Raw genomic sequence first — 63,952 nt, 5'->3', positions numbered from 1 at the left:
TGCATGTAGCTAAGCAAGCTACCGTATTTCTATTAAATTATTATGTTAAATATATTCTTAATACGTGTTTTATTTTCCACCCCGATATATTAAACCGCTCTGGAAGGCACATCTCTACAGGTATGCCCCAATAGAAATGTTTAACTAGCAAGCCGCTTTTAAAGCTATTTTAATGCAAGTCAGTGTCAACATCACCAAACTTTAAATTTAAAATTAGTGTCTTCATTAGTATTTTGTTGGACAGTACAGCTGCTTGTCCCCATATAACCTATGTCAGTTTGGTCTCTCTGACTCTTGCTCTCCTGCTTTGCATTGTTTTTGTCACTCAAGCATTTGCCCTTTTCACTTTAGACTGGTATTTGGTCAGATAAGTGCCCATAACATATAACTTCACTAAAAATTGCCATCACTTTCATGATGTCCCTTTCCAGATGACTTGATACACCTCCTAGCCAGTTGCTGTAGAAAACTCTGAAGCTAATGAAAATGTAATTAACATTGCTTTGAAGTTTTAGATTTATAATATCCTGTAACTGACATAACACTTGTAGTAAAGTTGTAAATATTTATACATATGTATTGTTTTGGTTAGAATGGATAAGATTTTTCTTTTGCACCGTGTAACAAGAACACAGACGAGAGGTACAAACAGGCGAACATGAGAAGGGAAGGGCATGAACCCCATGGTAAATACACAATACAAATACAAAAGTATGTGTTTTACTATCAGTTCAGAGTCATAGTGAGCAATCAACTCAGTTTTTAGTGCCACAACAACCGGTGGTACATACTAATGTATTTGTCATGATATGTAATTCTGTTACTCAAAATGCTTCTTCACAGCAGGGGCTTCTTTGTTGTTCTGCAATAACCTAATGTTGACATGTAAAACCACTGCTGACTGTAATTCAATCCTTCCTGCATGTGCTTCACAAAACAGGTAAATAGTATGAAGGCGGGGGCAGGATTTTTTTAAATGTGAAACTAGAAGTTTTGATGGTGCCATTTGGGTTAGCTTATCACAAGCAAAAACAGACTTCTCCCCAAAACTAGATTTTCACATGCTCTTTTCAGTGATGTAGAAACATTGTGGGGGTGAAGTTAATGTTTTCACGTCTCACAAAGCTTGACAAAAGCAGCTCAGAAAGCAGCTCGGAAAATGAGGACTAATGTTACATGTCCTGTACTAACTCTTAGTAGCAAGGGTAAAATTTGCAACATGTTAACTTACACATAGAAGATTGATCCTGATGAGTTTTGCGGTATTAGTTTTACACATTTTAAATATGGGGAGAGAGAGAGCATTGACATTTGATCACTACATGGTAGGGATCACTAAATTGCTTTGCAGTTGTAGATTTACTACATAACAAATGTAATGAAAATTATGAGTTAACCCTAGAGTTTGGGTTATCGATGGCAATCTGTTTTCCTCTTTTGTAGTGTCTCTGAAAAATGCTATGGAAGGGACACTAGAAAAAAAATAGAAACAGCATGGTCTCAAAAAAGAGGTCGCAGCAGTGATGAGACTTTTTACTAAAACCTTATTGTCAAGGGCAAACTAGCCACTATGGCTGAATGCAAGACCTGCAATGAAACAGTGTAAGACTGCTGAACATCCTGTTCTGGCTAGTCAAGAACCCCGTGGTAAATCTGGGCATTACATAAAAAATAAAAAGCCATATGATAGATATTGTTACAGACTTTTGTTGTTGAAGCTGCTGGTTCCTGTTGAGCTTTGGAACGTGCAATAAGTGTTATTAGCACAGATCACGGTTGAGCCGAAATAAAGAAGCTTATTTTTATTCTTTTACCTGTAGGAGATTTATTATAACCTTCTGTTTTATTTTCATCAACAGAAAACTACTGTCCTGTTATGTCAACAAAGTAGCTAACTAGCATTTGAATACTTCATCCCCAAGGGAAGGGTTCTGGATTTCATGACCTCTGTAATAGTCTAACCCTAATTAGCAAAAGGCAGCTGGATCAAACTTTAGCTCTTGAAGTTTCCAGTTGATGAAGTTGTAAACTATATATTTTTTTTATAATTCTAGCTTTTTTTACTAAAGGGAAAGAGAAGGCCTATTAGCATGACTAGTGACTTAGTTATGAGTAAGGCTTTAGTTTAGAATGAGGGACATAGTCTATATGTTACTGAAAGACTACATTTAGAGTTATTTGGACGCTGTTAACACTTGTAGTTTTTTTTTTTTGCTACATAAGAATTGTCCTTATTTTGTAAGTGTAACTAAAAATTAAATATTTAGTTTAGATTACAATATTCTCTTAATAGAAATACCCCATTCTTTTATTCATCCATGCTGGAGTGTCACTCCATGCTAGCTAGGAAGGAACTAAGAGGGAACTCCGTGTCATTACATGCCAGCCAACAATGGACGTTTCTGTAATGCAGTCAATAAATAAAATGCAATCCTATAAAATTTAGATTGAAGAAACAAGTACATTGCAAAATTGATAGAAATCTTGTCTATAACTGGTCAATTTCATTTCACAATATTTGGGGACAGAATTATACCAAAGGTTTAGTAAAAGTTGATAAACCTGTTTTAGTGATTACTTAAAAAATAGGATCATGCTGCTGAGCATTTTAGTCCTAATTTATAATTATGAAGAGCAAATACAAAATAAGATAAGATGAAGGCCCTTTAAAAAGGCCTACTTCACCAAATGACCAAGCACCACAGACAAACCTGAAGAGAAAGTTTAAATGACTGCACTAGTGTAATAAGACATTTTATATAATTGAACCCTGGATAAAGTACCTTTTGCTGCTAATACTGCAATCCTTGATATTTGTGCATGCATCCAAGTTATTTCTGAATAACAGGTAAAACTGTAAATTCTCAATAAAGTGGCCCTGAATATTTTTGGATCACAGAGAAATGTTTAAATATTACTAACACTGATGTTAAAATTTCCATTTTTGAAAGAAACAAGAAGTCTTTAACAGATACAAACACTCATTAGCTGAAAAAAATTAACCGCATGGAGGTCCCCTCTTTGGTAGTAGATACTGCTCAAGGATCCAAGTGCCCTCTTGGCAATTTCTTGAAGACAATGTTCTGGTTTTATTTTCACAGACTCCCATCATTGGCCTATGGTAACCCCCCTAGTCTCTTATCATTGGCTCACGGCTAACTCTGCCCACCCTCTTATTTTGTATGTGACAGCATGTGGGAAATAACTGGTGAGGGGCTGGGGGCCGTTACTTCTGGTACAACCAGATTATTAGATAGTCTGCAGTTCCAAACTCTTGTCTCCGGCTGATAAAAATAGGTTCCTGTTTCGAAAACGAACTCTGTCTGATAAACCCAGACCGTTTTTAACAACCGGAGTCTGGGGTTATAGATAACTCTATTCCATAACTGGTCTACAAGATTACCTGAAGATGCTAATGACAGTTAAAACACACAACTTGATGTGGCTCATTGAGAAAACAGAGGGAGGGGAGGGATGGAAGGAGGTCCGGGGGTGGAGCACATTCCTCAATTCACCCCACAGCCTATGCTACACCAGAAAGAGAGAGGACAGAGAAGAGGAGACACAGACTCTAGAAGGATTAAAGTTTTAAGACTCACAAGTTTAAGACTAGGCTACAGCTTTTGAGTGATAATGATGGCAAGTTTGTAAGACAAAGCACTAGCAAAGATTTTACAAAGTTTAATTTTGGAACTCTCTTATATTAACTCTTATTTTGCTGCATGCTGTTGAAGGTAATTTAAATGGAAACTCTAGGCTACAGCTTTGGAGTGATAATGATGGCAAGTTTGTAAGACAAAGCAATAGCAAAGTAATTTGGAACACTCTCTTATTTTGCTGCATGCTGTGAAGGTAATTTGTAATGCTGTTTAATTTTTACTCACCGTTATACCATTTTACTGCTTTACTGTCATTATTTCAATTTATTCTTCACTTGTTTACTGATGGTAAGTTTGTCACACAAAGCTTTAGCAAAGATTTTGAAGGTAATTAAAAAATGCTGTTTAATTTTAACTCACTGTTATACTATTTTACTGTAATTATTTCATCTTATTCTTTAGTTCTTTAATGATGGTAAGTTTGTCATACAAAGCTTTAGCAAAGATTTTGAAGGTAATTAAAAAATGCTGTTTAATTTTAACTCACTGTTATACTATTTTACTGTAATTATTTCATCTTATTCTTTAGTTCTTTAATGATGGTAAGTTTGTCACACAAAGCTTTAGCAAAGATTTTACAAAGTTTAATTTTGGAACTCACTCTTATTTTGCTGCATGCTGTTGAAGGTAATTTATAATGCTGCTTAATTTTTACTCACCGTTATACCATTTTACTGCTTTGCTGTCATTATTTCAATTTATTCTTCACTTGTTTAATAATAAAGACTGACTTGATTCCAAAGAAACCTCCTACTGATCCTTTGCTGGCCCCGGAGATTCCTCCTTTTACTTATAACTCACTGCTATACTTTTTAATGATAAATTTATTGTCACAAACACCTCCTAGTTAATTCATTCAAGTTGTATTACTTAATAAAGTCTTTAAATCAATGAAAAACACCAATGGAAGGATGTACGCAACACTCTTATCAGTTACATACAGACATATTTCCGGCTGGGGTGGGACAGGATGAACCCCCTCTTTTCAGTTACATACAGCCATATTTCCGGTTGGGGCGGGACCGGATACACCCCTCTTATCAGTTACATACAGACATCCGGTGTGGGGGCGGGACCGGAAATAGCTGTCAAAAATGAGTTTGATGGAATGTATTTGATACTTCTCTCTCACTAGTTCCACAACAATTTGAATGAGGGATACTTTCCCCACAAAATAATTATTATCAAATAGTTAGTAAATATAAAGAAAAAAAGGAAATCAGCTTTTACTATAAAGGTGTGTAATTGGTTCAGGAAACACCAGAAGAAACACAAAGTCTTCAGAATTTTTGTGACCACAGCAACTCTGGACAGCAGCAATAATCAAACATCTAAAAAAAATGGAAATGTAATCTGTTTTTCTTTCTTTAATTTCTTCCTGATAAATGATTCTCTTTAGGATTGAACTATCAACAACAAAAGACTGTTTAACAAAAACATTTTAAAGTTAATGTATGTTAATATCTCCTGCAGATGCTCCAAAGTTTCCCTCTGTGTCAGTGAGTCCCTCTGCTGAGATAGTGGAGGGCAGTTCAGTGACTCTGACCTGCAGCAGTGATGCTAACCCAGCAGCTAAATACACCTGGTACAAGGAGAATGAAGACTCACCAAAAGCATCAGGACAGAACTTCACCATCACTGACTTCAGAGCTGAACACAGTGGGAATTATTACTGTGAAGCCCAGAACAGAAGAGGACGTCATAACTCCACCTTACATCTGATTGTTGTGGCAGGTACGTTTTCAGTTCACTTACACATGTAAACATCTTAATCCACCATATGATGAAATGTGGGAAGATTAAGGTTAAAATCAAGGGCAACTTGATTTAGTTGAAGATACTAGAAGTTAGGGAAACTCAGCTGTTTAACCTCTGTGGGGGTCGTTTGCCAAGATGATCGATACTGCTGGTTCTTAGTGCTCCTGGCATTTGTAATAACAGTCATTATGGTCATTAGAGCGACCTGAGGCCAAGTCTGAATGACCATCGTTGGCATCCTCACCTGAGGCCAAAAGTGAACGTTTGTTAAGTTTCCTGGGAAGGGGATGAAAGGACAGCATTGTAAATGGGGGACAAGTGGTGTCGCAGACCCCCTCCACTGTTAAGCGACGGCTTCTCAACCCGGGTGTAAATGAATATCTTCACACCTCTTTCAAACCGACCATCCTCTCTGTCTAAAATGTGCACTTTTATCCTTCAGATGTAGGTAAACTGCTGGGATCTGACCTGAGGATTTGGCCCTTCAGTGTTGAGCCATGTGTTTGTTAGTGGTTGATTAGTTTCCTCAATATACAGATCTGTGCATTGCTCACTGCATTGGACCGCATACACTAGATTGCTTTTCTCGTATTTGGGTGTGCGGTCTTTAGGGTGAACCAGAATCTTAGCGTGTTCTTGGGTTAAGAAACACAGGGATGTGGTGTTTGCTGAAAATCCTCCTGAGTTTCTCTGATATTCCAGACACGTATGGAATCACAATGTTGCTGCGTTAGATCTTCTTTTCCGTATCCCCTGTAGTGTTGGTGTTCTTCCTCGATCTTGTGGCTGTTTTCCCCTGTTTTAGTTCTTATAGGAGCCGAGACACATTGTACAAAAGGGCTGGGTGAAGTGGAATACAGTTCAGAGTAACTGAGCTTTGCACTGCCTTATTAGAAACTCCCAGTTGTTTGCACCTCACCTGCAACATTTGCACTAAAATACCAAACAAACAGGCAAAGTGAATTTCAAGTCAGAAAAATACTGCAGCTTTGTTCGCACTAGTTGTTATTCTGTTCACAAAAATTAGGAAAGCTAAAGTCATTGATTCAAGCTGTCAAAATGAGGCAGATTTTCATTTAGAGGAGAGATTTGAGATGATGCCAGGGTGTCCAGATTTAGCCATGCACATGTGACTGAGAGAAGGTCATAGGACAGACCAGGGAGACAGTAAAGGGGTTAAGTCTTCCTGCTGGCCAGGGAGAGCTTGGGGATACAGGAGGACATTGTGTAATGTAATGTGTCTTTTAAGATGGCAAAACATCTTCTACTATTTCATAAATAAATAACATACATAATACATGTGCAAAGAAAAATATTTTTGTTATATCACACTATGTGGCCAAACATCTGAACACACTCAAATGAGTCATTTTGTCTTATTCCAGTGTTCCCAGGAGTATGGAAATCAGCAGTCTTTGGAACAACATCTGCTGTTTTCCTGGCTATCATATGGCTCTCTGTCCTCCTACTGATAGGGTGAGTAGATTTGTTTTACTGATGCATTTTACATTGAATACCAGAGTCTTGTTAGCAGCCAGGTTGGCAGATGAATTATTATTTCCTTGGTTTTTAATTCATTCTAACCAGGAAAAATAGATCCTCCAAGCAATCATCTGAGCCTGGAGATAGACCAGACGACAGGGAACAGGATGACCTTCATTATGCCAGTTTCCACTTCTCCAATAACCAGACAGATCCTGTCTACTCCAACATCATACCAGCTGTCCCCCGAAGACACAAGGAAGAGGAGGAGGAAGAACTTGTTGAGTACGCTGCTGTCCAATTTAACAGTGCCAGTACTGCCCCAAGGTGAGCAGCTCCTCTCACAGGAACATTATCCTCACTAAAACCTCAACATGGCATGCAGTTAATGGAGCTGATGATCAAGTATTTCATTTTAACACTTTCATTCCTGTTGCATTTGCTTGTTTTCTTTACATTTTCATTATTACTGTTTGTATTTGTGAAGGAATTTAAGGGTACTATGACCCAGGTTTCCGCAGGTCATGATAGGGTCAATTGCTGAGCTAAAGGAAGCCAAAGGTGACAGCCAGGGCCTCTCCAAAACTGTAGGCCAGACTCTGTCTCTCCTCTCTGCCTGCTTGTCGGCTGACTGATGCAGCTGAGTTGATAAGGATGCACTGTTATACATCTGTTAGGTAACCCAAGGTCAAGATTATCTTTATGTTGTCTCATTACAGACTGACTGGCTATGTAGAAAAGGACACTTATTTGGACACTTAGTGAATCTGTGTAGGTCTAGGAAGGATAAATATCAGACAGGAAGTACCCTTCAGATTTGGTGTTGGCATTTCATGTGTTCACATGTTGTGTGCCGGCACTGCATCTCCTCGGCCGAGTCTCATTAAACCGTGCTGTGTAAGCCTTCATCAGTCTCTTGAAACGTCTTCATCACACCTGAACCTGGCTCACAATATTTTCACAGCAGTTTGAGTTAATACTATATCTTTATCTTTTTTTCTCAGGACCAGAAGTCAGGAAACTGAGGACGATCCAGCTGCATTGTACAGTACAGTCAACAAAAGTGCTGAACGCAACCGGAACGTCTAATCTGTGCTTTCTGTCATTTTTAAATGTGCTAGGCTCTAGGGATGGCAAAGTTAGTCTGTGGTTGGTTAGTTAGTTTTGCAGTCAGTTGGTCTACCACTTTGCAGAGTCCAGACTGAAATAGTTCAACAACTATTTTTTACTGACATTTATGGTTCCCAGAGGATGCATCCTACTGACTTTGGTGATCCCGACTTTAACCCTGCACCAGAACCAGTCAGTCAAGTCATTTTAGTTTTTTGTGACATGTCTTGACAACTATTGGATGGATTGCCATGAAATATGTTATTTGCTTCTTTGGTTTATGACCAAATACCTGAAAAACTAATGACATTCCCAGCAGCCTCAGCTGTACTTTCTGTTTAGTGCCAATTAACAAATGTTAGAAACAAACACAACTAACATGGTGAATATGATAAACATTATACCTGCTAAACAAAACTAGAACCCACTTGTAAAACCATGTCTCCATAACGCTAGTGATCAAAAAAAAAAACTCTGCAGGATACATTTTAACCTTATTAAAGATTAATTTAGACCTAGCAAACATTTTCCTAATTCTTCTACAGTATAGCTTCAGACATACTTTATCTCTGTAGTACTGTATCAGATATCTAATAGGAGGTAAGCCTGTAATTAATATTTGTTTTATTTAATTGTAGTATAAAAGTTGCTATTTAAAAGCTCATTGGGAGACAGAGAAAGAGGAGAGAGGAACATGATTTAGGTAATCTAGTTGTAATTTCCTTCTGTTGTCACTAGATTGTAGTCAAGAGCCATATTTTAGATCCCATAATGTGCACGTCTCTCTTATCTGTGTAAACAGTTTATTTTCACCACATTGTTACTGACCTCTTTTTTTTTTTACCAGTTCCATTATTCCAGTTTTTAAATTCGGTGATTATTTCCGGTTATTTCCGCTCCATTATATTACATCTCATTACAGTTGTCTGTCTTGCTTCCTTTTTAATTCCTTTTTATTGTGGTCCATCTCCTTTGTTCTGTAATGTTTTGTTTTGCCTAAAATAAAAACATGAAATGCTCACAAGTCATATCTACACTGAGGCCACAAAATGGGAGTACATATTGCTTCATTTTAAGAGGTTACAAGTAAAACAGGCAGGCGCACAATGGACTGGACACTAACATGCTGGAGTTTCAGTCCAGCAGGAGAAGCTTAACAAAGTGACAACATCTGTGTGCAGGGGACAATTTCAGTCTGTCACAGTCAATAGAAGAACTGCATGTGAACTAAACTAACGTCTCGGGTTACGTATGTAACCCTGGTTCCCCGAGAAGGGGAACGAGAGACTGCGTCGGTTACGACACTATGGGAACGCCTCTAGGCGAAGCAGGTCTGAACGTGAATGAAATCACTCCAATCCAATTGGCCTGTTGCTAGAACGGTAAGGTGTGACGGAATGACCGGAGGAGTATAAAGCACACCTGTACACACTCATCATTAGCTTAAACTATGAAGCAGGCGCTTCAGGCGGGGAGAGAGGTGCGGCGGGCCGACGCAGTCTCTCGTTCCCCTTCTCGGGGAACCAGGGTTACATACGTAACCCGAGACGTTCCCCTTCGAGGGAACTCGAACTGCGTCGGTTACGACACTATGGGAATGAGATACCCACTAAACCGTGCCGAAAACCCCGCCTGCCCCTGTGTGCAATAAAGTGGCACGACTAAGAGGAGAGCGCACGAGTGCCAGGTGCCAAAAGGAAGGTCAAGACTGTAAAACTGAATGAATGTGTGCGGAGTGGCCCAGCCAGCCGCTAAACAACATCCTGCAAGCGGCCCCGGAAAGGAGGGCTCGAGAGGCCGCCTTGCCTCTGGTAGAATGAGCTCTCACAGCCACAGGTGAAGGCAAACCGCGCACCTGATAGGCCAGGGAAATAGTCTGAACAATCCAGTTGCTAATAGTATGTTTGGATGCAGGGAGCCCGGCCCTGGGGGACCCAAAACACACTAGCAGCTGGTCAGCCTTCCTCCAACGGGAGGACCTCAGAGTGTAAATACTCAGTGCTCTGACAGGGCAGAGCAGATGAAGTCTCCCGTCCTCCGCCGTCACATGAGGTGGAGGATGAAATGCCTGCAGCACTGTGGACCCTGCCGCACAAGAAGGCACTTTAGGGATGTATCCTGAACGAGGGTGCAGGATAGCCCTAATATTCCCCGGGGCAAACTCCAGGCTTTGCGGGGAAACCGAAAGCGCTTGGAGCTCCCCCACCCTCCTCAGAGAGGTGATAGCAAGGAGAAAGGCCATCTTGAGGGTCAAGTGCTTAGCCTCAGCTGACTCCAGGGGTTTGAAGGGGGCCTCAGCCAACGCCCCAAGAACCACTGCCAGATCCCAAGTGGGAACCTTGGACCGAGTCGCAGGTCTCATCCTCCGGGCACCACGGAGGAAAAGTACAACCAAGGGAAGTTTCCCCAAGAACCCCTCCCTCAGAGGGGTGTGGAAAGATGAAATAGCTGCCACGTACACCTTGAGGGTGGAAGGGGAAAGACCAGCAGAGAACCGGTCCTGGAGGAACTCAAGTACCTGAACCACCGGGCAGGTAACAGGGTCCACCGACCGCTCCCTACACCAAGTGGAGAAAACACTCCACTTCAGGCCGTACATCCTCCATGTGGACGGGGCCCTGGAGCTCAGGAGGGTCTCGACTGCTCCGACTGTTAGACCCGCCTCTAGGTACTGTGCCCCCTCAGGGGCCAGACCCACAGCCGCCATATGGCGGGGCAAGGGTGAAGAACCCGGCCCTGCGCCTGGGACAGCAGGTCTCTCCTCAGAGGGACCCGCGCCCCGGCGAGCCGTCCAGGAGCGACATGATGTCCGAGAACCACACCCGGGTTGGCCAGAACGGGGCTACGAGCAGTAGGCCGACATAGTCCTGGCGGACCCGCTCCAGAACAGCGTACAGACGTAGCCTCGGCCACGAATGTACCATGGCGTCCAGACCCAACAGGGCTGGAGGAACGAGAGAAACCATAGCGGGCAGTGCGTAGTCTCTTGAGACGCAAACAGATCCACGTCTATGGGGCCGAACTCTTCGCACAAGAGCTCCACCACTTCAGGGTGAAGTCTCCATTCCCCCGGGCCTCAGCCCCTGCCTCAACAGCAGGTCTGCTCCCTGATTCTGCGTCCCCAGGAGATACATCGCCCTGAGCGATAGTAACCTCTGCTGGGACCACAGGAGGATCTGACGCGCCAGTCTGTCCAGAGGGCGCGAGCGCAGACCGCCCTGGTGATTCAGATAGGCCACCACCGCTGTGTTGTTCTCCTCGGAATGAACCAGGACGTGGTAGCCTTGGAGATCGGGCAGGAAACTCCTTAGAGCCTGGAACACCGCCAACATCTCGAGACAGTTGATATGCCACTCGGAGCCAGAACGACATCTCGATGCCGAACCGCCAACTCTCGAGACTGGGCTAGGATGAGCCAGTCGTCGATGAAGTTGAAATCCGGATGCCCCGGAGCCTCAGCGGGGCCAGTGCTGCATCCATACACTTGGTGAATGTGCTAGGGGGGAAGTGCCAGGCCGAATGGAAGAACCCGATACTGGTAAGCCACACCCCCGAAGGCAAACCTCAGGAACTTCCTGTGAGAAGGACGGATGGAGACCTGGAAATAGGCGTCCTTTAGATCTATCGTGACGAACCAATCCTCAGATTGGATGTGCGTCACGGTGGCGGGGATGATGAGCATCTTTAACCTGAATCTCCTCAGAGACCGGTCAGAACCCGCAGATCCAAAATAGGGCACGCAGCCCTCCGTCCTTCTTGGGGACTATGAAGTACCGGCTGTAGAACCAGCGTCTCTGTCTGGGGGGGGAGACACGTTCCACGGCCCCTTTCCTCAGCAGAGTACAAACTTCCTGTCCCAACACCGGACCTTGCTCCGGGCGGACCACAGTCCAAACCACCCCCTCTCTTCTGTTGAATTTGGAGGGCGGGTTTTGAACTGTAGTCGATACCCATCTATGGCAGTGCGCAGGACCCGCGGAGAAATGTTCGTCAGGCTCCGCCAAGCGTCTGCAAAGTCTGCCAACGGAACCAGCCCCTCGGGTCTGGTGGTCAGTGTCTCGTGTGATCTTCTGGTGGACCCCTGAAGCCCCAGAACGGCAGGGGGGAACCGCCGAAGATCCACGGTGAGTGAGTCGGGATGCCGTCCGCCTGCAGACCCTCGGGGCAGGCAGTACGGCGCGGACTCGATGGTGGCAGGTGCGTCCTGAACGTGTAAACGGCGGGATAACATCACCTGTTGCCACGGTGGAGGGGACCTCGGTCGGCCTCCGGGGGGGGTGGGGGGGTGCGGGAGGGGAGAAAGACTCCCCTACCCCGGTCTTCCCTGAGCTCCGTCGGGACTGGATGACGGTCCTCAGATCGCATCTCTCAGACGGCTGAGGGTGAGAGCGCCGTCTCGCTGCCCCAGCTCCTCGGGGGGCCCCCGAGAAGCGACACTCTGCTTCCTCTCCTCTCCGTAGGAGCTCGTAGAGGGAAGGGACCTACGCCTGGCAGCCTCAGCTGCCTTGGGTCCAGACCGGCGAGGGAGGTACTGGCGGAACGCTTCGCACTGCGTCTAACGCTTCGTGGTTCTGCGAAGCTCCGCCAGATCTTCCTCGGAGGGACCCCCCCTCTGAACCATCTCCTGTAGCAGGTTGGCTTGGTAGGCTTGAAGCACCGTGGTGTGCAAGCTCGCACCTGCCTGGCCCGCTGCCATGTACGCCTTCCCCACGAGCGTGGATGTGGTGCGACATGGTTTGGATGGTAACGCCGGCTTCTCCAGGGAGGACGCAAGTCGAGGGGAGAGATAGCTCGCAAGCTCATCCTCCACCCGAGGCATCCTCCCATAACCACGGTCCCTAACCCCCATCACATTACTGTAGTTCAGTGATCGGGGTGTGGAAAGCCATGTAGAGAAGGGTCTGCCCCATGATTACTCAGTTCATCATGTACTTTCTTTTCAGGAAAGAATGGCAGAGACCGGCGTGGAGGTGGCGTGTGGTGCTTAAGAAACCTTTCATCAAGCTACCACTAGCCTGTGGTGTCTGCTCCTCTTTTCTGTTTTTGTTTTTTTTTTTTTTTTTCGGCCAGTTGATGTTGAGCTTAGCCACGGCTCTAGTCACCACCTCCAGCAGCACGTCATAGTCGGGCGCGGCCAGATGACGCCGCCCCGACACCCGGAAGTCATCGTCCACTGCGCTGAGCACGCCCCGCCTCCTCGGAGTCGGATTGCTGCAGCGTCTCCGGATCCAAACCGCGAACGGGAGAAGCCGAGAACGGGCTCCCGAACGAGGAAAGGAAGCGTCGGAGCCAGCGGATGAAGGTCGGGAAAAAGCCTCAGCCGTCCCGAAATCCTCCGACAGATCACGCTGTGAACCCCATGAGTGAAGCCGCCGGGCCGCCTCAGCGGCCGCAGGGCCCGCGCCACCGGGAAAACACATCCGGCCATCCTCGGAAAGAGAGCCATGCTGTACCTCAGTACCCGCATGGAAAGGGCTTCGCAACGGGCGCAGGCAGCCCCCTCGAGAGCTGCCCGGGCGTGCTCCATCCCCAAACATGAGACACACATCTCATGAGAATCTCCATCCGTGATGTACCGAGGGCAAGAAAAAACACACCTTCTGTACATCTGGTTGCCGGACATGCTGGTAGACTTCTTCTTCAGGTAAGACACACTGCTTGTAGGACTGGAGCTTTCTTCAAACAACATACAGAGCGCCTGCTGAATAGAAAAAAGCTAATGATGAGTGTGTACAGGTGTGCTTTATACTCCTCCGGTTATTCCGTCACACCTTACCATTCTAGCAACAGGCCAATAGGATTGGAGTGATTTCATTCACGTTCAGACCTGCTTCGCCTAGAGGCGTTCCCATAGTGTCGTAACCGACGCAGTTAGAGTTCCCTCGAAGGGGAACAGCCACAGTCCTCTGATGTAGTAAATACAAATAGTTAAATTTGTGTTGCAAATTGTAACATCTACACGAGGACGTCATAACTCCGTCAGGACAGAACTTCACCATCACTGACATCAGACCTGAACACAAATATTAGTGTGAAGCCCAGAACAAAAGAGGACGTCTTAACTTCACTTTACATTTGACTGTTGTGGCAGGTACGTTTTTCACTTCACTTACACATGTACACATCAGACATCTTAATCCACCATATGATGAAAAGTGGGGAGATTAAGGTTAAAATGCAACTTGCTGAGTAGAAACCAGGAAGGCATTTTGTCATAACACTATTTCAGCAAATAATTTACTTGTAAATGTGATTAAATACATTTTGGATAGAATCTAATTATATGCAGGTTTCATAAAAGAGGTACATTGAGCTTCATTTTGTCGTCTCTCCCATCAGTTAGACTCTGATCCTGCGTATGAGAACGTCTCAGACTTGAAGGGCGTCACTGCAGCACAGACAGAAGACACAGAGCAGCAGGAAGACATGGTGTGAAGTCCAGTCAGGTTAGAGCCTCCTGCATCCAATAAAACAGGCCGACTTCAGATTTCAGACTTCAGACAAAGTAGGACAACATGGTGGTGTTAGCAGGTTGAACTGAATCATGATGACCTGTCAGCCGATAGACAGGTGATGTTTGACATGATTAAATTATGTAAGCTTATTATTTCCTGCAGAGTTTGTTATATTAGTTAGTTATGTCAGGAATGTGAGGAATAAAGTTGTTATTGAAACTGTTATTTTGAAATTATCCCTAAGAAATAACTTATTGACTCATGAGGAGCTTCTGTGTGCATTTCAGCTTTTCTGCTTATTTTCCATAATATTATTTAATTTACCAGACAAATAAAATCTTGCCTTGGCTTATTGCTCACACTGTCAGTTCTTGTCACTGTGAGGATGAAATGTGCCACAGTGTAACAGATTATTATGATTTGGGATGTTGCTGATATAAAGATGCACAGACAGTTTAATGAAGAGGAATTCAGGAACATTCATTTCAGCTGTAAATGTCAATTTAGTCCACTTAAATTGTTTGGGGTCATTCATAGAAGCAGAGCAGGTCGAGGTTCACTTAATTTGAAGCTTTTCAGAGCAAAAGCCCTTCATTAAGAGCTTCCATGAGCCTTCATTCAGCAAGTTCGTTACAGAAGTTAAAATGATGGTAAGAACAACAAACCAATAGTTTCAATAATAATCTGTCTATCACAACATCCAGCTCTTCATAATGTGTAACAGACTGCTGGACAGGACAGGTTAAAAAACCCACAAATCAACATGTTAAGAATATTTTTTATTACTTTTTTGCATGAAAGAATAACAGTGTAAAAGTAAAACCACTAACACTTACCTGATTATCCATATCGTCAGTGAGTGTATGTGTATTAACTAATGTAATACAGCTGTGAAGTAACAATATTGGTGTACTGTCAGTAAGTATCAGGAAAATATGGAATTGAGAGTATTTGTCATGCTCAAGTTTATCTTCATGGTAAAGTGAGTTTTTGAAGCCATTTTCATCAGTCAATTAGTTAAAAGTTGCATCTTACAGTTTCAGGGCTGTGTGTCTTTATAGAGCCACAATGAGCATCAACTTTCTAACTTTGGTGACTCTCAGTGATAAGCAGCAAAGAAAATACACTGTGGTGTTAGAGAGAAATGCACACCGGTAGATCTGACCTGGGGATAATGGGGTGGACAGGCTGAAAGTAACACACAGTCTGGAGCTGCAATGATTAATTGCCAACTATTAAATTTATTGCCAACTATTTTGATAATCCATTCATTAGTTTGAGTAATTTTTTAAGAATAAAAAAGTCAATATTCTCTGATTCTAGCTTCTTAAGCATGAATATTTTCTGCTTTCTTTATCCTCTATGACAGTGAACTGAATATGAAAAAAAACAAGACATTTGAAAACATTATCTTGGCTTTGGGAAATACTGGTCAACATTTTCAGATATTTTGTAAACCAATGAACAACTCGATTAATCAAGAAAATAATCAAAAAAATTAATCAACAGTAAAAATAATCCTTAGTTGGAGGCCTAACAAAGACTTTACCAATTTTCAGATTCGATTGTCTCATTTTGCTATGAACAACACTATATACCCTGCGCTTCCTGTAACTACTGGCACTAATAATTAACTGCCCCAAAAGTAAACTTCAATTTGACCTAACAATCAGTGATGGATGGTAAAATGTTTCAGCGTCCTGATTCAGGATCTGTGATGTTTCACTGCCCTCTAGTGGTGAACCTTTGTTGTGGCACATTCAGGCTTCCTCACTCTGAGAGCTCCCTCCACTGCCTGTTTCAAAGAGTCACTTCACCCAAATTACAAGAAGACATATTTTCTGTCTTACCTCCAGCAGCATCTTGTCAGATGTGCTCTGTGTTACAGTGACACAGAGTCACAATGACTGTGAGTGAGAGAGCTGCAAAATTTAATTCATTGTTTCTGATCTACTTTTCTTACATGTTTCTCAATACTGAATAAACACTGAGCTCAGCACGTGACTTTTTGCATCCCATACTGCTGCAGTCCATCTCTTTGAACTCATACTGGTATAAAGGTTATTTCACTGTCTAAAGATGCACTAGACGTGTCAAGTGATGCATGAAACCAACTTTCACGCCTGTCTGTTGTGTTTTCTCTTTTCTTGTGTCAGTGGGAAGCAGCAAACAGGTTTAATACCAACAGGCCATAACAATATTTTCTTATTCTCTCTTATTAAGTTCTTAGTTTGCAAATCGTTACTTCTTTATTTTGATGTTGGTGTTAACTGGCATTTGGCTCATCATGAGTATTAATAATCTAAAGAGGAAGGAAATCTAGTAGTTTAACAGCCTGATATCCGTGTTCTGCTTGCTGACACAGAGGAAGGCTTCTTTAAAGACAACGCCCTTCTTCATTGTAAGTACAATTGTTTATTGATGTGAGTGATACTGTATATCTGCCTTGTAAATTATTTTATCTGCTGACATGTTTTATTGTCTCTGAAGCCACACAGAGAGATGAGAGGAGCAGCTATGAGTTTAACTGCAGCAGCGAGTGGATTTGTCGTCTTCCTTCTCTCTGTGTCAGGTACTGAATATCTAAACTTATATTCATTGCATTAAAACAGGGGAATCTGGGAAATGTATGTCTTGTAAAAGTAGGCTGAAGGTCAGATGTGAAAATAAGTGGATCAGAAAGTATCAGGATCAGTTGTTCACACTGTATGATGAAAACAGCCAGTTTAGGGGGTATTTCCTAATTTCATTGTCCTGCTTGCACAAATGCAAATGTATATTGAACAGTGTGAGTTCATTTTTCCAGAGCTGATGCTGCCTAAACGATGTTAGCACTATGCTGTGTTATTGTCGCATTGAATGAAGACGTGCAATGCAATTTAACGCACCAAAGCGTCGGCTTGTTCCATTATCCAACTTGTATAATTAGACAAGAAAGTGTAAACCGGAAACAGAGACTTCAAATAGTTCCTATTTGAAGCTACTTTTATCACGGTGAAGGTTTTAGAGAGATAGGCCTACTGGTCTCACACAGTGAAGTCATACTGACAAAACTTCTCTCATATCTTCATCTGCAACTCCTGCTAGTTCCTTTTGTACTGTCTGACCTCAGTGTGATGTTTCTGTGCTCTGTGTTGACAGCAGCAAGGTCCAAAAATAACTTTCTTTACTGCCTGCCACTGTGACAAGCAGGTATTTTTGTCTAACACACAGAAATTGTATCTGTCAATTTAGAAATGCACCAAGATAACCTAAATGAACATTCTGCGCATTTAGGCATATTGTAATGTAAATAATGTTATTCGAATTTTAAACACAAAAAACATTGTGCATGTCTTTTAGTACATGACATTAATTTCACTTAACCTAACAATCACTAACAGCCTGATATTTCAAAGGTAACCTTACAGATGACAGGAAACCTAACACTCAGTTAAACCACCAATGAATGGGTCCTTATCTCAATAAAAACGTCTTCTTCTGGATCCCAACAAGCAAATAAAAAATACTCCTTTCAATACAAAAGTTGGCCAACAAAAATAAAACCGAGTGATGTCTCTTGTCTCTGATTGACAAGCTTATGATTCTCCATCAACACCGGAGTTCCCTCCTGTTGTCTGACCGGTGCTGCTGGTAAGCTCACCGGCTGTCACTCAGGAGGGACTGGGCCTCTTCCACTGCTGAGTTTGGTTCAAACACCGCCACAGATATTACCTGAGCTGACTGCTCTGTGTGTCTTGTGTGTGAGGCAGGGGTGTGTACCGATCACCATAATAGGCTACACTAAACTTACTACACGTGTCTTTCTGTTGAACGTTTTCTCTGTCTGCCAAAATGGCGGATGGTCTGACGATCTGCCAACAATTTACCCTCATTCAGCGGGTGCTAAAGTCAGAGATCTTGATACCAGTTTTCTGCGTCTTATGTTTAGCTGCTAGAAACTCTCCCACACCTCAGTGCGCTGCATTTATTTTTAGCTTTCACACTTAACTCTGCAGCAACCTGACCGCAGAGTGAAGAGAGAGAACTGACCAAGAAAAGCACAGACTCTCTAATAATTTATATTTCTCCTCTTATCCCGGTCAGTAAACTGCATTAAAGGTCACAGGTCTGATACTTTCCTGTTCACTTCACTGCACCTTCAGACTGGATGATGTCCTGCCTCAGTGCACATAGAGATGAACTGTAGAAAGCATGTGTACATCTTCCTTTGCACTGACTGTGTATAACTGAGCAAGACGTTGTGTTTAGACTTCTCTCTGTTCACCCTGGTTTCATTCAGAAATAACATCAAAAGTCATAAAGCATTAAGTAATTAGAACAGGAGTTAGGAAGTGCTGTGAGAAGAATGATACAGAACAACTGAGTATTTTATGTACCACTGTTCTGCTGCTCTATCCCAGAAAAGAGAGTAAAATGTCATTTTATTAATTTTCTGTTTGTCCACTTTGTCTGATTGTTAAATGAAGTTATTAATGTTGATTGTTTCTGATGTGCTCTGTGTTCCAGTGGTACAGAGTCAGAATGGCTGGGGAGTGACGTACACTTATACTGAGATCTGTGCCTTCAAAGGATCAACAGTGTACATATACTGCACCTACAGATACCCAACCACAAACAATTACCATTTTACAGTTGAGAAAACATTCTGGTTTAAAGGTGATGATGCTGTAGATCTGAAAACAAAGTCAGAGTATTCAGGTCGTGTGGAGTATAACTGTGATATGAACTACTGCACTCTGAGAGACAGACCTGAGAGAGAGCGACTCAGCTGAGTACAAGTTCAGGTTCATAACAAACCAAGAACTTGGGAAATATACTGGTTCACCTGGAGTCACTCTGTCTGTCACAGGTAACATTTTCATCTGAATATTTATTTATTTAGTTCCAAATGTTCAACATCTTATGAAGGTTACTGTGTTTCTATGTTGACAGTTCAGTCTAAAGTGAAGATTTTTGTTCCTTATTCACATATTCAGATCTCCAGGTGCAGGTGAGCAGATTACAGGAGTCTTCTAACTGGGCAGAGCTGAAGTGTCACAGCAGTTGTCTTCTGGTCATCATTACTACATCTGGTACAAGAATGGACAGAACATTTGGGGACAAACATCTTACTCTTATTCAGTATCCTTTTACCCTACAGGCAGTTTTTCCTGTGCTGTAGGAGGATATGAGAAGTCCCGCTCTCCTTCAGTGTGTGAGTTTACATCCAGTCTTCCACTGACATGACACCATCTGGTGGAGCCTTTAACCTATTGTACTGCACATTAACTGCATGTAACTCAGTGGTATTTAGTGATTCATTGTAGAACTGGATGAAAACCAAATCATTTCCCCATGAGATTGTAGACATGTTGCATAATTAGTTTTTATTCCTCGTCTTTACTGCAAAATTAAACTGTAAAATAACTCACAATGAAAATGTATTAAAACAAGATTTATCTTGTAATTAGACTTTTTAAATTCTCTGGATCAGATCAAACTTGTGCATCATCAGAGAAATTCCCTGATTATCTGTTCTTGTATCTTTAATGTATCAAAGTGTTCAACTTGTATCCATGGTAACAGAAACCCATGCTGTTTCTGATACACGAGGAAATCAAGCTGCACCACCGAAATGAAATAATGCTCCACTGTGAAAACTCAACCTCATCTTGAAATTAAATGTTAAATGTGTTCATGTTTTCTCCTCCAGATGCTCCAAAGCTTCCCTCTGTGTCAGTGAGTCCCTCTGCTGAGATAGTGGAGGGCAGTTCAGTGACTCTGACCTGCAGCAGTGATGCTAACCCAGCAGCTAAATACACCTGGTACAAGGAGAATGGAAATCAAAACCATCATCCTCTCGGTAAAGAACCACAGCTTGTCTTCAGCTCCATCCAGTCCTCTGACTCTGGAAAGTATTACTGTGCAGCTGTGAATGATCTGGGGAGGACATCTGGATTTGAGCTATTAACGTGAAATGTGAGTAAAATGCAGCTAATTTAAAAAACATTATACAATTAATGACAACTTCTTAAAGCTTAATTATCCAGTCAGATGTTTTGCTGATCATGCACTTTCTTCAGCTCTGCCTGTTTCACATTCACATCAGCTACAACAGATGATTAAAGGCGGTTTTATTTCGAGTGAACGCTGAGTCAATGTTGAGTTCAGCTCAATGAATAGAGGGGTAGAACTTTTCTTATTGATACCTTGAATCATTTCCAAAATATTCAAGATTTTCCAGGAAAAATTTGTAGGTGAATGGAGAGAAGGATTAAATCCTCCTCATCCCTACTCAACTCTGTAAGGGTACTAGTTCAGCACACTTTCAGCTACAGACTTGATTTAAACTTTAAATTGGTCACAAGATGCCAGGTCTGGATTGGGACCAAAATTCGGCCCTGGCAATGTGGTTTTCACCGGCCCAACAAAGTGATGACGTTAAAAAAAAAAACGTCCCCTGAATCTGGACATTTTCCCCACTGAGACACCATACAAGGCAGCAATGACTCTCACACTGTAGGCGTACACGGCAAGGCGCATAGACTGCAGTCTATACACACACATTCACACGCACACGCGAGCATGACACAGCGACCAAAAACACAAGCACACACGCGCGTGGCGTAGCGGCCAGACGCACACAACACACCTGATTAAGAAAGATAAAGCACCATGACCAATCAGTTATGACCAAACCACAATAAAATACATGATAAAAAGAAGCATGTCCTACCTTATTAAATCAGCAGCCGTTGCATCAGCGCTCTCTTCTCTGCCACCCTTTTAATGATGCAATCCGTGTCCAAAGAAACCAGAGTCTCCTTTTCGATTGCCATCAACATAAAGTTTTCAAGGTGCTCCTGTGAATTTTAACGTAGAAAAGCTTCACTCAGATGCAACTTGTGTCACAGACAGAGTTAACAGAAGCTTGTATCACAGTCTGATTAGATGGTAGGAGTCAGTGAGCAGGTTATGCCTTTGTAGGACATAATAACAACAGAAGGGACACTTTCTGCAAGATTGGCATGTTGTGTTCACAACATCTGATTCTTCATCTGGGGTCTGCTCATCATCTCCATCCTCAGTACTCATCTCTCATCACTTCAGCTTGTCCCAGTGCGTGGCCAGGCTAAGTAGTTCAGCCTGTAAGGCCTCGGGAGTTGCTCTGCTATCGAGCCTGATCAGTTTGGCGCTCAGGGCACTGACTGCACCTGCAGGTACACCGTTACATTTCAAGCCATTGAAGTTCTGGGGATCAAGCAGGGCAAAATCTGTGTACAGTTCTCTGTTTTTAGCAAAACGTTGGGAAATACTTTCAATGATGGAATCCAGAATGACATTGTGCACTTGTACCTCATACTTGCTGTCAGCATCTGATATGGCTGTATCATCACATAACTCGCCTGGCATCCTTTTTGTCTTCTTTGGTCTCCGGTTTGGCAGCGTGTGTTCCACCTCTGTGTCTGTCTCACACACATTTAATTCTCTATTGGCCCATTGCACAAATGCATCTGTTGCTGCCTTTACCCTCTTAAAATCCCTTGCATATTTTTTCATATTGTCATGTTTGCTTGTGACAAAGCGATGCCGTGAGCAAATCCTTTCCACTTGTTTTTAAATACTTGGAAAGTGGAGTTGTTTGTTGGAAGATGCGTAAAAATGTCTGGACAGTGAGGATGGTTTGGTATTTCAGCAGAGCCTCTGCATAAGCATCGGAATTTGCACGCATCGCAGGGTCTTGAGTGTAACAACAAGATTAATGTAAAGACATCCCTCTGGATCCCCAAACTTCCCAAACACTGTTGTAAGCGCAGCGTCTTTGGCCCACCATCGGGTTTCGCCAATTGGTGACAGCCGCCTGTGCCGCACATCTTTGCTCACATCCTCCCATGCATTCATCCTTTTGATATGAATCTCTCAGCGATGTCGTTTAACAAAGAAAAAAGTGATGTGCTCGATAGATTTTTCTTTTTAGAATTTATTTTATGGCGGGTTGAAAATACAGTCTGAAACAATTTGTATCCCACTACAACTTTTGCCAGGAAAATAGAAACTTCTCCATAATCACCCCTGTTATTAGTCATGATGTGAATATACACAAAATTAAATACTTGATGGTAGGCTGTCATCTGTGTGTTATGGACGGGGATACATATTTTGGCAGTCTGCATGTCCAGCCTGGTAGGACTGAAAATAATCAGAATCAGAAAGAGTTTTATTACCAAGTAGTATTTTACATGTACGAGGAATTTGCTTTAGTGATAAGGTGCTACTCGTACACAAACATAACATAAATAAATGTAGACATATATAAATATGGAATAAACAAATAAACAAATGCAAGTAATATAAGAATAATAAAAGATGCTGTTTAAATGCAATGCATTATTAAATTGTTATGATAATAATTTACCTTTTAAGGAGTAAGTTAATGTGTAGTATTTTCTTTTGCTTAATACATTTTGCTAGAAACAAAATTGCTGCCTGGATTTAGTTATGTGGCAACATTTTTTGGATTGTAGGAAGGGCCAACTTTTTTAACCCCCACACAGTTAAATTACAGTACAAATATCAGCCATCTGCAGAAAATGAAAACAATTTAATGTTGTTTTCTGAAATAGTTATTTTGACAATAAAATTATACATGTTATAACATCAAGGAAATATAAAGTACATAGATTTCTTAGCTTGTGCTAACCAGGAATATAATATCAATAAGTATATAGACCCAACTCTGATAATAGAAAGTTAATCATGGACACAATTCCAGTTTAAAGCACATTTCAACATTTTTGTGTTTACTCATAAAAAATGTATGAAGGACATTCTCTTAGCTGTGTTCACATACAACGCAAATTTAGTCTTCGCAATGATTTCCTCGCGCAGGTTTTTAGCGCTGGACAACTACACTCTAAAAACTATTACTGGGATAAACTTAATTTTATTGGTGAAAAATTTTTACACTTAAAAAACATTTAGTAAATCTAAAAGCTGTGAAATCAAGTAAATATAACTTATTAATTTAGTAAATGTAAGTTAAAAAAAATTAGTTAATTATCCAGACAGATAAAATTAAGTAGATCTAATCAAAATCTTAAGTCAATGTAGTAGAAACCCTTTGAGAAAACCACTAATAAAATTGAGTAGATATAACTGAATTTTTAAAGTAGATATAAATAGAAACATTACTATTATTTAACACATCAAATGTGCAACATTTACTCAATGAATTACTGGAATTCAATTTATATTTAACTATCAATTATCAAAATCAATATATGTTACATGTACTTAATTCTTTTAGCTATATTTACCCTTTATATCCAGGAGTACATACACAATATATTTCAAGAAAAACAACAAAATTACAAATGACATATGTAACAATTACCACACTATAAAAACAGTGAGCTCAACTCTGCACATTAGTAAGCCGTCTCTAAAAAAATGGGTAAAATGCGCCAAGAACAATTGGCCTTTGAATTAACTTTGCAAAATATAGCAGAAATAGAATATGATATTCACAAGTATGTTTCATTTGTGTATAATCACCTATAATGAGCCTTTTTATGTGTACAGAGGGCACAGGTCATCTTACTCAGAGTCTGCCACGCTACACAGTCATGTTTCTACAGTAGTGCAGAACGGACAAACCAAAGGTTCTAGCCAGGTAGGGCCAAGTGTGTAGGAGAAACTACGGTGGCAGTGAAACTTCTGAAAAATGGGAGTCATTGTTTGGTTTTTCCCTTCAGAGCTACTGTAGTAACACGGTGCACTCTGATGAAGACGACGTATGCAGTCTTGTAGAAATAGACAATTTATTAGGTAGACCTCGAACAATCTACTGCTTTGCTATAAAGTCTTCTTTTATGATACATTTAAGGGTAATGGACTGTTAAGTGTCACAGAGGTGTTGTTTTAGCATTGGGGTCATAGCTGGAGATGCTGTTGGACTGGACTACATTAGAGTCAGAGGTTTTTCTAATATTATTCTCACCAAATGGATTTAAATAGGGAGGACAAAAAAAAGAGAAACCTCTCACTATAATGTACAACAGTACAACACCACCTTTAACTATCACCTCAAACATATAGTTGGAGGCCTATTTACACATTTCTGACAATTTCACAAAAACCTTAACACTGTAAACTTTGTAGAAGAAAAGTTTATGGCAGAGCTGTTGCTGTGAATTACATTAGACTGTTCAGGTGTATCTAATAAATTGTCCATGCTATGAGAATAATTGGCTTAACTGAACTCATAGTGATTACAGTGACATTGTGTGATTAACAATTACACAACAGAACTGAATACCAGTCCAAAATCCAATGTTCTCTTATGTAAACATTAAGACAATCCACCAGCCACATTATAAGAGCATCTTGCCAGACAGTAGTCAGCAAGGTACACAGGTAATTTTTCAGTCACTGAAGCAGCACTTTTTGGAAGACCTCAAAACTGTAACTTTTGAGATTCTTGGGGTTTTCAGATCCAAGGCATAGGTTAGTCCCTACAACTAGCATCAGTCTGAGGACAGTGATGCCTTTATTCACAGTTCCTACATCAGTAGGTTCTTTGAATGACCCATCTTGGTTCCGCAGCAGGTAAAGCTTCACCTCTCGTCCCAACTCCTCTTGAACACCGACAGGTGCATTTGCTGCATTCTGCAGACATTTTAAAGATAAGAGGTTAGAGCTCACTTTCTTTGTAATAACATGAGTCTTGATATTAATGAATGCAAACAGAAGGATTAATAAATGTATTTATTTATTTCAGTCATTCACATTATACACATTACTACTGACTATATTATACGTGGACTACACACTACATCTGTCTTCAGTGTTAGAGACAACAATTAATACATATCACTTGATAAAATATTTTTAGATTTCAACCTGAATAGTTTCACTGGGGATAGAGCTAAACGATTAATTCCATTTGCTGCGATTCCACTGGTCACATGATACGCAAGAGTAAAGCAGTCTGCAGAGGAAGCATCAAGTTGAGGTGCTGTCGGAGAATTACTAAGCTTGTCTATTAGATGCTTTTTAGATAAGGAAAATGCAGCGCATGCGCCGAGCACAAACTCCAGAGAGAAGCGGGGCAAGTCGGTGTGTTTACCTGAGGTGTGGGGAGAAGATCATTCTGAGGAAGGTGTGAAGCATATTTAAAATGTATAATAATAATTGTCGTGGAAATTATATTCCTGGTGAGGGGTTGAGCAAAGAATTGAGTAACAACCAACTGTTGTCTTTGAAGAATTTATTTAACAAAAGAGAATAAACAGAGAAGTACTAAAACACATATACAGCTGGTCCAGAGTCCTGCCGCCTAGGGCGGCTTCGGGCGTCTGGCCCCGAGTAAAGGGATGCATCATCATTTACACAGTCTAGGTTTCTATGTTTTGGGGAACAGAGATCCTCTCTCGGCCTTGAATGAACATTCCATGAGAGGAGAGGAACAACAAGAGAGAGAAAACACCAAAACAATCTCACAGCTCTGACCCAAACCCTAGTAAATGTGGACAGACCAACATAAGGAGTATAGGAGAGGAAAGGTTAAGGATAAAAACACAATACATATCTATAACAATAATAGTAATAAGAATGATAATATTAAAAGATCATACATAAAAGATTAAATGTAAGAGGACACAACCCTAGCGTGTGTGGTATGTAGGGCTTAATGATTTTCAGATATTTCCTGAGCTGACTGGTAGCTGTGTGTGTGACGCAGGCGCCGATCGCCACAATACGCTTACCTTTCTACACGTGACTTTCACCCACCACCACCACCAAGTTACAAGGTGCTACTTTCATTCCATGTGTGACACAAAAGTTTCTGTAGTGTCAGTTTCTTTCAAGCTTAAGGCCGTTGTACAACAAGAAGACAAGGTATGGCGTAACGTGCAGACAAAGCATCAACTTCGTCTGCAGACTGCTTTACTCTCGCGTGTCATATGACCAGAGAGTAATCTCAGCCTTTGCGATTAGGAAATCACTAGTTCAGCTCTAGTGGTATCCTAGGCTTTTTGTAATCCTTTTTTTTTTAGCACAAAATATGTAGTTGAATCCAAATTTTTAGCCTGATCTGATTCCATAACTTTCAAACTGCTTGTTACAAAAAAAGTGACACACAAAAAGTAATCCCTCCCTGCTAACTCGCCTCCCCTTTGCATGTTTGTGATCTCGTCTCAGTCATCAATGAATACATTAAAGTAAAACTAAAAAAACCGACAGTTAAAAGTCCTGAAAACTATTTTACTAACCTCAGAGTCCTTCATCAAGGCACTTGTATCTTCTCCCAGGTGGTCAAGGAGACATCGGATGATGACCTCTTGTTTTGTTGAATGAAGATTCCACTCTGCAGAACAGAAAGTCTTTAAACTATTAATACTTTTACTACTACTTTTGCTTTACTGCACCCACTTTATTGTCAAAATGGTTTAAATTTAGTTAACATTGAATAAATGAAACATCAGCAGCATAGAACTGGTATTTGTTGAGGGATGCAAAGTAGATGCAAGAAAAAAAAAAAAACATGGAAAACTCATGGCACAGATGAACAGGCAGATGCATGACCATGACCAGAATGAAGACAGAAAAGCAAGTAATGTTAAAGCTAGGGTCGGTAAGATTTATTTAAAATAATCGTTCATTTTATCCTGACAGTATTACGTGAGACAGATAAGAGTGGCTCACTCCACTCCAGAAGGAATACAATTGTATAACCTGAAGTAGTCAGTCATACTCACATCTGCCCGATGTCACTCGCCTGCAGCACCCTTCTTCGCCTTGGACAGGGACAGCTGTTTGGTGGAATACAAGTCCAACATTGATGTGAATTTTGGCTCAAGATTCAGTGTGATGATCCTCTGGAACTCACACACATTGACCTGAATGAGAAAGATGAGAAAAAAGAAATTAGTGGCAACATAATCGATCATCATTTCAAGTCTGCAAAAACACATGCAGGTTTTCTGTCTGTAACTTCTGTGTTAACCGCTACAAAAATTATTTTTACTCACTTGCAAGACATCAAACAAGGCAGGCCATCACCAGGATCTGTAATGGCAGCAAACAATGAATGTAGTGTTAAATGCAAAATATCGATAGCAATATTATATTAAAATACTAATTTCATTTTGTGAAATAAACTTAATGATAATTGTAAATTGAACAAAAAATTATATATATATATATATTATATAAATTTATTGGTATGTACAACTCAAACAATCACTAAAGCAATATTCAGAGATTTTATTAAGTTAGTATAGCTATTTATTACTATGATATTTACTAAGCCTGTGAATCATTTTTTAGAGTGTAACATTGCTGAGTGTTTGCACGGTTCGCACACAACGCGGTAAACGAATAAACACAACCCGCAAATTCTACAGTTAAATGAACAGAAAGTAAAAATTTTGCTGTGATTTCATAGCAATAAACGGATCAAACTGATGCCGAAATAACTACAATATGATGCCGATTTGTTAAACATATGAATTCATGTTTTGCCAGGTCTGTCAGCAGGACAACAACTTTTAAAATGTTGGTTTTCTGAATGGAGTTCGGTTCGAGCTGGGCTTTGCTATGCTAACTTGTTCACAATAAAGTACAACGATACCTGGAATAAAGTTACAGACACACATTTTCTGAACTCACCAGGTAGTTCAACTTCCTCGCTTTCTTTTCTCCAAACAATGTTCAGTTTTGTCCAGTTTTTATATAAATATGAAGTAGTAGTCCAACAGAGCTCTGGGAGCCAGTCGACGCTAACAACAGTGGAACCAGATGCTAGACACTAGCTGCCGAAAAACTCCAGTGAAGATGAATCAACGCTGTATTCCCAAAAACTAAAGTCAAAAAGCAAATTTAATAAAAGCAGTTAAGTCTGAGCTTCTCCCGCAAGTAAACAGCGTTGTTGTCAGAGCATAATCCAGTCCGACTACAGGTGTTTATTTGTCCAAAAATGCAGCGCTGCTCCCCCGTACACTTCCCCGTTCGTCAGCCATGCTTCCACACACATAAAGCAAGGCCAGTTTTTTTGTAAGCACATTTCAACAACAAGGCAATTCAAAGGGCTTTACATAAAACATAAAAGCAACAAAGGGAAATTGAACAAAAACATTTAAATATGCTTTTTTTAAAGGGTAAAATAGAAAATAAAAACAGCGTACAAACACAACTATTACTCATTTCAATGCAACATGTAGCACCAAAGAAATCTATCCTCATTTTGTTTATTTATTTTTTCCAGATGCTCCAAAGCTTCCCTCTGTGTCAGTGAGTCCCTCTGCTGAGATAGTGGAGGGCAGTTCAGTGACTCTGACCTGCAGCAGTGATGCTAACCCAGCAGCTAAACACACCTGGTACAAGGAGAATGAAGACTCACCAAAAGCATCAGGACAGAACTTCACCATCACTGACTTCAGAGCTGAACACAGTGGGAATTATTACTGTGAAGCCCAGAACAGAAGAGGACGTCATAACTCCACCTTACATCTGACTGTTGTGGCAGGTAAGTTTTTTGCATTGAGCTGCACACACTCTGGGGACAGTACAGTGTTTTCTAATTCCTTAGGCACAATTTTTGAAACTAGTGGCTATTTTTTCAAAACTCTACACACTAATCACAAAACCTTACACCAATAAAACAAAACATTATACATCCCTTGCAAAAGCAAACAATTCTTGCAAAACTATAATACAGTAAACACAAATGCACTGTACTTGGTTGGATCTGTCTCTGCTTTCTATCTCTGACAGTAGAGAGATAATAATCTCTTTTTAGAGAGAACATTCTGATCTACTTTGGCTTTTAGTTTCTTCTTTGTAACGCTCCAAATCAGTTTCTTTACATTGGTAATAATTTGGTTTACTCTGATTGGTGTTTGGAAAGCAGTGTTACTCTATGGGAGCAATGGGTCCAAACATGCTGTAACACTCTAATTTACTGTCTGTGTTTTCTTCTGTTCCCCATTTTTAGGAGCAGGAAATTAACAGTTGCTACAACAATCACTGTTGTTCTCCTGGTTATCATTTCCCTCTGTCTCTTCCTGTGGATCAGGTGAGCAGCTCTGTTTCACTGAATCATTGAATGTTAAATCACTGAAGGTCAGTTTGTCCAACCTAAAACGTTCAGTCATTTATTTTCTTATTTATTCTCCTAACCAGGAAAAAGAGGGCTTCCAAGGAATCATCTGAGCCTGAAGAGAGACCAGACAACAGGGAACAGGTGAGAATAGTCACGGATCTTATTCAAGAACAAAAGTCACTCACTCTTCAAGTGCTGCTGGAAAATGAATCTGACTGAGAAGGACTTCATGTTTCTCTTTTGACATCCTTCTTCACAGAAATGAATTTCTAATGGATTTGACTAAATTCCTAGTAGATCCAGAAGCTTTCCTACTTTTTGTCCTTTCCTTGTAAATTCCTTTACTTAGCTCTTTTCTGTAATGCACGGTGAAGCAGGGATATTTGTTCTATCATTACCACAGCTGTAGTTGCTTCAGTCTTTTCTGTCCTGGTTGCAATCATCTGTAAGAATTCACTATTCAGATGAAAAACCCACTCATGTAAAATATGTCTGTGCAGTTTCTACCTGAACAGCCAGAGGAGCAGGATAACCTTCAGTATGCCAGCATTCACTTCACCAACAACCAGGCAGATCCTCTCTACTCCAACATCAGACCAGCTCGCTCCCTCAGACACACGGAGCAACAAGATTTCATGGAGTACGCTGTTGTCACATTTAAGAGTAATACTGCCCCGAGGTGAGCAGCTCTTCTCACATTATCCTCACTACAAGATTAAAATGACATAACTGTGAGATAAATATGTTGCTTTTGCATTTTGCCTGCTCTGGGTTTTACATTTGTTGTATCGCTGTTCGGATATGATGTTATTTATATTATTTCATACAATGTCTTCTTCTTTTTTCTCAGATCCAGAGGTCAGGAAACTGGAGAGGATTCAGCTGCATTGTACAGCACCGTCAACAAAACCTATTGAACACAACAGATATTACATTTCTGATATTTCTATGTTTCTTTATAAACTTTGTATTTAAGCAGGTAATGATTGATTTTTACAATATATTTCTCAGGATGGGCCTCAAAGAATGGACTAATTAATTATATACCTTAGAGAAACTTTTCAACATAACATCCACCAGTATAGCAGTAGGGGTGGTGATGGAGCAGTGGATAAGACACATGCCTTCAGATTCCCACTGCGACACATCCACCAATGTGTCCCTGAGCAAGACACTTAACCCCTAGTTGCTCCAGAGGCGTGTGACCTCTGACATATTTAGCAATTGTAAGTTGCTTTGGATAAAAGCGTCAGCTAAATGAGTAAATGTAACCAGTGTTCAGCTTAGATTTTTACTCTGCATGTGCAGCTTTAAAGAATGTGTAAAGTATTTTATGACTTAAAGCATTAACTTGAATATTATTTGTGTAACATGTTTTTTACAGTCTTTTGAAAGTTCAGTATTCAGTGACCTTTTATCTCTGCTCTCTAACAACTCTCCATCCTGCCAAACCTCTTCCTGGAGACACCAAAATGTACCTGAAGTAACTGTTAGTGCACCAGAGGAAGTTAAGCCTCTCAGACCTAGGAGCTACTTTCAGAGCTAAACTTTTTGTGTTTGTTACTCAAAAATTGAGTCTTACAGTTAGGACCAGTTAGGTCACCCCATATTTTGATGCAGTTTCATAAAACTCAGCTAGTTAGGAGCTACATGTTTTGTGAGTATGACTCTACTCTTAGTTCAGGAGTAGTAGTTACAGTGATATCCAACATCAGTAAGTCAAAATAAAAGTAAACGGGTGCATTAATAACAGAGTAAAAGTAAGGCTGAGGCTGCTCCACAGTGTCTGTAAGTAAGTGAGGGAGTTTTGCATAAATACCTTCACAATTCTCTTATCTCAGCTAATGTATATATAGTCTATGCAGTTTTTTGGTTGGCTTCCTTCTAATTTCCTTCTTTTCTAAGGCAGCTGTGGCTCAGGAGTTGGAGTGGGTTGCCTGTTAAATCCCTGGCTCCTCCAGGCTCTGAATGTTAGTTTCTGTTTGAGCACTTAGGCTCAGTCTATAAATGTGAGTCAATGATGGATGCAGATGTTGTGTAAAAGCACTTTGAGTGGTCAAAAAGACTAGAAAGGTGCTATACAAATATGGAGTCTTTACATCTATTTGTAATTATTTCAGTCAAAAGGTATGTTCGTTACCTCTTAGCCAGCAGTCTCTTGTGATGCTGTAACATGTCACTTCCCCCCCAGAGATCAATAAAGCTGAAGATGAAACTACAGAGTTTGCATTTCTTTCCTCTCTAAATGAGATTTCTGCCACTTTTTGTACCATTTGTTCTTTTTACATCACTTTTTATCACCAGTATTCTGGTCTGGTGTTCCAGGTCTTATACTATCAATAAGACTCCATCATGTGACTTTTTCCACTCTGACGCAGCACATCAATTTGAATCTATGGTGTGCATCCAAACGATGCATCAAACTGTCGGTTTTCTCCTGTTCCTGTTTAGTCTAGCACCACTGACAGAACACAAACTGTGATGACACTTACGCTAAGATTTCTTTCTTGTGTTTGTGGGGTGTTCTGATTGTTCATGTAAATAATGTAAAGAGGAAAGAAGTTAGGTGGATTTTAACAGCTTCGACTTCTGTTTCCTGCTTTCAGACCACAAAGGAATGTTGTCTTGTGAAGATAACTTAATTTCATGTTAGGTAGAAGTGTTTTTGATTTGACTGATTTACTTTGGTGTACATTATTATCTGCAGACATTTTTAATGTCTCTGAAGTCGCACAGAGGGATGAGAGGAGCAGTTATGAGTTTAACAGCAGCAGCAAGTGGATTTGTCGTCCTTCTCCTGACTGTACCAGGTGCTGTATATCTACATTTATGTTGTAGGGTTTTTACATTTAGTCAAAGCATCCTGAAGTTAGTTTAAGAAGAAACATTTAATTAAATCATTTATTGTCAGACGTCCATGTTCCTAGATTTGACCTGTACAGTCATGAAGTGTGGTACATTAAAATACCTTAAAACTCTGACTGCAACACCAAACCTTAACTTTTGGACTCAGTGCTTCTACTTTGGTGTATAAATGCTTGTGTCTGGATTGTTAACACACAGTGGTTTGTGGATTTTCTCGTATATTTCAAATATAGTCTATAATCTGTATCCTCGATACCATAAATTTGAATGCTGTGTACAGTAAGGGTTGCAGAGGAGGGAAATACGTTCTTGGATGCAATGTGATTTTGAATTATTCATCCCCATAGAAGGACGACTACTTGTCTCAACCTGTGGGCACTTTTAGCACAATGCAGTGATATTTTGGTAGGAGGAGGGGGTCTGATAAGACTGATGCTAATCACTCAATTATTCTGCTTCTCTTCGTGTTGAGTCTCAAACAGTGAAGTCTTCTCGCACATATTTCTACTTTTATGTCATAAAGTTGATGGCTAACCTTTTTAATTGTGTAAAATCACTTTTTCACTTAGATTTACAGGAAAACTACCTGTTTTATTGCCAAGCAGAATGCTTGAGTCAGTGTCAATGCATTTCTTTCTCTTGAATATGAAGTCAAAATAATGAGCGAGCACCAGCTCACAATTTCTACTTAGGAAGTAAAACATTGTACTTAGTATCTTATGATTTCGATTTTTGTTCTTTCTATAATTTTTCTCTCTTCCTGGTAGAAATTGACTTCTTTAGTTCAGAGCTCAAAGTAGTGCAGGGACACTGGACCACCTAGAAATTTTAAATATGGATTTGGGCAAATTAGTGTCCAGGATCTAATGTTATGGGGAATGCCCTCAGTCAGCAGTCTACCATAAAGTTAATCTGTTTTTAATTTACATGGATTTGATGAATTGATCTTGGATGAGCACCAGCTGAATGGACAAAATGGCAAAGCAACTTTAGGGTTTTAATGTCAGATCTCCAAAAAACTTAAATACAAGGTTTCAGTAAGCACTTTTACTAAAAGTAGGGCTGTCCTGCCTATAGTCGATTGATAGTCGAATCATATGTTATTGTGCATGGTGATTGCGAGCCGAGCGGGGGAGAATATACGTTAGCTCCACTTTAATCTTGAGAAGCTGCAGAGCTGCAGTCTCTATTCATTCAACCTACACTGTAAATTTCCAGCTAAACTGATGCTTAAAGTTGAACATTCTCTCTCTCTCCTGCCATTCACCGGTCTTGTGCAGAGTTTTGTCACGATTCCTCACGGGTCTATTTCAAGTAGCCGGCTGTTTAAAAAACGATTAAGTATTCTTTGTGTGGTTCTTCAACGGTGATAAATTATCCGAAAGTCCCACGAGGTGCAGACAACTCGTCGAGCACCCCCATATCGTCAAAATGGCATGATCCTTGTTTTGCTGAGAAGCCTCGACTGAGAGATTGATGGTCGAATCAGGCTCCGCACATCGAAGTATCAGATCTTCCACTATTGGGGGTTTTATGCCGAGTTTTGCCTGCCTGCCGAGAACTGCATGCACCTCCAAATACTATAATATTCTTTGTAGGGTTCATCAATGGTGATGAATGATTCAAAGTATATATTTTATGAATGTTTAGAGTCTTTAATAGTTTAATAAACTTAGCAGAAGTACCATTCCTTGAGATTCAGTAAATATATGTGGTGATAACCTGATAATCAATGAGCACAGCAAAGTGTCTGAAAAGAACCTAAAGACGTGGATGCATAATCCGGCAGAACAAATTTTGTAGGCTACCTGCTGAGATTTGCATCCACTTCTTTTCTCAGCATAAATGACCGTTATCACTCGAGAAGTGCATACAATTCTCAGCAGGCGGGCAGAATTTGGCACAACAGGTGTCAGCCCTTCTAAAAAGTATTAAAAAGTGGTACTTTCCTGCTCCACTCCTATTACATAGACTTTTTTATGTCTGAAATAAATGGGCTAAGCTGAAGCACCCAAGAGTCATAAATATTCCTATGACAGCCTCTCATTAAAAACAGAAATACCTGAATACCTAAAATACTTTATTGTTTTTCATTTCCAGTCTCACACTCTGTGGCAAATAGCTTGACTCCTCTGGAAGTAGTTTTGTAAATGTACAGTAGTTCAATTAAGTCCTACAAAAATAAATAAGTAAAATGAAGTCTGTTCTCTGATGTTGTTATGGATCGGATTTTGAATTCTGAAGTCACCTGTTTTTCAGTTGTACAGAGTCAGAATGGCTGGAGAGTGATTTACACTTCTACTCCGATCTGTGCCGTAAAAGGATCAACAGTGGAATTAGGCTGCACCTACATATATCCCTCCAGCTTAAATAATCATGATACCAAAGCTGAGGAAACATTCTGGTTTACGAAAGAGAGTAATAATGTTTATGTGGATCTGAGATCGGACCCGGAGTATTCAGGTCGAGTGACGTATAGCTGTGATAAGAACCGCTGCACTCTGAGAATCACAGACCTGAGAGAGAGCGACTCAGCTGAGTACAAGTTCAGGTTCATAACAAACCAAGAACGTGGGAAATATACTGGTTTACCTGGAGTCACTCTGTCTGTCACAGGTAACAATTTAGTTCCCAGTATTAAACATCTTATGAACGTTAGTTGTGTGTGTGTATGTTGGCAGTTCAGTCTAAAATGAAGCCTTCTTATTCACGTATTCAGATCTCCAGGTGCAGGTGACCAGATTAGACATCTACAAGACTTCTAACTGGGCAGAGCTGGAGTGTCACAGCAGTTGTCATCTACCTGATCATCTGTCCTATGTCTGGTATAAAAATGGACAGTACAGGCAGGGAACATCTACTTACTCAGGCTCCTTTGATCCTGCAGACAGCTTTTCCTGTGCTGTAAATGTGTATAAGAACTCCCGCTCTCCTTCAGTCTGTGAGTTTACTCCAGTCTTCCACTAACATAAAACCATCTGGTGGATCGGTTTAGCTAATGCACTGCACCATGAATGTACGTGTCTGTAATATGTGAGACAATACTTGCCTTGTATTTTGCATCTAACCACACAACCTGTGTTTGTGTGTCACTCGCAGTCAGCTTAGTCGTTCATTTTTATAAAATATTAAAATCTATCCTCTGCTGTTATAAATCTGACTGTTTTCTGCTCTGTGTTACAGTGGTACAGAGTCAGAATGACTGGGGAGTGACTTACACTTCTACTGAGATCTGTGCCTTAAAACGATCAACAGTGGACATAAGCTGCACATACAGATACCCATCCAGAATAAATGACGACCATACTATAATCTGGTTCACAAAAGAGAGAAATGATCAATATGTGGATCTGGAAACAGATCGTGTGCAGCATCAATGTGGAAACAACTTCTGCACTCTGAGAATCAGAGACCTGAGAGAGAGCGACTCCGCTGAGTACAAGTTCAAGTTCAACACGTTAACAGGGACATTTACTGGTTCACCTGGAGTCACTGTGTCTGTCACAGGTAACATTTTCACTGGAAGACAGTTAGTGTGTATTTTGTCTTAGCTAACCTTGCATTTTAGAGATTGTTTTATGTTTTTAGGTGTTTTTAGAGTACTGTATATAGTGGCCACACTTTTTGTATTTAATTCAGTTTTTCCTTTGTACTTGAATTGTAGGAAAGGCAAAGGTTTTGAACCCCATGCAATTAAATAACAGTAGAAACATCAACAGTCATCTGCAGAAAAGTAACAATTGTTTGTTGTTGTTTTTTTCAAATAGCAATTATGACAATGAATGTACACATGTTGGTGTTAACTGGCATTTGGCTCATCATGAATGTTAATAATCTAAAGAGGAAGGAAATGTAGTCGTTTAACAGCCTGATATCTATCTTCTGCTTACTGACCACAGAGGAAGGCTTCTTTAAAGACAGCGTCCTTCTTCATTGTAAGTAGAATTGTTTATTGATGTGACTGATACTGTATATCTCCTGTGTACATTATTTTATCTGCTAACACGTTTTATTGTCTCTGAAGCCACACAGAGAGATGAGAGGAGCAGCTATGAGTTTAACTACAGCAACAAGAGGATTTGTCATCTTCCTTCTCTCTGTGTCAGGCACTGAATATCTAAACTTATATTTATTGCAATAAAACAGGGGAATCTGGGAAAATATGGGTCTTGTAAAAGTAGGCTGAAGGTCAGATGTGGAAAAAAGTGGATCAGAGTAACGCTAGAAACATTGGTTTTGTGTGTAATTGTAGAAACTCTCCAGATGTTAATTTGTTTTTTATTCATTTTTTGTTTGTTTTTGTGTCACTCACAGTGAAGTCATACTGGCACAATTTATCTCATATCAACATCTGCACGAAACCCTGCTACTTCCTTTTGTACTGTCTGACCTCAGTGATGTTTCTGTGGTCTGTGTTGACAGCAGCAGGGTCCAAAATTATCTCTCTTTACTGCCTGCCGCTGTGGCAAGCAAGTTATGTTGCCTTCCACACAGAAATTGTATCACTTTAGAAATGTATGCACCTAGATAGCCTAAATGACGGAACAACATTCAGCTCATTTAGGCAAATTGTAATTTAATGTTTCCCCTGTCAAAGTGGTGGATGGTCTGATGATTTTACAGCCTCTACCAACAATTTACCCTCATTCAGCGGGTGCTAAAGTCAGAGATCTTGATAGCAGTTTTCTGCGTCTTATGTTTAGCTGCTAGAAACTCTCCCACACCTCAGTGCGCTGCATTTATTTTTAGCTTTCACACTTAACTCTGCAGCAACCTGACCGCAGAGTGAAGAGAGAGAACTGACCAAGAAAAGTACAGACTCTCTAATAATTTATATTTCTCCTCTTATCCCGGTCAGTAAACTGTATTAAAGGTCACAGGTCTGATACTTTCCTGTTCACTTCACTGCACCTTCAGACTGGATGATGTCCTGCCTCAGTGCACATAGAGATGAACTGTAGAAATCTTCCTTTGCACTGACTGTGTATAACTGAGAAAGTGTTTCTGTAACATCAAAAAAAGTCATAAAGCATTGAATAATTATATCTGGAGTTAGAAAGTGCCTTGGGGGAAGAACAATACGGAACAAATGTGAGTACTTTATGTCCCACTATTCTTCTGTTTTATCCCAGTAAAGTGTGTAAAATGTTCTTTTATTCATTTTCTGTTTGGATAACTTGTGTGTTGACACATAAGCTGCACTTTTCAGGCATTTGTTTGAGGACTCTTTTTTGAATGAATAGGCCAAAGCAGAATTAACCAGAAATATTCCAAAATATGATTTTAAAAAACCTTATAATTATAGTAATATAATAAGGTATCTTATAAAATTCTCTATTCCAGTTAATGTTCAGGAACTTTTTATGACAATGACTGCAGATAATTAGTCAGACAACTGAGGACCTTGAAACTTGTCCAGGTTACATTTTCGCGAAATCATATTGGTAGTATGATCCACTTTGTCTTATTAACTGATTGTTAAATGATCGATCATGATGTCCGAGAACCACACCCGGGTTGGCCAGAACGGGGCTACGAGCAGTAGGCCGACATTGTCCTGGCGGACCCGCTCCAGAACCCCCGGGAGCAGAGCGAGTGGGGGAATGCGTACAGACGTAGCCTCGGCCACGAATGTACCATGGCGTCCAGACCCAACGGGGCTGGAGGAACGAGAGAAACCATAGCGGGCAATGCGTAGTCTCTTGAGACGCAAACAGATCCACGTCTATGGGGCCGAACTCTTCGCACAAGAGCTCCACCACTTCGGGGTGAAGTCTCCAACACCGCCAACATCTCGAGACGGTTGATATGCCACTCGGATTGATGCACCTGCCAGGATCCCCTTGCAAAGCGGCCTCCCATGACCGCGCCCCAGCCCGTGAGGGAGGCGTCTGTCGAAATGACCAGCTGGCGACAAGACCCTCCCAGCATGGGCCCCTGGGACAGGAACCAAGTTTCCTTCCAAACTGATAGGGAACGAAGACCCTTGCGCGTAACCCAAATCAGACGGAGAGGATTTCCCCTCGGGAAAAACCCTTGGTCCTTAGCCACCACTGCAGGGGTCTCATGTGCAGCAGTCCAGATGGTATTACGCTGGACGCAGCCGCCAGGAGACCCAACACTCGTTGAAAGTGTTTTATAGTGATGGCGTAGCCTAACTTCACCCCTTTCACGGGAGCCAATATGGTGTCGACACGTGCCGGAGACAATTGTGCCCGCATCGTTGTCGAATCCCATACTACCCCTAGGAACGTAGTCCTTTGGGTGGGCGCCAGCACACTCTTCTTTGCGTTGAGCCTCAGCCCTAAACGCCACAGTTGAGCCAGAACGACATCTCGATGCCTAAACCACAACTCTTGAGACTGGGCTAGGATGAGCCAGTCGTCGATGTAGTTGAAATCCGGATGCCCTGGAGCCTCAGCGGGGCCAGTGCTGCATCCATACACTTGGTGAATGTGCGAGGGGAAAGTGCCAGGCCGAATGGAAGAACCCGATACTGGTAAGCCACACACCCGAAGGCGAACCTCAGGAACTTCCTGTGAGAAGGACGGATGGAGACGTGGAAATAGGCGTCCTTTAGATCTATCGTGACGAACCAATCTTTGGATTGGATGTGCGTCACGATGGTGGGGATGAAGAGCATCTTAAACCTGAATCTCCCCAGAGACCGGTTAGAACGCGCAGCCCTCCATCCTTCTTGGGGACTATGAAGTACCGGCTGTAGAACCCGGCGTCTCTGTCTGGGGGGGAGACACGTTCCATGGCCCCTTTCCTCAGCAGAGTAAGAACTTTCCCTGTCCCAACACCGGACCTTGCTCCGGGCGGACCACAGTCCAAACCACCCCGTTGAATTTTGGAGGGCGGGTTTTGAACTGTAGTCAAAACCCATCGATGGCAGTGCGCAGGACCCACGGAGAAATGTTCGTCAGGCTCCGCCAAGCCTCTGCAAAGTCTGCCAACGGAACCAGCCCCTCGGGGCTGGTGGTCGGGTGTCTCGTGTGATCTTCTGGTGGACCCCTGAAGCCCCAGAACGGCAGGGGAGAGATCCACGGTGACCCTCGGGGCAGGCAGTATGGCGTGGACTCGATGGTGGCAGGTGCGTCCTGAATCGTCCTCGATCGGCCCCCTGAGCTCCGTCGGGACTGGATGACGGTCCTCAGATCGCGTCTCTCAGAAGGCTGAGGGTGAGAGCGCCGTCTCGCTGCCCCAGCTCCTCGGGGGGACCCCGAGAAGCGACACTCGTACAGGGAAGGGACCTACGCCTGGCAGCCTCAGCTGCCTTGGGTCCAGGAAGAAAGGAGGAAAGAATGGCAGAGACTGGCGTGGAGGTGGTGCTTAAGAAACCTTTCATCAAGCTTACCACTAGCCTGTGGTGTCTGCTTCTCCTGTGGCCAGTTGATGTTGAGCTTAGCCACGGCTCTAGTCACCACCTCCAGCAGTACGTCATAGTCGGGCGCCGCCTGATGACGCCGCCCCGACACCCGGAAGTCATCGTCCACTACGCTGAGCACGTTGCTGCAGCATCTCCGGATCCAAACCGCGAGCGGGAGAAGCCGAGAACGGGCTCCCGAACGGTTGCTCCCAGCGGATGAAGGTCGGGAAAAAGCCTCAGCCGTCCCGAAATCCTCCGACATCGCTGTGAACCCCATGAGTGAAGCCGCTGGGGCGCCTCAGCGGCCGCAGGGCCCACACCACAGGGAGAACACATCCGACCATCCTCGGAAAAGAGAGAGCCATGCTGTACCTCAGTACCCGCACGAAAAGGGCTTCGCAACGGGCGCAAACAGCCCCCTCAAGAGCTGCCCGGGCGTGCTCCATCCCCAAACATGAGACACACATCTCATGAGAATCTCCATCCGTGATGTACCGAGGGCAAGACAAAACACACCTTCTGTACATCTGGTTGCCGGACATGCTGGTAGACTTCTTCTTCAGGTAAGACATACTGCTTGTAGGACTGGAGCTTTCTTCAAACAACATACAGAGCGCCTGCTGAATAGAAAAAAGCTAATGATGAGTGTGTACAGGTGTGCTTTATACTCCTCCGGTTATTCCGTCACACTTTACCGTTCTAGCAACAAGCCAATAGGATTGGAGTGATTTGATTCACGTTCAGACCTGCTACGCCTAGAGGCGTTCCCATAGTTGTCGTAACCGATGCAGTTCGAGTTCCCTCGAAGGGGAACTTGTGCATCATCAGAGAAATTCCCTGATTATCTGTTCTTGTATCTTTAATGGACACTTTTTAAAATGTCTTCTTCAGCAAAACACTTCATGGGTCCAAGTTTTAACTTATTCTGATCCATCCACACAAACACATGAGTGAAAAGATGAAGTCAGATATTTTTAAGTGATTAGTGTTACAAGATCTGTCCAATCAAGTGTTCTTGTGGAAGTGATGATGTCAGAAAATGCCACATGTGGGAAAATCATGTCTGACACACATTTTTATTGTTCAATGCACTCATTTAGCTTATTTACCCACTAGAGGTCATCAGTAGACATGGTGGTGTCCAAAGACACTGAACCAGGATCATTTGCTTGGTCTCCTGTCTTCAGCACTGCTGGACTGTAGGACATTTTGAGTCTTCATGTCTGTGATGTTTATGTGCTTTAGGTGTTCTGTTGGATTTAAAGATAAAAAAATCCTTCTATTTTGGTATTTCTAACATGTGCCTTATGTAAATCCACACACACACACACTTTGTTGTGTTGTATTACATTTTATTGTGAAGCACTTTGTGATTTTTCTGTGAAAGGTGCTATACAAATACACTTTACTTACTTACTACTAACACACACACAGTATACGCCATCTAATGAATGAAAGAAAATGATTAAGCAAATTTCTTACAGGACATAAATATTACCACTCTCCTTCAGTCTTTAGTCCATTGCTTCAGTATCAAAGTGTCCAACTTGTATCTATGGTAACAGGAACCCATGTGGTTTCTGATAAAGGAGGAAACCAAGCTGCACCTCCACTTTGTGTTTGTATGAAATATTGTACATTTAAAATGCTCCACTGTGAAAACTTAACCTCATCTTGAAATGAAATGTTACATGTGTTCACGTTTTTCCTCCAGATGCTCCAAAGCTTCCCTCTGTGTCAGTGAGTCCCTCTGCTGAGATAGTGGAGGGCAGTTCGGTGACTCTGACCTGCAGCAGTGATGCTAACCCAGCAGCTAAATACACCTGGTACAAGGAGAACCAAACACTGATTCAGAGACCAGGAGACATTTATCATTTCACCTCTATCAGCTCTAAGGACAGCGGGATCTACCACTGCAAGGCTGAGAATGAGTATGGCCAGATCAACTCCACATCTGTATCCATAGATGTCCAGTTTAAGTACAAAACATCAGCAAGTCACCTCGACATGCATTGTGTCATCATTGCATGTCGAGGATCATTTCAGATTTTAAATTCTAACTAAATAATTTGTTCCGGAGTCCTTTGCGGGAAAACGCTTGCAGCCGTCAGCCCTGGGCTTGCACTCTGAGTTTGTTTGGTGTCGCTATAGCTCAGCGGAACACACTCCAGGCTCTGTCGTTGGAGCCGTGACTTCGTTCATTCAAGGCAAGAAATGAACGGGCTTCTGAGTTTCTGGTCCAAAGTTGCTCAGAACGATCGGATGATGTTAAAACAACAAAATCAAATAAAACTCATACATTCGCCGTAGGTTCGCGAGGCCCCGGGAATATAGGTTATTTAATGTTGCTGAGATTAAACAAGTCTGGGGAAAGTTTCATCCCAGGCAGCTCCAAACTTAATCAAAACTCCCGCTAAGAAAATTGGGGATTAAAGAGCAGTAGCTTTCTCAGCTCGTCGACACAATATCGACATTTGAAAAATACTCAGTTCTAAACATTCAGATAAAGACAAGCAACACAAGACTAAACACTAGAGGATTAAAGGTTATAATGGTTATATAAAAAAACGTAACAAAGCTTAACTACATGTTCTCAGTGTAAAATTGATCGTTACGGGTTTTAACTCAAGAGACAATTTAGACGTAAGCAAAAATATTTCGTTTATACAATTACATGGTGATAGGTACTTGGCGCTCATTGTCGGTGTAAGCCGAGTTTTAAACACTTGTGTGTTACACCTTTCCTATCCACTTGGTGGAGCTTGGGTCGCACGAGAAAACAGTAGACATTCAACTGTGAGATTTTCCACTTTAACCGGGAAGCTGGTTATGCACACCGGCGTGTGGGTGAATGTTTTAGTAGGAAATTGGCTTATCACATTTGCCCATCGGCTACAGAGAGAAGGGAGTGGTGGTTTATGCCTCAGCTGTTCTATGGGAAAAAGAGTCAGGTTGGGGCCGGACGGGTGGTTCTTTTGATGTCCGGAGGTGACCTGCGGAGAGAGAGGGGTCGGACAGCCCCTTTTGCTGACCTACTAAATGTCTCTAGTGACACCTTTACGGCTAGAGAGGTTCACTAAGGCTCTTTGAATACACAATCCTTAAGCGATGCATTGTCTGCTGATCCCTAACAAACACCAGGCGATGTCTCTGGTTTTTTCATGTAAAAAGGTCAACTCTAGGGGAAGAAAACTTCCCCCCTCTTTTGGCACCATCTGACCTCACCTGCCTTTTTGAGTGAGTCTGGTTGATTCCACAACATTATACTTTCTCTCAAATTTAGCACATTACAACAAAAATTCTCATTCTCTCATGTAGGCTACTCTAAAAAGCATCTATGCAACCAATGGTCCCAAATGTTTATTTCAGTGGGTACCGTTCTAGGCAAAGATCAAACCCTGAAACCACTAAAGACAAGCATACCACAGTCTTGAGCCAAACTAAACCCTTTTCTGTAAACCCTTATTTATTTATTTTTTGTCCAGTTTAATTTAGCACAAATCAAAAAGTTATTTCTGCTTGCCTGCAGATCTCTTCTAGATTAACAACTTTGAACTATCCATCCCTAAGGTTCCCACACACACCGAGCACACATCCCAAAACCACACTTCACCAATATTTACATATAAAGAGGACAAACACCAAAAAAATAACAAGATAACAGTAAAACCATTTACACAAAATACTTTTTTCTTATACAGAAAACACTTTATCTTTATGAAACATTAATCACAAAACTTTCTCATCTCCTTTTGTTATTTTCTTCATTTTAAAAACAGCTCCACTGCTATTTTAATTTACGCATTTTGTTGGCAGTCAATTCAAAGAACCCCTCTTTTACCGAGGGATTGAACTTGCAGAGAACTAAACCTATAGGCTGCACTTCCTCCACCGAGGGAAAACTACCCCTTTTCACCGGGGCAAACCTTCTCTTCAACGAGCGAAAACTGTACACCCCATTACCAGGGCAAAGCTGTCAATGCCACAACAATCACACATTAACTCTGGTAACTTTCCCGACTATGGTCACGTATTTACGTCAGTTAACCCGTTAATTTTTCTCATACACACATCAAGCTAATTAATTCTCACAACAGGCACACATTAACTCTAAACCTCCTTCGGGAGCATTTATGCACTTTCAAACTCTTACGCACACACACACGCATCCTTCACAGTCTGTTCGTGGCAGAACGCCCCAACTCGACGACTTGCAGGATTCGGCCAGTTGTTAATCAGATCCTGTTCGTGACACCAAATTATGTGGGGTATTTATGTGATATTATGTGATATAACTTACTGATAAATCAAGTTGTTATATAATTGTGCTTTTTGTACTGGCTGCACGCCTGGAAATTCCTGACTGACCAATTTCCTGGAAATACATGCAACATGCAACCTGTACATCTAATAGAAAGCTGGTGTAATGAATTTGATTTATCATCATCTACAGACTGATGACATTAGTTAAATAAGCAAGGATACTGTAAGCATTGTAAGATTTTAGTTCACTGAAGCAGGCGCATGTGCTGTACTGGATTTTCTTTTGGACCTGGAAAAAAGTTGACCACCCAGTTGTCACTGTATAATCCACACCCTGAACTCACCTGATTCGGACGATCCATTCAAAACAGGGTAACTTTAAGTTCCAGGCAGACATCAAGTGTCTCAGGGGACCAGCTTGCGATCCGAGGGCCTCGCTTGCCAGGATCTCCAGTTCTCCAACGACATTTCGCCGACTCCCTGCAGCTCTCAGGCCTCTTCCCCTCAGTCATTGAGGTCAGGAAATCGAGGACGTCGCGGGAGTCGTCACCTACCCTCTACCTACCCTCTCTTCCTCCGGTACAAACACCGGGTGGATTATATTTTAAACTCTAAAACACTGTTGGGATGTGATGGTAATTATATTATTTCAAACAATATCTTCTTTTTTTTCAGAACCAGAGGTCAGGAACCTGGAGAGGATCCAGCTACATTGTACAGCACAGTCAACAAAACCTAACGACTAAAACAGATATTGCATTTATGATAATTCTGTTTCTTTTTTTAGTTCTTTCTTTTAGTTAATATTTTTCTTGGGATATGCCTCTCCAAGACTTTACAAATGAATTATATGCCCTAGAGAAACTTACTTTGTTTTTAGAATATGTAAAGTATTTGACTGCATTCACCTGTAAATATAATTTGTCTGACTTTTTGTAACATTTAGTCTTTTCATGTAACTTTTTTTTTTGAAAATAGGTCTTATACTATCAATAAGACTGCATCATGTTACTTTTTTCCACACTGATGCAGCACAACAATTTGAACCCATGGTGTGCATCCAAGCGATGCATCAAACTGTTTCCTTCTGTTCCTGTTTAGTTTAGCATCACTGACAGACCCTAAACTATGACCACATTTACGATAAGATTTCCTTAGATAGTCTTTGTTGTTTGTTGGATGTTCTGAAGTGCCTCAAAACTAGTTTGTTACACTCTCTTAAATAGATAGACAGAAAGTTCATAGTTTGCAAAAACAACAAAGCAAGTTACTTTTTAGTGTGAACTTAAGTCTACTTGTATATTTGGTTCATTATTCATGTAAATGATGTAAAGAGGAAGGAAGTTGGGAGGATTTTACAGAGTAACGTTGTCTTATCAAGATAACTTCCTTTCATGTTAGGTAGAAGTGTTTTTGATGTGAATGATTTACTTCTGTGGACATTATTTAGCTGCAGACATCTTTTAATGTCTCTGAAGTCACACAGCGAGACGCGAGGAGCAGATATGAGGTTAACAGCAGCAGCGAGAGGATTTGTCGTCCTTCTCCTGACTGTACCAGGTGCTGTATATCTACATTTATGTATTTACATTTAGTCAGATCAACCTGAAGTGAGTATAAGAAAGAACATTTAATTAAATTATTCATTCTAAGATCTCTATATTCCTATATTTGACCTGTTTTATGCAGTGTGATAATTTAAAACACCTTAAAACTCTGACTGCAACACCAACATTAACTTTTGGACTCAGTGCTTCTACTTGGATGTTAAATGTCTGTATCTGGTTTGGTAGCACATAGTGGTTTGTGGATTTAATTGGATTTTTCACATATAATCTGTGTGTGTGTTGTGTACGGATAAGGCAAATCAATTTTTAGATGCATTGTGATATACCCTTGAATTACTCAGAATTATTAAATATGTGATAAAGGAAAATACACTAAAATACTAATTTATGATGCAATTTATAAAGATTTACTCAGGTGGTCTCCATGTTTACCATTTAAATGTTGACTGTTTACTGGGAGTCTCACTTAAAACACTATTTCTATGTATTTATTCACAATTGTATTAATTACCTTATTTATTGTCCTTTATGATCTTCAACTTTATTAATTGTTTTTCAAATGTATTTTTTAATTTTAATATTTTTGTTAATATGTTTATTATTCTTCCTTTGCATTTTCTACCCTCTTTATTATGGTATTTATTTTGTCTCCTCTTTACATTTAACTATGCATTTCTGCCTCATTACACACATTAAATAATTTTGATTTGATAATCTGTCAAAATTTTCTGTAGTCCATGGCCAGTTTCAGAAAGGAGGATTACTGAGAAGTATGTTAAGCCTTAGATGAGGGAAACTCTGCGTTATCAGTTTAAGAGACTGACATCAGAAAAAAAACGAGATCAGTAACTCCAGCAATTTATGCTGTAAAGCTCAGCTGCTCGGGAGAAGGTTTTCTTCAACAAATGCTGAGTTTCTCTCTGACTCTTCCCCTCCTGCGGAGCCTGAAGCAGCGGTCTGACGCAGCGTTTCATTTCCTCATTCATACTGTCGATACCAAAGCACAAACTGAACACATTCATTTGCAGAAGTTTTTGCAAACATCAAAGTCCCAGTTAGATATAGGTTCCGTACCCAAACATGATCTTCAACATGATCAATCTGTCATCAATGTAAGGACTGAGACAGCGACATTGTGGATTCATCCTCAGCACAGATAAAATCTATACGGGCTACTCTGTCCTTCTGTGTATCACTGTGACTCTGTGGACATTAAGGCAGCAACAGTTACACTGAAACATTTAGTGGCCTACACTACTGCAGTAATCACTGTTTCAATCAAACTAATCTATATGCCTGTAGCCTAACTGATCAATGAACAATCATTTGTCATGTTTAGGGCTGTCCCTAAAGCTAAACTGAGGCTTATTTTTGACCTCTCTCTCTCCCCCTCTCTCTCCCTCCCTCCCTCCTGCCATTCACCGGTCTTGTGCAGAGTTTTACGTGCATGCCGTGCAGCCGACAACTGCATGCGCGTCGCAGTTCCTCGCGGGTCTAAAAATGATATAATATTCTTTGTGTGGTTCATCAACGGTGATAAATTATCCAAAAGTCCCGCGACAACTCGGCACAACACCAGTGAAGCTGGGGCTCCATCTTTTCAGCAAGTGTTCCTCTTCTGCCACCGCACACATACAAGCTACGCCTACACATGACGACCCAGAGTTACAATTTTGGATTTATTTACGCACTTTAAAAACATTTATTGAAAGTGTTTTTCTTTACACAGGTTTAGTTAAACAACGAGGGTTAAAATTAAGGGCAACTGGACTTGGTTGAAGATACTGGAAGACGTTTCGTCCCTTATCCAAAGGACTTCTTCAGTTCTGACTGACTGGCAGGGAAACTCAGCTATTTAACCTCAGTGGGGTCGTTGGCCCGGGTCATCGATACCGCTGGTTCGTTAGTGTTCCTTGGTGTTGTGACGACAGTCGTTACAGTCGTTGAGACTACCTGTGGCCAAGACTGAACGACCATCGTTGGTATCTTCACCTGAGGCCAATGGGTTACGTTTGTTGAGTTTCCTGGGAAGTGATGAAAGGACAGCATTGTAAGTGGGGGATAAGTGGTGGCGTAGACCCCCTCCCCTGTTCAATGACGGCTTCTCAACCCTGGTGTAGATGGCTTCCTTGACACCTCTTTCAAACCATCCATCTTCTCTGTCTAAAATGTGCACCTGGTGGTCCTCAAACGAGTGTCCTCTGTCCTTCAGATGTAAGTAGACTGCAGAGTCTTGACCTGAGGAGTTGGCCATTACACCACAGCAACTACCAATAGTAGACCTCATCACAGCCACAGAATCAGCCATTAGGAAAAACAAATTAACAGAAACAGAAGCGGAACAGCTCAGACTAAAGGTATCTGCAGCCCTTTCTAATGCGAAGGCCCCCCCTTCCAACCCATAACCCCCGTAACCCATTGGCCTCAGGTGAAGATACCAACGATGGTCGTTCAGTCTTGGCCTCAGGTGAAGATACCAACGATAGTCGTTCAGTCTTGGCCACAGGTAGTCTCAACGACTGTAACGACTGTCGTCACAACACCAAGGAACACTAACGAACCAGCGGTATCGATGACCCGGGCCAACGACCCCACTGAGGTTAAATAGCTGAGTTTCCCTGCCAGTCAGTCAGAACTGAAGAAGTCCTTTGGATAAGGGACGAAACGTCTTCCAGTATCTTCAACCAAGTCCAGTTGCCCTTTCATTTTAACCCTCGTTGGATAACTATGACCTGGATGACTGAGAATCTTCATAGACATGTTTAGTTAAAGCATCAAACATTGAAATGTATATTGTAATTGGCTGTATATTAACTTATTGTCAGAAAACTGGTGGTTCTATGTAAAATTAAACGTTGACACTAACATATAGATAAAATTGCATGTTTCGCTGCGAAGCTTCGAATCAGGCTCCACCCATAGAAGCATCGTATCTAAATGTGAAATGAGCATAATTTTTTTACATAAAATAGGCTGGACGTCTAAAATATTACAGTCAGTTTGAACAGAGACACATTTTCAAATGCAAATGACCAAAATTATTATTACTGGGTCGGACTAATCATAGGTCCATGACTAAACTGTGTCTTATCTATATTTTCATCTTCAGTTATTGCCAGTGGTATTTTGTCCCTGTCAGGTTACAGGTGAATAAATATAATTAAAATCCAATGCAACATTACAGAAATTTACGTCTGGTAAATGATGAATGAGCAGACTACGCTGAATAAAATGTATTATTGTTAACTAAGTGACTCCTTTCATCCTGTGATTTAAGAGAAACATCATGGTCCACGTTTTGAGCATCACTGGGTTAAAATAGAGGCTTGTTTACCTGTTGCCATGGTGAATCGTGAATCAGATCCCCATTGATGATGCTTTTTTTAAATTCCCCCTGCACATGCAAGGGACCCTGAATCAGCTATCAGCTATATCTGATGTTATGGGGAAGGCCTTCAGTCAGCAGCCATACCACAAAGTGAATTTATTTTTTAAATTAGACGGATTTGATGACTTGATCTTTAAAACCTGATAGCTAGTCAACAATAGTTATGTCTGTGCCATCATCCCCTCCATGAGACTTCAGAGTTAGGGTGTATGATCTCCAACAAATATTTAATACAAGGTTTTAGTAAGCAAAAAGTTTAAAAAGTAAATAAATGCTCCTCCGATTCCCCCCTAATGTCCTTTTCTATGTCTTAAATGAATGGACCGAAGCTGTTGCACCAACATTGATAAATATTCCTATTGTATCAATAAAAACTGAAACACCTGATAAAATACGTTATTCTTTTTCAGTTCTAGTTACAGAGATACGTTTTTGTGACACTGCTTATCCAGGATAGCTGTTCCCAAAAACACGCTGGTACCTTGATCCTCTTTGTCTTACAGGATATTACATAGAACCTACACAAGTTGTCCAGTCTTGTGCCATGGAGAGCCGACAGTCTACAGGTTTTCTCCCCTCTGCCTCTAAAAGTCTTTAAAATGACATGAAAACCTGTAGACTGTTAATTCTCCATGGCAAAGGGTTTGACTCCCAACGCAGTTTTGTACATGTGCAGTAGTTCAGTTAAGTTTTACAAAAATAAATATATGAAAATAAGTTTGTTCTCTGATGTTTTGAATCTGATTTTGGTTTCTGATGTCATCTGTTTTTCAGTGGTACAGAGTCAGAATGGCTGGGGAGTGACTTACACTCCAACTCAGATCTGTGCCTTAAAAGGATCAACAGTGGACATAAACTGTACCTACACATATCCATCCAGCTTAAATAATCATGATACCAAAGTTGAGAAACATTCTGGTTTACGAAAGAGGGTAATAATGTTCAAGTGGATCTGAAAACGGACCCAGAGTATTCAGGTCGTGTGGAGTATATTTGTCAGAACAAACGCTGCACTCTGAGAATCACAGACCTGAGAGAGAGCGACTCAGCTGAGTACAAGTTCAGGTTCATAACAAACCAAGAACTTGGGAAATATACTGGTTCACCTGGAGTCACTCTGTCTGTCACAGGTAACATTTTCATTTAAATAGTTTTTTGTTCCAAAGTATCAATATCAAGCAATCAGTGCTGTAAATGTTTCATGAAGAAAATCTAGGCTCAAAGGTCCAGTTACTAAATGAAGTTTTGTCACAGGTAACATTTTCATCTGAATATTTATCAATTTAGTTTCAAGTGTTCAACATCTTATGAAGGTTACTTGCATCTGTGTGCTTGTATGTGTTGACAGTTAGAAATGAAGATTTCTGTTATTCATGTATTCAGATCTGCAGGTGCAGGTGAGCAGATCAAAGTATTCTCCCTGGGCAGAGCTGAAGTGTCACAGCAGCTGTCGTCTACCTGGCCATCCTTCCTACATCTGGTACAAGAACGGACAGAAAATTCAGGAAGAAACATCTACATATTCAGGCCCCTTTTCCTGCAGGCAGCTTTTCCTGTGCTGTACGAGGATATGAGAAGTCCCGCTCTCCTTCAGTGTGTGAGTTTACATCCAGTCTTCCACTGACATGACACCATCTGGTGGAGTAGTGTAACTAATGCTGTATCATGAATATATGTGTCTTTAATGGGTGACAGTAATTGTGTGTGTGTTTGTGCAGTTTAGTTCACTCAAGCTTTTTGTTTTAATTTTTAAGCACCACAACAATTTGAATGAGGGATACTTTCCCCACAAAATAATTATTATCAAATAGTTAGTAAATATAAAAGAAAAAAAGGAAATCAGCTTTTACTATAAAGGTGTGTAATTGGTTCAGGAAACACCAGAAGAAACACAAAGTCTTCAGAATTTTTGTGACCACAGCAACTCTGGACAGCAGCAATAATCAAACACCAAAAAAAAATGAAAGTAATCTGTTTTTCTTTCTTTAATTTCTTCCTGAATAAATGATTCTCTTTAGGATTGAACTATCAACAACAAAAGACTGTTTTACAAAAACATTTTAAAGTTAATGTATGTTAATATCTCCTGCAGATGCTCCAAAGTTTCCCTCCGTGTCAGCGAGTCCCTCTGGTGATTTAGTGGAGGGCAGTTCAGTAAATCTGACTTGTAGCTGTGATGCTAAGCCAGCAGCTAACTATATCTGGTACAAGAGGACTAAAAATCCAGACCATGAAGATCTCAGTAAAGAACCACAGCTTGTCTTCAGCTCCATCCAGTCCTCTGACTCTGGAGAGTATTACTGTGCAGCTGAGAACCAGCTGGGGAGGAGACAACTAAATACATCATTAATGTGAAATGTGAGTGAAACACAGGTTTAATGCTATTGAGAGATTAAATACACTCTAAAAATATCATCACAGTATAACATCATGTCAAGTGAACTTCTGGGATATCAATCTGTCCAGTTAGGAAGAATAAGTAATTGTGAATCACCTGTTTTTGGAGCGGCAACAGCAAGACAACCCCCCAAAAAATGAATGGTTTTGCAAGTGGTGGCCGCAGACAGTTGTTCTCTCCTTACCCTTCCTGACTGATTGTTCTTTAGTTTTGCATTTTGTTAGCGTCCTCGTCACCACTGGTTGCATGACGCAATATCTGCAGCCCATTCAAGTTGCACAGGTAGTCCAGCTCCTCCAGGGTGGCACGTCCATATGTGCCACAGCAAGAAGGTTTGCTGCGTCTCCCAGCACAGGTTTAAAAGAATGGAGGAGATACAAGGAGACCGATAATTGCACGAGGAGAGCTGGACACCGTAGACGGGACATCAACCCGGCAGCAGGGCCAGAACTGCTTCTTTGTGCGAGGAGGACCAGGAGGAGCACTGCTGAGACGTTGTCAGGAGTGCATACAGCCCCTTGGGCCATACATACTACTGAGTCACATCATGAGTTGCAGTTTAACAGTTAAATTTTTTACTTTTAACTTTTCAATGTGTCCAGTCCTCATTCAGTAGGTGATTTTGGTTTCCACTGACCGTTAAATAATTTTGTTCTCAACGAATTATACAGTGTACAGTAAATATTTAGAACTTCAAGATCTGATGTTTGATTTAAGTGTTCCCTTAATGTTTTTGAGAAGTATATGTCACATACTTTGATTTTTTCAGCTTGGGCTTTAGACTTTTCAATAAGAAGGCTGCAGTACAAACTGGGCTTTCTTTGAAAAAAGTGGACATTCAGTGTTTTTGGGAGTTTGACCCATATTATGGACTACAGGTCAGGATATTTCATCCTCTACTGCTTCAGTTTGATAAATTATTTAAATCTGTTTCTCGTGAGTCCCCCAACTTTGTGGAAGTGCAAAACTAAATCTCTGGAGTATCCTTTTAACTCGACAATGGAAAGATTTTACCTGCCTGCTTCAAGTTTTCTGCTGTAATTCACTGAGCAGCTTCAGTACATTTAGACCACGATCAACTTTCCACATCCTGCCAAATATGCATCAACTTATGATAATCTATATTCATGAAATACAGATGCTCCAAAGCTTCCCTCTGTGTCAGTGAGTCCCTCTGCTGAGATAGTGGAGGGCAGTTCAGTGACTCTGACCTGCAGCAGTGATGCTAACCCAGCAGCTAAATACACCTGGTACAAGGAGAACCAAACACTGCATCAAGGACCAGAAGGAAGTTATTATTTCACTTCCATCAGCTCCAAGGACAGAGGAATCTACTTCTGCAAGTCTGAAAACAAATATGGGCAGATAAACTCTACATCTCTATCTATAGACGTTCAGTGAAAGTTCACCTTTTTATTTCATGATCCAAGAGTAATTCTAAATCATACATGTGAGTGGAGTATGTCTCAATACATAATGTTTAATTCCTTACTAGATGCTCCAAAGCTTCCCTCTGTGGGGTTGGGTGAAGTGGAATACAGTTCAGAGTAACTGAGCTTTGCACTGCCTTATTTAAAACTCCCAGTTGTTTGCACCTCACCTGCACTAAATATTTTCAATATATATATTAAATATATATTTATTAATGTAATTTGCACTAAAATTCCAAACAAACAGGCAAAGTGAATTTCAAGTCAGAAAAATACTGCAGCTTTGTTTGCACTAATTTTTCAGAGCAGAGCTAAAGTCATTGATTCAAAATGAGCTCGCTTTACAATGACAGCCTCGATATTTAGCCAATGCAGATTTTCATTTAGAGGAGAAATTTAAGATGATGCCAGGTCGAACCAGATTTAGCCATGCACATGTGACTGAGAGAAGGTCATAGGACAGACCCTGGACACACCACAGAGGTTAAATCTTCCTGCTGGCCAGGGGGAGCTTGGGTATCCCAAAGGAGGACGTTCATACAATGTAATGAGTCTCTTAGGATGGCAAAAGATCTTCTACTATTTCAAAAGAACATACATAATACATGTGCAAAGAAAAATATTTTTGTTATATCACGCTATGTGGCCAAACATCTGAACACACTCAAATGAGTCATTTTGTCTTATTCCAGTGTTCCCAGGAGTATGGAAATCAGCAGTCTTTGGAACAACATCTGCTGTTTTCCTGGCTATCATATGGCTCTCTGTCCTCCTACTGATAGGGTGAGTAGACTTGTTTTACTGATGCATTTTACATTAATACCAGAGTCTTGTTAGCAGCCAGGTTGGCAGATGAACTATTATTTCCTTGGTTTTTAATTCATTCTAACCAGGAAAAAGAGATCCTCCAAGCAATCATCTGAGCCTGGAGATAGACCAGACGACAGGGAACAGGATGACCTTCATTATGCCAGTTTCCACTTCTCCAATAACCAGACAGATGCTGTCTACTCCAACATCATACCAGCTGTCCCCCGAAGACACAAGGAAGAGGAGGAGGAAGAAGTTGTTGAGTACGCTGCTGTCCAATTTAACAGTGCCAGTACTGCCCCAAGGTGAGCAGCTCCTCTCACAGGAACATTATCCTCACTAAAACCTCAACATGGCATGCAGTTAATGGAGCTGATGATCAAGTATTTCATTTTAACACTTTCATTCCTGTTGCATTTGCTTGTTTTCTTTACATTTTCACTATCACTGTTTGTATTTGTGAAGGAATTTAAGGGTACTATGACCCAGGTTTCCGCAGGTCATCATAGGGTCAATTGCTGAGCTAAAGGAAGCCAAAGGTGACAGCCAGGGCCTCTCCAAAACTGTAGGCCAGACTCTGTCTCTCCTCTCTGCCTGCTTGTCGGCTGACTGATGCAGCTGAGTTGATAAGGATGCACTGTTATACATCTGTTAGGTAACCCAAGGTCAAGATTATCTTTATGTTGTTTCATTACAGACTGACTGGCTATGTAGAAAAGGACACTTATTTGGACACTTAGTGAATCTGTGTAGGTCTAGGAAGGATAAATATCAGACAGGAAGTAGCCTTCAGATTTGGTGTTGGCATTTCATGTGTTCACATGTTGTGTGCCGGCACTGCATCTCCTCGGCCGAGTCTCATTAAACCATGCTGTGTAAGCCTTCATCAGTCTCTTGAAACGTCTTCATCACACCTGAACCTGGCTCACAATATTTTCACAGCAGTTTGAGTTAATACTATATCTTTATCTTTTTTTCTCAGGACCAGAAGTCAGGAAACTGTGGAGGATCCAGCTGCATTGTACAGTACAGTCAACAAAAGTGCTGAACACAACCGGAACGTCTAATCTGTGCTTTCTGTCATTTTTAAATGTGCTAGGCTCTAGGGATGGCAAAGTTAGTCTGTGGTTGGTTGGGCTGTCAACTGGTCCACCACTTTGGTCCAGAGTCCAGACTGAAATAGTTCAACAACTATTTGATGGATTGCCATAAAAGTTTTTACTGACATTTATGGTTCCCAGAGGATGCATCCTACTGACTTTGGTGATCCCGACTTTAACCCTGCACCAGAACCAGGGTGTCATTTTGTGACATATCTTGACAACTATTGGATGGATTGAAATGTGTTATTTGCTTCTTTGGTTTATGACCAAATAGCTGAAAAACTAATTCCCAGCATCCTCAGCTGTACTTTCTGTTTAGTGCTGATTAACAAATGTTAGAAACTAACACAACTAACATGGTGAATATGATAAACATTATACCTGCTAAACAAAACTAGAACCCACTTGTAAAACCATGTCTCCATAATGCTAGTGATAAAAAAACTCTGCAGGATACATTTTAACCTTATTAAAGATTAATTTAGACCTAGCAAACATTTTCCTAATTCTTCTACAGTATAGCTTCAGACATACTTTATCTCTGTAGTACTGTATCAGATATCTAATAGGAGGTAAGCCTGTAATTACTATTTTTTGTTTAATTGTAGTATAACAGTTGCTATTTAAAAGCTCATTGGGAGACAGAGAAAGAGGAGAGAGGAACATGATTTAGGTAATCTAGTTGTAATTTCCTTCTGTTGTCACTAGATTGTAGTCAAGAGCCATATTTTAGATCCCATAATGTGCACGTCTCTCTTATCTGTGTAAACAGTTTATTTTCACCACATTGTTACTGTCCTCTTTTTTTTTTACCAGTTCCATTATTACAGTTTTTAATTTCGGTGATTATTTCCGGTTATTTCCGCTCCATTATATTACATCTCATTACAGTTGTCTGTCTTGCTTCCTTTTTAATTCCTTTTTATTGTGGTCCATCTCCTTTGTTCTGTAATGTTTTGTTTTGCCTAAAATAAAAACATGAAATGCTCACAAGTCATATCTACACTGAGGCCACAAAATGGGAGTACATATTGCTTCATTATAAGAGGTTACAAGTAAAACAGGCAGGCGCACAATGGACTGGACACTAACATGCTGGAGTTTCAGTCCAGCAGGAGAAGCTTAACAAAGTGACAACATCTGTGTGCAGCGGACAATTTCAGTCTGTCACAGTCAATAGAAGAACTGCATGTGAACTAAACTAACAGCCACAGTCCTCTGATGTAGTAAATACAAAAAGTTAAATTTGTGTTGCAAATTGTAACATCTACACGAGGACGTCATAACTCCGTCAGGACAGAACTTCACCATCACTGACATCAGACCTGAACACAAATATTACTGTGAAGCCCAGAACTAAAGAGGACGTCTTAACTTCACTTTACATTTGACTGTTGTGGCAGGTACGTTTTTCACTTCACTTACACATGTACACATCAGACATCTTAATCCACCATATGATGAAAAGTGGGGAGATTAAGGTTAAAAAAGCAACTTGCTGAGTAGAAACCAGGAAGGCATTTTGTCATAACACTATTTCAGCAAATAATTTACTTGTAAACGTGATTAAATACATTTTGGATAGAATCTAATTATATACACAGTCTGGAGCTGCAATGATTAATTGCCAACTATTAAATTTATCGCCAACTATTTTGATAATCCATTCATTGGTTTGAGTAATGTTTCAGCGTCCTGATTCAGTATCTGTGATGTTTCACTGCCCTCTAGTGGTGAACCTTTGTTGTGGCACATTCAGGCTTCCTCACTCTGAGAGCTCCCTCCACTGCCTGTTTCAAAGAGTCACTTCACCCAAATTACAAGAAGACATATTTTCTGTCTTACCTCCAGCAGCATCTTGTCAGATGTGCTCTGTGTTACAGTGACACAGAGTCACAATGACTGTGAGTGAGAGAGCTGCAAAATTTAATTCATTGTTTCTGATCTACTTTTCTTACATGTTTCTCAATACTGAATAAACACTGAGCTCAGCACGTGACTTTTTACATCCCATACTTCTGCAGTCCATCTCTTTGAACTCATACTGGTATAAAGGTTATTTCACTGTCTAAAGATGCACTAGACGTGTGAAGTGATGCATGAAACCAACTTTCACGCCTGTCTGTTCTCTTTTCTCTTTTCTTGTGTCAGTAGGAAGCAGCAAACAGGTTTAATACCAACAGGCCATAACACTATTTTCTTATTCTCTCTTATTAAGTTCTTAGTTTGCAAATCGTCACTTCTTTATTTTGATGTTGGTGTTAACTGGCATTTGGCTCATCATGAATATTAATAATCTAAAGAGGAAGGAAATCTAGTAGTTTAACAGCCTGATATCCGTGTTCTGCTTGCTGACACAGAGGAAGGCTTCTTTAAAGACAGCGTCCTTCTTCATTGTAAGTAGAATTGTTTATTGATGTGACTGATACTGTATATCTCCTGTGTACATTATTTTATCTGCTAACATGTTTTATTGTCTCTGAAGCCACACAGAGAGATGAGAGGAGCAGCTATGAGTTTAACTGCAGCAACGAGTGGATTTGTCGTCTTCCTTCTCTCTGTGTCAGGTACTGAATATCTAAACTTATATTCATTGCATTAAAACAGGGGAATCTGGGAAAATATGGGTCTTGTAAAAGTAGGCTGAAGGTCAGATGTGAAAATAAGTGGATCAGAATGAAGTATCAGGATCAGTTGTTCACACTGTATGATGAAAACAGCCAGTTTAGGGGGTATTTCCTAATTTCATTGTCCTACTTGCGCTAATGCAAATGTATATTGAACAGTGTGAGTTCATTTTTCCAGAGCAGATGCTGCCTAAACGATGTTAGCACTATGCTGTGTTATTGTCGCATTGAATGAAGACGTGCAATGCAATTTAGCGCACCAAAGCGTCGGCTTGTTCCATTATCCAACTTGTACAATGGAAATTAGACAAGAAAGTGTAAACCGGAAACAGAGACTTCAAATAGTTCCTATTTGAAGCTACTTTTATCACGGTGAAGGTTTTAGAGAGATAGGCCTACTGGTCTCACACAGTGAAGTCATAATGACACAACTTCTCTCATATCTTCATCTGCAACTCCTGCTAGTTCCTTTTGTACTGTCTGACCTCAGTGTGATGTTTCTGTGCTCTGTGTTGACAACAGCAAGGTCCAAAAATAACTTTCTTTACTGCCTGCCACTGTGACAAGCAGGTATTTTTTGTCTAACACACAGAAATTGTATCTGTCAATTTAGAAATGCACCAAGATAACCTAAATGAACATTCTGCTCATTTAGGCATATTGTAATGTAAATAATGTTATTCGAATTTTAAACACAAAATACATTGTGCATGTCTTTTAGTACATGACATTAATTTCACTTAACCTAACAATCACTAACAGCCTGATATTTCAAAGGCAGCCTAACACTCAGTTAAACCACCAATGAATGGGTCCATATCTCTATAAAAACATCTTCTTCTGGATCCCAACAAGCAAATAAAAAATACTCCTTTCAATACAAAAGTTGGCCAACGAAAATAAAACCAAGTGATGTCTCTTGTCTCTGATTGACAAGCTTATGATTCTCCATCAACACCGGAGTTCCCTCCTGTTGTCTGACCGGTGCTGCTGGTAAGCTCACCGGCTGTCACTCAGGAGGGACTGGGCCTCTTCCACTGCTGAGTTTGGTTCAAACACCGCCACAGATATTACCTGAGCTGACTGCTCTGTGTGTCTTGTGTGTGAGGCAGGGGTGTGTACCGATCACCATAATACACTAAACCAACTACACGTGTCGTTCTGTTGAACCTTTTCCCTGTCCGTCAAAATGTAGCCTGACGATCTGCCAACAATTGACCCTCATTCAGCGGGTGCTAAAGTCAGAGATCTTGATAGCAGTTTTCTGCTATCTTATGTTTAGCTGCTAGAAACTCTCCCACACCTCAGTGCGCTGCATTTATTTTTAGCTTTCACACTTAACTCTGCAGCAACCTGACCGCAGAGTGAAGAGAGAGAACTGACCAAGAAAAGCACAGACTCTCTAATAATTTATATTTCTCCTCTTATCCCGGTCAGTAAACTGCATTAAAGGTCACAGGTCTGATACTTTCCTGTTCACTTCACTGCACCTTCAGACTGGATGATGTCCTGCCTCAGTGCACATAGAGATGAACTGTAGAAAGCATGTGTACATCTTCCTTTGCACTGACTGTGAATAACTGAGCAAGACATTGTGTTTAGACTTCTCTCTGTTCACCCTGGTTTTATTCAGAAATAACATCAAAAATGTAATAAAACATTAAATATTTAGAACAGGAGTTAGGAAGTGACTTGGAAGAAGAATGATACAAAACATCTGTGAGTATTTTATGTACCACTGTTCTGCTGCTCTATCCCAGAAAAGAGAGTAAAATGTAATTTTATTAATTTTCTGTTTGGATTACTTGTGTGTTGACACATAAGCTTTTCAGGCATTTTGTTTAGATTTTTTTGAATGAATGGACCCAAGCAGAAACACCCAGAAGTAACTTTTCACAACATTGAAATATGACAAACACCTTATAAACTTTCTGTGACAATGACTGCAGATAATTCAGGATTTTGAAGCTTGTCCAGGTTACGTTTCCCTCAAACCATATTGGTAGTTTGGTCCACTTTGTCTGATTGTTAAATGAAGTTATTAATGTTGATTGTGTCTGATGTGCTCTGTGTTACAGTGGTACAGAGTCAGTATGACTGGGGAGTGACGTACACTTATACTGAGATCTGTGCCTTCAAAGGATCAACTGTGGACATATACTGCACCATTAAATACCCGTCCACAATCAGTTACCGTTATATTACTGCTGGGGAAACATCCTGGTTTAAAGGTGATGAAATTGTGGATCTGAAAACAAAGTCAGAGTATTCAGGTCGTGTGGAGTATAACTGTCATATGAACTACTGCACTCTGAGAGTCACAGACCTGAGAGAGAGCGACTCAGCTGAGTACAAGTTCAGGTTCATAACAAACCAACCAGGTGGGAAATATACTGGTTCACCTGGAGTCACTCTGTCTGTCACAGGTAACATTTTCATCTGAATATTTATTTATTTAGTTCCAAATGTCCAACATCTTATGAAGGTTACTGTGTTTCTATGTTGACAGTTCAGTCTAAAGTGAAGATTTCTGTTCCTTATTCACAGATTCAGATCTCCAGGTGCAGGTGAGCAGATTTCAGGAGTCTTCTAACTGGGCAGAGCTGAAGTGTCACAGCAGTTGTCTTTCACCTGGTCATCATTACTACGTCTGGTACAAGAATGGACAGAACATTTGGGGACAAACATCTAATTCTTATTCAGCCTCCTTTAAGCCTACAGACAGTTTTTCCTGTGCTGTAGGAGGATATGAGGAGTCCCGCTCTCCTTCAGTGTGTGAGTTTACATCCAGTCTTCCACTGACATGACACCATCTGGTGGAGCCTTTAACCTATTGTACTGTATTACTGTATCAAAGTGTCCAGCTTGTATCCATGGTAACAGAAACCCATGCTGTTTCTGATAAAGGAGGAAATTAAGCTGCACCACTGCTTTGTTTTGTGAAAACTCAACCTCATCTTGAAATTAAATGTTAAATGTGTTCACGTTTTCTCCTCCAGATGCTCCAAAGCTTCCCTCTGTGTCAGTGAGTCCCTCTGCTGAGATAGTGGAGGGCAGTTCAGTGACTCTGACCTGCAGCAGTGATGCTAACCCAGCAGCTACTTATACCTGGTATAAATATCATGGAAATCCAAACCTTCATTTTCCCAGTAAAGAACCACAGCTTATCTTGAGCTCCATCCTGTCCTCTGACTCTAGAGGGTATTACTGTGCAGTAGAGAATGATCTGGGGAGGAGGACATCTGGATTAGTCCCTATTAATGTGAAATGTGAGTAAAACACAGCAAATTTAAAAGGCTTCAAGCAGCCAATGACAACTTTTTAATGCTTAATTATCCAGTCAAATGTTTTGCTGATCATGCACTTTCTTCAGCTCTGCCTGTTTCACATTCACAGTCTGCTGCTGTAGTTCACTGAGCAGCTACAGTAGATGATGAAAAGGCAGATTTATTTACAATTGGTCTCCCAGATCTGCACAGATGTTCAGGGGATTCAAAACTAAAGTTTCAGATGCTCCCACAAAAATACAACATCCAGCATCAAACATCTGGCGTGGCCACAGGCTTCTGTCCTGTTATCGACTCTATATCCCCAGAATTACTTGTGCATCTCAGAAAATTTCAATATTGTGAAAAGGTTTATTTTTTCCCCATAATTGAAGTCATAAAGTGAATGTAGTCTAGATTCACTACACATAAAGTGAAATTCAGGCCTTTATTTGTTTTACTCTTGATGATTATGGCTTACAGCTCATGGAAATCAAAAATAAAATTAGAATATTAGTTCTGTTATATTGTAGCTCATTTCTTGGACATGTCTGTGCCTGGTGGCTCTTGATGCACTGACTGCAGCCTCAGTCCACTCCTTGTGAAACTCCCTCAAGTTCTTGAATCGGCTTTGCTTGACAATCTTCTGAAGGCTGCTAATCATGAAAATTAAAACATAAAAGGCTTTTAGTTTTTCACTTTATGTCTAAAAAATCTTTTATTTACACAATATTCTAATTTTCTGAGATGTACCTGTATGTTCATATACTATACTGGATTTTGTTAAGAGGCAAACATGTTTGGATTGTAGGAAGGGCTAAGGTTTTGAACCCCATGTAATTAAATAACAGTCCAATCATCATCAGTCATCTGCAGTAAAGTAGAAACACTTGTATGTTTTTTTTTAAATAGCAATTATAGCAAAAAGGTGAGATGACACGGTGAGCGTTTGTGTAATCTCGTGAGACTTGGTGCAATTCAAACATGGCAGAGCGCAGCTAAACAAACAATTCATTAAACAAACAATCCGCCAATTTTAAGCGAATTAACAAATAAGAGCAGTCAAATCGCACTGGAGGACCTCGAGGACGAGTGTTTGGAGGACCTTGAAGTTTATATTGACCAGTGTTTTCATCGAGTGGTCATGGGGAAATCAAAAAGAAACCGCACTGAAGACTCACCTGGAGCATCACCTGGAGCAGTCTCCTCGCAAGGTGCAGATTTTACAGAGATTCTGGATTCAATAGACAAGAAATTGTCCAGCTTTGATGCCCGATTATCTCTTGTGGAAGTACTTCACAAAGAGTTTCAGGCTCTGCGGGAATCCCTGGAGTTCAGCCAGAAACAGGTGGTTGAGCTCGCAGCAGAAAACAAGGTCCTCAAAGGTTCGGTTAAATCCCTCACGGAGGGAATGACGCGGCTCTCGGCAGACAATAAAAACATTAGAGAAGCAATCATCGATCTCCAGGCTCGTAGTATGCGGGATAATCTGGTCATTTCGGGTATCCCGGAGCAGGCGGATGAAACCCCAGAGGAGACCGTTAAAAGCTTCATCCAAAATCAACTGAAGCTCCCGGCCGAGACCGTAAAGAACATCAGCTTCCACCGGGTGCACCGCCTGGGAGGACGGCGACAGGAGAACCAGAGGCCCAGGCCCATCGTCGCGAAGTTTGAACACTTCAAGCAGAAGGAACTGGTTAAAGGCCGCGGCAGGGAGCTGAGAGGGACCAACTTCAGCGTTAACGACCAGTTTCCCCGGGAGATCCTGGACCGACGCCGAGTCCTGTTCCGATAAGAAAGAAGCTTATTGGAGAAGGATCACGGGCTGTCATCGCTGTGGATAAACTTTACGTCGATGGCCAGCTGTACCGCGACCGAGACACCACTCCTTGGCTCTACTAAGAACCAAGTCCAGCAACAGGTGAACTGTATCAGTATGCGATCATTTTTTCCCCTATCAGTTAATTACTCCGTGACATATGGCAAGTTAATAGTTATAAAATACAGTGCACGTCTCAACAGCCTATACTGTGGTTATCTGACTAGTCTGTCCGATAATGTTTTGTGTATTTTCCCCTGTTTTTGTTTCACTGTTTCTTTCTTTTGTTAATGTTGCTCTTCCTCCGCCGTTTACACATCGATCAGCTGCGCAATTTTCATACTGTTTAATTCACAAACAGTCGGGCACACCGCTAGCACACACACGCAGGCGCATACAACATGAACACATAGACACACACATACAGGCGCATACACACACAATGATACAACACGCACACTGCACACACTAGCCATCCCACATCCCTTAGTTGAATGATGACCTCACTTATAATCACCTCTTGGAATGTACGCGGAGTTGGTTCAGGGAAAAGAGATTAAAATTTTAACCATCTAAATAATCTGCAAGCACATTGTCCTACTACAGGAGACTCATTTACCCAAGACAGCAGATAAGCTAACCTCACCACAGTTTCCTCACTCGTACTCAGCCTGTTATAACTCAAAACAAAGGGGTGTCACCATTATGATAAATAGAAAACACACTTCAATCATAATAACACTACTATTGATCCAGAGGGTCGATTCATTATTGTTAACATTTCGATTCAAAATACTCCTTTATGCATTGCTAACATCTATGGCCCAAATGTTGACGACCCCTCCTTTTTTCATGCTTTCTTCAACTCACTCTCTGCTCACTCAGACACAGCTCTTATATTAGGAGGGGACTTCAACATGGTATGTAATCCAGCAGTTGACAGGCTCAGTACGGCAGGTGGTCACCGTATTTGGAAATCAACAGACATCCTTAAACAATACATGAGCGATTTTGGTCTTTGTGATGTTTGGCGTTCTCCCACCCCACTCTTAGAGAATAACCTTCTTTTCACCAGTCCACCACTCATTTTCTCGCCTTGACTATTTTTTTGTTAGCAGCTCAATTATGAAGACATTTCCAACCTCAGATTCACCCTATCACTATCAGTGATCATGCACCGGTTTCTATCACTCTTACTAAAAAAGGGTCACAGCCAACTAGAAGTTGGGAGATTTAACGCATCATTGCTTACAGACCTAGATTTTATAAATTACTTCAAAAAGGAGTGGCAATATATGGAAACTAATGTACCTGCCAGGAACCTCGCCATGTCTTTCTTTGGGAGGCAGCAAAGCAGTCATGAGAGGTAAAATAATCTTCTATTCATCATACAAAAAAAGAAGAGAGATCTTGTGAATTACAGCTAGACAAAAATAAAAACATTAGAAACTACCCTTCTGCCTCCCCACAACACATGCTGAATGATCTGAG

The 63,952-nt window shown here is 41.1% G+C and overlaps 1 protein-coding gene and 2 long non-coding RNA genes across 3 annotated transcripts; all 3 read left to right on the top strand.

Annotated features, from left to right (window-relative positions):
• Positions 1-6,773: 6,773 nt before the first annotated feature.
• On the top strand, positions 6,774-7,926 carry LOC119899361. Its single transcript, XR_005443818.1, has 3 exons — positions 6,774-6,893; positions 7,005-7,226; positions 7,904-7,926. It is a non-coding gene; the product is annotated as an uncharacterized LOC119899361 (long non-coding RNA).
• Positions 7,927-19,483: 11,557 nt separating this feature from the next.
• On the top strand, positions 19,484-52,807 carry LOC119892100 (B-cell receptor CD22-like; the record flags this gene model as incomplete). Its single annotated transcript, XM_038704235.1, has 5 exons — positions 19,484-19,661; positions 20,160-20,409; positions 30,897-30,916; positions 41,504-41,764; positions 52,545-52,807. Coding segments are annotated over 5 exons (972 nt in total), but the record flags the coding sequence as incomplete, so codon positions are not given.
• Positions 52,808-53,473: 666 nt separating this feature from the next.
• LOC119899174 lies at positions 53,474-55,186 on the top strand. Its single transcript, XR_005443739.1, has 3 exons — positions 53,474-53,619; positions 53,730-53,951; positions 54,629-55,186. It is a non-coding gene; the product is annotated as an uncharacterized LOC119899174 (long non-coding RNA).
• The last annotated feature ends 8,766 nt before the right edge of the window (positions 55,187-63,952 follow it).

Source organism: Micropterus salmoides, unplaced genomic scaffold (genome assembly GCF_014851395.1).
Source record: "Micropterus salmoides isolate LMB-PRFRI ecotype aquatic unplaced genomic scaffold, ASM1485139v1 Ms_hic_scaffold_1, whole genome shotgun sequence".
In the NCBI taxonomy this organism is placed as follows: Eukaryota; Metazoa; Chordata; class Actinopteri; order Centrarchiformes; family Centrarchidae; genus Micropterus; species Micropterus salmoides.
This window is presented reverse-complemented; position numbering and strand designations above follow the sequence as displayed.